The 72,089-nt window shown below is 44.7% G+C and overlaps 1 protein-coding gene across 1 annotated transcript; it reads left to right on the top strand.

The window, feature by feature from the left end:
* The first annotated feature begins 17,422 nt into the window (after nucleotides 1–17,422).
* On the top strand, nucleotides 17,423–53,327 carry LOC143929572 (vomeronasal type-2 receptor 26-like). The gene is made up of 6 exons (XM_077453451.1): nucleotides 17,423–17,475; nucleotides 24,256–24,417; nucleotides 32,614–32,831; nucleotides 39,613–39,779; nucleotides 52,078–52,201; nucleotides 52,407–53,327. The coding sequence occupies exons 1-6, from the start codon at nucleotides 17,423–17,425 to the stop codon at nucleotides 53,312–53,314; spliced, it is 1,632 nt and encodes a 543-aa protein (XP_077309577.1). The 3' UTR covers nucleotides 53,315–53,327.
* Nucleotides 53,328–72,089: the final 18,762 nt, after the last annotated feature.

Raw genomic sequence — 72,089 nt, 5'->3', positions numbered from 1 at the left:
GCGGTTTATGAGAACGAATGTGATTCGCACCGCACTGCAGTGCAAATCACATCCGATCTCTGTGCGATTCGAGTTCAGCCATTCGCCGCACCCGCCGCACCCGCCACACCCGCCGCACCCGCCGCAAATTCGCACGGGACCCTTTTTTTGGCCCGCAGCAGAATCGGATCGCATGGGTGTTCACACCATGCGATCCGAGTTTGCAGATCGCACTGCGATATGCGAACTGATCTGGGGGTGTCAGTAACATTTCACTGACACTCCCAGCAGTTCGCATAGGGCAGTGTGAACTGCCGCCGGGAGGCATGCGATGCGGGAACCCGCCGCGGATTCGCGGCGTTTCCGCATCGCTCCAGTGTGAACCCAGCCTAATAAGCGATCATTTTTCTGATCGCCGTATTAGTGTCACAGGTGACGCTAGTTAGGCAGGTAGGTATTTAGGTTCGCCGCAGCTTTTTATAGCGCTAGGGACCCCCATATACTACCGCATAAAGCCCCCTGATTGCCCCCTAGTTAACCCTTTCACCAGTGATCACCATATAACTGTTACAGGTGACGCTGGTTGGTTAGTTATTTTTTTATAGTTTCAGGGCACCCGCCATTTATTACCTAATAAAGGTTTAACCCCCTGATCACCCGGCAGGTGTCATTTGTGACTAATAACTGTTAGGGCAGTTAGGGTTAGCCCCCTTTAGTTCTAAGGTACCCCCCTAACCCCCCCAATAAAGGTTTAACCCCGTGATCACCCCCCGTCGCCAGTGTCACTAAGGCTGGGTTCACATTGCAGCGGTTTATGAGAACGGATGTGATTCGCACCGCACTGCAGTGCAAATCACATCCGATCTCTGTGCGATTCGAGTTCAGCTATACAGATAGTATGGCTGAATTCGTGTCGCACCCGCCGCACCCGCCGCAAACTCGCACGGGACCCTTTTTTTGGTCCGCAGCAGAATCGGATCGCATGGGTGTTCACACCATGCGATCCAAGTTTGCAGATCGCACTGCGATATGCGAACTGATCTGGGGGTGTCATTAACATTTCACTGACACTCCCAGCAGTTCGCATAGGGCAGTGTGAACTGCCGCCGGGAGGCATGCGATGCGGGAACGCGCCGCGCATTCGTGGCGTTCCCGCATCGCTCCAGTGTGAACCCAGCCTAATAAGCGATCGTTTTTCTGATCGCTGTATTAGTGTCACAGGTGACGCTAGTTAGGCAGGTAGGTATTTAGGTTCGCCGCAGCTTTTTATAGCGCCAGGGACCCCCATATACTACCGCATAAAGCCCCCTGATTGCCCCCTAGTTAACCCTTTCACCAGTGATCACCATATAACTGTTACAGGTGACGCTGGTTGGTTAGTTATTTTTTTATAGTTTCAGGGCACCCGCCATTTATTACCTAGTCTCACTAGTGTACCCCTAAATTTAGGGGTGTCTACTTTCTAAAATGGGGTCATTTGGGGGGGGGGGTTTGTGCCATCTTGGCATTTTATGGCCTTCAAAACTGTAACGCCCTTAGAAAGCCTGAAGGCGGTGCTTGGTTTTTGGGGCCCCGTACGCGGCTAGGCTCCCAAAAAGTCCCACATATGTGGTATCCCCGTACTCAGGAGAAGCAGCAGAATTTATTTTGGGGTGTCATTTCACATATGCCCATGGCATGCGTGAGCAATATATCATTTAGTGACAACTTTGTGAAAAAAAAAAAAAGTTTGTAATTTTCCCGCAACTTGTGGCAAAATATAAAATATTCCATGGACTCAACATGCCTCTCAGCAAATAGCTTGGGGTGTCTACTTTCTAAAATGGGGTCATTTGTGGGGGTTTTGTGCCATCTTGGCATTTTATGGCCTTCAAAACTGTAATAGGTAGTGAGAAGTGAACTCAAAAAATTACGCCCTTAGAAAGCCTGAAGGCGGTGCTTGGATTTCGGGGCCCCGTACGCGGCTAGGCTCCCAAAAAGTCCCACATATGTGGTATCCCCGTACTCAGGAGAAGCAGCAGAATTTATTTTGGGGTGTCATTTCACATATGCCCATGGCATGCATGAGCAATATATCATTTAGTGACAACTTTGTGAAAAAAAAAAAAAAAAAAAAAAGTTTGTAATTTTCCCGCAACTTGTGGCAAAATATAAAATATTCCATGGACTCAACATGCCTCTCAGCAAATAGCTTGGGGTGTCTACTTTCTAAAATGGGGTCATTTGTCGGGGTTTTGTGCCATCTTGGCATTTTATGGCCTTCAAAACTGTAATAGGTAGTGAGGCGTGAAATCAAAAATTTACGCCCTTAGAAAGCCTGAAGGCGGTGCTTGGTTTTCGGGGCCCTGTACGCGGCTAGGCTCCCAAAAAGTCCCACATATGTGGTATCCCCGTACTCAGGAGAAGCAGCAGAATTTATTTTGGGGTGTCATTTCACATACGCCCATAGCATGTGTGAGCAATATATCATTTAGTGACAACTTTGTGTAAAAAAAAAAAAAAATTTTTTTTTGTCATTATTCAATCGCTTGAGGCAAAAAAATAAAATATTCAATGGGCTCAACATGCCTCTTATCAATTTCCTTAGGGGGTCTACTTTCCAAAATGGGGTCATTTGGGGGGGTTTTGTACTGCCCTGTCATTTTAGCACCTCAAGAAATGAGATAGGCAGTCGTAAACTAAAAGCTGCGTAAATTCCAGAAAACGTACCTTAGTTTGTAGATGTGACAACTTTTGCGCAAACCAATAAATATACAATTATTGACTTTTTTTTTACCAAAGACATGTGGCTGAATACATTTTGGCCTAAATGTATGACTAAAATTGAGTTTATTGGATTTTTCTAATAACAAAAAGTAGAAAATATCATTTTTTTTCAAAATTTGCGGTCTTTTTACGTTTATATCGCAAAAAAAAAAAATCGCAGAGGCAATCAAATACCATCAAAAGAAAGCTCTATTTGTGGGAAGAAAAGGACGCAAATTTTGTTTGGGTACAACATTGCATGACCGCGCAATTACCAGTTAAAGCAGCGCAGTGCCAAAGTGTAAAAAGACCTCTGGTCATTTACCAGCAAAATGGTCCGGTCTGAAAGTGGTTAAAAAACTTTTATTTTAAGACATCACAAAATGTGGAATGTTATGCAAATGATACATCACTTTTTGATTTGGCAAAGTTGAAAAAAGTAATATAACATTTTAAATCCTACTTATAGTGTAAGAGAACATTATTCAAAAGTAAAAACAATCTAATATACAGTATGTCAACTAAATTTAAATACTTAATAAAGAATCCAATCATCAAGATATGCATGCTTCCAAATCATTAAAAAACACAAAAAAAAGAAACAAACACACAGCCATAAAACCAGACATTTGTACTGGTACCATAAAACCTAAAGTGTGAACTCCACACAGATATGAAAGACACACATGATTACATCTCTGTAATCAATAATACATCATTAAATGTATTTTCAATTGCTAGAAGTGTAAGTATCTGAATGTGATGTAGTTTTGACCTCTTTTGGTCCCCTGACTGCAAATGTCCAACCGGGAGAGGGGGAAGAAATACAAGTAGCCAATCGGTTTTACTGAATTATAATTTGAAAACCAGCTATTTAGGATGGGGTTAGGTCTTGGCCACTTTGCATCTGTGATTTATTAGTACCTTTTTCAATTCCTGATCAGTTTTACTGAATTATACGAAGCAAGCTGATAGAAGTGATATGTATGTACACAGCATTTGGCAGCAAGTCAGAGCACAATCCTCCTCACTCCTCTTTCCCTCTGTAAAGCTAAGCAATAGGTTTCAATTATAGGCGGAGTGTCTGAAGAGAGGCAATCCCATCCTTATAGCAGTCTAGGCGGGAAAGACTCTTATTCTATTACTATGCATGATAGCAGAGTTATTAAACAGAAAAATATTGATTATTAGGCCTTCATTCCCAATTACAAGATGGTCAGGAGGAGCCAAGGGCCCATGCTAAAGATGGCAGGGGTGTTGTTGGTTACCTGGTAAACATGTGGTGGCAATATATACAGGCATAGACATCCCATTTCCCCATAAGTAAGCCATGAAGGGTGTGGTGAAATGCACTGGGGGTGGAGCTACATGCTTTTTGCATGTTTGTTTTGTTGAGCCCAGCAATATATATATTGTAAGGTTTGCACATACTGTAAAACCTTGGTTTGAGAGTAACTTGGTTTGAGAGTGTTTTACAAGCTACATTTTTTAATACATTTTGACTTGATATACAAGTGATGACTTGATACACAAGTAGCGTCATGTCACAACTAAGAGAAGATAGGTGCCTCTAAGTGTAGCAATATGGTTACATTTAATGAAGGTACAACATTTAGCAACTCACATGGTTGATGATTAAAACAGGAACATCTAAGTGTCATGGTTATGCAATAGTTTGTCTGCTTACCTGTTCCCATGTGTTTATCTAGAGACCAGCCGACCCTCACCTGTCTGCTTTTGTAGTCCATCCTCTGGCTTAACTCCACCCTAGCTCCTATCAGGGAGCTCTATATTAACCTGTGCACTACAGGCCATCCCTGCTGATCAACCATTGTGTATTCATTGTGTGTTTGTCTTCCTGGTTCCTTCCTTGCCGTGTGCTCTTCGTTTGTCTCTGTTACCGACCTTGCGTGTTCTCAACGATTCCTGTCTGCTTGTGGCCCCAACCTTGGCTTTGTCCCTCACTTTCCCTATCCTCCTGTTGTCTACTGTGGGTGTGAGCTGGGGGACCCTGGGGATCGCGACCTGGAGCCAGTTGCAGCCAAGTCCATCCTCACCACTGGAGGCACTGGTGAATACCTGCTGGCTCTTAGGCCGCGTACACACGCGCGGACTGTTTGCCCAACCTTGTTCGTCAAACAGTTTCGGCAAACAGTCCGCTCAAAATTTGCATGAGCGGACTTGCCCACACACGAGCGGACTGTTTCAGCGAACTGTTTGCCAAACAGTTCGCTCAACTTTTGAAATGAACGGACTCGCCCACGTAAGGAGGAGGCAAATCCGCCCATTTCGAGCGCGTGTACAGGTAGGCGGGGCCCGCGAAGGAGACGTCGCGGGCTCCGCCGCCTGGAATGGGCTTAAAGGGGAACCCCAACGCCGAAAAAAATTGGCGTGGGGGTTCCCCCAAAGTCCACACCAGACCCTTGTCCGAGCACGCTACCCGGCCGGCCAGGAAAGGGGGGCGAGCGAGCGCGCCCCCCCTCCTGAGCCGTACCAGGCCGCGTGCCCTCAACATGAGGGGGTGCCTTGGGGAAGGGGGGGCGGCGCGGCCCCCCCACCCCAAAGCACCTTGTCCCCATGTTGATGAGGACAAGGGCCTCTTCCCGACAACCCTGGCCGTTGGTTGTCGGGGTCTGCGGGCGGGGGGCTTATCGGAATCCGGGAGCCCCCTTTAAGAAGGGGGCCCCCGGATACCGGCCCCCCACCCTATGTGAATGAGTATGGGGTACAATGTACCCCTACCCATTCACCTGTGAAATAAAGTACAAAAAAAAACACAACACAGGGGAAAAAATATTTTATTGCACAGCTCCGGGGGTCTTCCGTCTTCGGGGGTCTTCTCGCCGGACTCCTCCGCTATGTGTGTGTAGCTCTTTTACTAGCGGAGGAGTCCGGCTTTCTTCCTCCCCGCCGCCGGCCTCTTCTCCCGACTTCGGGGGTCTTGTCCCCCTCTTCGGTTCTTCTGCCGGGCCACCGCGCCTTCTTGTAGCTCTTTTACAGGCGGTGGCCCGGTCTTCTGTCGCCGCTGCCTTCCGTTCTTCTGTCGCCGCCTTCGGTTCTTCTGCCGGGCCACCGCGCCTTCTTGTAGCTCTTTTACAGGCGGTGGCCCGGTCTTCTGTCGCCGCTGTCGTCGCCGCCGCCGCCTTCCATTCTTGTTCTTCTTCTTGTTCTTCTGCTTCTTCTCCTGGAGATGTTGACTCGACGAGCTCTCCGGCCGGAATGCCAGAGCCGCGCTGTGCGGTCACTTATATAGTGACAATGGGGCGGTGTCACATGGTATATGTCACATGGGTTGGTCACATGGGTTGATGTCACATGGGGACTATGACATCGTAAGGGGGCGGGGTCACCATGTGACCAACCCATGTGACATATACCATGTGACACCGCCCCATTGTCACTATATAAGTGACCGCACAGCGCGGCTCTGGCATTCCGGCCGGAGAGCTCGTCGAGTCAACATCTCCAGGAGAAGAAGAAGAAGAACAAGAAGAAGAACAAGAACGGAAGGCGGCGGCGGCGGCGGCGACGACAGCGGCGACAGAAGACCGGGCCACCGCCTGTAAAAGAGCTACAAGAAGGCGCGGTGGCCCGGCAGAAGAACCGAAGGCGGCGACAGAAGAACGGAAGGCAGCGGCGACAGAAGACCGGGCCACCGCCTGTAAAAGAGCTACAAGAAGGCTCGGTGGCCCGGCAGAAGAACCGAAGAGGGGGACAAGACCCCCGAAGTCGGGAGAAGAGGCCGGCGGCGGGGAGGAAGAAAGCCGGACTCCTCCGCTAGTAAAAGAGCTACACACACATAGCGGAGGAGTCCGGCGAGAAGACCCCCGAAGACGGAAGACCCCCGGAGCTGTGCAATAAAATATTTTTTCCCCTGTGTTGTGTTTTTTTTTGTACTTTATTTCACAGGTGAATGGGTAGGGGTACATTGTACCCCATACTCATTCACATAGGGTGGGGGGCCGGTATCCGGGGGCCCCCTTCTTAAAGGGGGCTCCCGGATTCCGATAAGCCCCCCGCCCGCAGACCCCGATAACCAACGGCCAGGGTTGTCGGGAAGAGGCCCTTGTCCTCATCAACATGGGGACAAGGTGCTTTGGGGTGGGGGGGCCGCGCGGCCCCCCCTTCCCCAAGGCACCCCCCCATGTTGAGGGCACGCGGCCTGGTACGGCTCAGGAGGGGGGGCGCGCTCGCTCGCCCCCCTTTCCTGGTCGGCCGGGTAGCGTGCTCGGACAAGGGTCTGGTGTGGACTTTGGGGGAACCCCCACGCCGATTTTTTTCGGCGTTGGGGTTCCCCTTTAAGTCCATTCCAGGCGGCGGAGCCCGCGACGTCTCCTTCGCGGGCCCCCGCCTACCTGTACACGCGCTCGAAATGGGCGGACTTTCCAAGCGGGAACAGTCCGCTCATTTCGAAAGTACATCGGACAGGCCCACACACGGGCGGACTGTTCGCTCAAACACAGTTTCAGCGGACAGTTTTTCGGAATTTCCGAAAGACTGAAAGCCCACACACGAGCGGACTGTCCGCCCAAACACTGTTCAGCGGACAAGGTTGGGCGAACAGTCCGCCCGTGTGTACGCGGCCTTAGACTCCGCGCCCAAGGGAATCCTACGCTCTAACCCCAGTGGGATCTGACTCCCGTCCGCAGCAGTCAGCCGTAGGGTCCACAACCTTGCGGTGCACTCCTGATCTCTACGGTGTGCATCTGTCACCTCGCCTCATGGTGACCTGACACTAAGTATACACGCATCCGGGGTAAGGCATTCCACATAGACCATCCTCCTCACTACCATCGATTTTGTCTCTTCCACGCTGCGATCCATGAGCCGTTCAATCGCTCTACTGCGGGGTAGTCTTTCTGGTCACGATTGCAGACTCACAGCCGTGAGAGCTGGCAGTGAGAACGGTCTATGTGGACATCTTTCCCCCGGATGCCTGCATACTTAGATGTGCCTCTTTTAATCGTCGACCATTTGAGTTGCTAAATGTTGGACCTTCATTAAAAGAAACCATATTGCTACACTTAGGGGCACTTCTCTTCTCTTTTATACTCTACTGGATTTTGCTACTAATTCCCTTGTGGAGGCTTCCATTTGTGGATGGACATTTTATGGTTACACAACCTATCACCATGATTTAATCTTTTTATAGGGACTTTAAACTGAAGTTCATTATTTCTTATAGGGAAATTTGCTTTGATATACAAGCGCTTTGGATTGCAAGCATGTTTCTGGAACGAATTATGCTCGCAATCCAAGGTTTTTACCTGTAGTTACAATTTGAGATTGCGGCGGACATATGCGTTTACATTGTGAAAGAACTTTGACCCATGATGACACATCCATCATGGGGTACAGGACAGCCAATTGAGACATTTCAGCACATGGACAATTGGACATTCCCCCTACCTTATAAATAGACCTGATCTGGCGGCCATTTTACATTCTGTCTTTTGTCAGTGTAGGGAGAGATTGCTGTGTGGAGCAGTAATAGACTGTAATAACACAAATCACTAGCTATTAGGTGCACAAAAGTCCTTTTAAGGACTGGTATAGGTGTACAGTATATAGGGTTCTGGTGCACTGCTGCTGACTGCTGTGCTGCTGATTGCTGAGTGCACTGCTGACCAATTCTGCAGCTGTCTTTTATCAGTGTAGGGACTAAGGGACAATCTGCACATCACTAGCTACTAGGTCCACAAAGGTCCTTTTAAGGACTGGTATAGGTGTACAGTATATAGGGTTGTACATGTGTAAGAATATTATACTGCACTGCACTGCTGTACTGCTGACCGATTCTGCAGCTGACGTTTCTCACTGTAGGCAGGGACAGATTGGTTTTTGGAGCAGGGACAGTCTGCAATTCACTAGCTACTAGCGAGCTACTATTAGGTCCACAAAGGTCCTTTTAAGGACTGGTATAGGTGTACTATTTGGTGTGCAGTATATAGGGGGGTAATACGCGTATAAAATACTTGCACATATAGAAAGCATAGAATAGTGCATTTCCACTGTGCAGCATTGTGACTGATGAGTGGTTCTACAGCGATACTACAAAGAGTGAAAAACGCAATTTAAAAAAAAGTATTATAACTGGTGTGATAGACCAGTGGCCCCCAAAAATGACAGATTGAAGCAGAGTGTTATATACCTTCTTCCAGATACATACTGCACGTCTCTAGAGACTTTTTTGACAGGGCCATTTAAAAAATGACAGGCAGAGGAAGAGGCAGGCCCTTCCGCAGGGGTGGTAGGGGTAGGGCAGGAGCAACAGGCTTGAGCCAAATTGGCAAATTGCAGAAGGTGCGTGTGATTACGTCAAAGGACACACCAGACTTGGTTGAGTGGCTCACTCAGCCTTACTCTTCTGCACCCTCCTCATCCTCTCGATCTGCACCCTCTTCACTCTCTGCTGTGTGCACTCCCAAAGACACTACCACCAACACCACCACCATCATATACTTTCCGCTTGAGTCACTGGAATTATTTTCTGATCCATATCAAGACATTTCCAATGCCCAGCCATTATTGGCATTGGATCAGGAAGAGGAGGTAGCAACAACCGCCACTCAGCAGTCTGACGACAGTACCCAGATCAGCCCAAGGAGGAGGTTGGTCCCTAGTGTTGCTGCCTACTCAGAGATCTCTGATTATAGCGGTGGGGAAGGTGACGTTGATGATGACATGTGTAGTGATGCCACGTGGGTGCCCACAAGAGAGGAAGAGGAGGAGAGTTCAGAGGGAGATATGGACCAGCAGATAGGGAGGAGAAGCAGGAAGAACTTCGATTGCACAGGGGGGACAAAGCAGACTGCTAATGTATCAGGAGCGAGGCATCAACCATGTACAGTCACATCTGGCGCTCCCAGGATGTCAGCACATGGCTCCACAGTGTGGGCTTTTGTAAACGTGTCCACTGCTGACAATAGTGTTGCCATCTGCAATCTTTGCAGTCAACATATAAGTCGCGGTAAGCCCAACACTCACCTAGGAAAGACCACCTTAAGAAGGCACATGAGCTCCCATCACCAAGCCCAGTGGGAGCAACGGAACCCACAAAGCCACACTCTAGGCTCCCACCATCCAGCCTCATCTTCTACTTCTCCTTCTCCTCTCTCCTCACAATTGTCCTCCACTCCACCTTTCATCACACCATCCTCACGTTTTTCTGAAAAAAGGCAGGCTTCCGTGGGCAAAATGTTCGAGCGTAAAAAAATGATGATGCCGGATAATCCTCTTGCCCAATAGTTGACGGCTGGCTTGTCAGAACTGATAACCTGCCAACTACTGCCATATAAACTGGTGGACCCGGAGGCCTTTTGAAAATTTGTGGCCATGGGAACAACACAATGGAAGGTCCCAGGAAGGAAGTATTTCTCACAGAAGGGAATCCCAGAGCTATATAGCCATGTTCAGCGGCAAGTGAATGTATCTCTGGCACACAGTGTCGGTGCCAAGTTATATCTGACCACAGACACGTAGTCTAGCAAACACAGGCAGGGAAGTTATATAACTTTTACTGCCCACTGGGTGAATCTTCTGACGGCCGTCAAGCATGTAACCTGTGGCACCCGTGTAGATTTGCTTTTACCGCCATGGATTGCATGCAGGCCTGCCTCTTCTTCTCCTCCTCCTACTCCATCCTCCTCCCTCTCTTCCTCAGCTGACTCCTCCTTTTCCGTTCCGCTTGGCCATTTTCAGAAGATCTTACACGGCCATGGCTCGCCTTGCTGACATTCAGCGGCGACACAATCTGCCGGTCAGACATCTTATTTGCGATTGCCCGACGCGATGGAACTCAACCTTCTATATGCTTGATAGGCTGCTCCAGCATAAACGTGCAGTTAACGACTACCTGTACGAACTCTGCGGCAGAACAGGTTCTGGGAGCTTGTTTTTTTTTACCCGCGCCAGTGGCTGCTTATGCGCAATGCATGCAGACTTCTGCCGCCATTTGATGAGATCACCAAACTGGTCAGTCGCAGCCATGGCACCATCAGTGACATGGTACCTTATGCCTAGGTTATGGAGCATGCATTGTGTCCTGTCATTGATCAAGCCATGGAGGAGCAGGAGCAGGAAGATGAGGAAGTTGCAATGCTGGGTGAATTCCCGGGGGGCTACTCTTTCTGAGACAAGTCAACAACAGGAATCTGAAGAGGAGTCAGAGCAGGATGGTGCCAGGTCTTACTTTGAGAAATGTGGCATTCTGCTTTTGCGTGCGCTGGCAGAGGGGGAATTCCCACTCCCAGAGAAAGAGTTGCGGGTACCAATCCATCAGCGCCTGCAAGAAGAGGGTGGTTTGAAGATGTGTTGGTGAAGTGTCATATTAGGTCATTCTTTCAGGTCTCATCCGGATCCAGCATCAGGGAACGCCTAGACCGTCAGGTGTCCGACTCCATCAGGTTAACGGTCGATGTGGACGCTCTGAGGAGTGATGAACCCCTGGACTATTGGGTGGGCAGGCTTGACCTCTGGCCAGAGCTTGCCCAATTTGCAATGGAACTGTTGGCTTGCCCCTCATCCAGTGTCCTGTCCGAAAGGACGTTCCACGCAGCAGGGGGATCGTGACCGATAAGCGCACTCGCCTAGCTCACAACAGTGTTGACTAACTCAAATTTATAAAAACGAATGAGGCATGGATCTCAGAGGAATTCAACACATGTGACCAGTAGACCATGTATATGCATAACTCTATAAACTATTTATTTAATCGAGCACACTGACCTTTTTTCTACCTTTGGCTCTCTTCCTTGTACAAAAAAAGCACACCGTATTATATGCCCGTACCCTCCTGTTGGAAGAGGTTGAGCGGTGTCATATTTTTGGGTCCCGCAGCAAGTTGCTGGTTTCAGTGCTGCTGTCAGTGCTCTCTATCATGGTGCTGGTGTAGTCTCAGTGCTCTCTATCACGGTGCTGGTGTCAGTGCTCTCTATCACTGTGCTGGTGTGGTGTCAGTGCTCTCTATCTGGGTATTGGTGTCAGTTCTCTCTCTCTCTCTATCTGGGTGCTGGTGTCAGTGCTCTCTATCTTGGTGCTGGTGTCAGTGCTCTCTTTCTATCTTGGTGCTGGTGTGGGTTTCAGTGTTCTCTATCTCGGTGCTGGTGTGGTCTCAGTGCTCTCTATCAGGGTGCTGGTGTCAGTGCTCTCTATCACAGTGCTGGTGTCAGTGCTCTCTATCTCGGTGCTGGTGTGGTCCCAGTGCTCTCTATCTTGGTGCTGGTGTGGTCTCAGTGCTCTCTATCATGGTGCTGGTGTGGTGTCAGTGCTCTCTATCTCGGTGCTGGTGTCAGTGCTCTCTATCACGGTGCCGGTGTCAGTGCTCTCTCTCTATCTCAGTGCTGGTGCTGGTGTCAGTGATTTCTATCTCGGTGCTGTTGTCAGTGCTCTCTCTCTATCTTGGTGCTGGTGTCAGTGCTCTCTATCTCAGTGCTAGTGTCAGTGCTCTATATCACGGTGCTGGTGTCAGTGCACTCTATCACAGTGCTGATATCAGTGCTTTCTATCTCGGTGCTGGTGTCAGTGCTTTCTATCACAGTGCTGGTGTCAGTGCTCTCTATCACGGTGCTGGTGTCAGTGCTCTCTATCATGGTGCTGGTGTCAGTGCTATCACGGTGCTGGTTTGATGTCAGTGCTCTCTATCTTGGTGCTGGTGTCAGTGCTCTCTATCACGGTGCTGGTGTCAGTGCTCTCTATCAAGGTGATGGTGTCAGTGCTCTATATCTTGATGCTGGTATCAGTGCTCTCTATCTTGGTGCTGGTGTCAGTGCTGTCTATCATGGTGCTGGTGTCAGTGCTCTCTATCACGGTGCTGGTGTCAGTGCTCTCTATCTCGGTGCTGGTGTCAGTCCTCTCTATCACGGTGCTGGTGTCAGTGCACTCTATCATGGTGCTGGTGTCAGTGCTCTCTATCACGGTGCTTTTGAGAGTGCGCTCAATCACAGTGCTGTTGTCAGTGCTCTCTATCACTGTGTTGGTGTCAGTGCACTCTATCACAGTGCTGGTGTCAGTGCTCTATATCACGGTGCTGATGTCAGTGCTCTATAGCACAGTGATGGTGTCAATGCACTCTATCACGGTGCTGGTGTTAGTGCACTCTATCATGGTGCTGGTGTGGTGTCAGTGCTCTCTATCTTGGTGCTGGTGTCAGTGCTCTCTATCTCGGTGCTGGTGTCAGTGCTCTCCATGTCAGTGCTGGTGTCAGTGCTCTCTATCACGGTGCTTGGCGTCAGTGCTCTGTCTTTATCGTGGTGCTGGTTTCAGAGAGTGAGGGAGATAGCAGCGGAGAAGCCAATCAGCAGGCAGTGCTAGCACCATGGCTGAGGATCAGCACTGGACTGGCACCTCTGGACCACCGCAGTAGAGCCCTGCATAGGTGGGGATAAGGGCCAGTCAGAGGGAGGGGCTCAAGCACAGGTTGGCACACTGGGACACTGGCACGGGTCTGCGCTGCCCTGACTGTGGCACTGATCATTTCCTGCACCCCCTTCATAGCCTGCCCTGAACTTGCCTCTCCCCCATGGCCTTCATGTGCTCCTGTATTGTCAAAATTTCACAAATAAATAAAGAATGCTTGTCGTTGTCGATCCCAGATTCACTTAATACTTTTGTTATGTCAGTGTCCATGTTGTGGGACTATGTGTGCACAGCTAGTAGGTATTTTGTGGCTGAAAATATGACCTGTCGTTTTTTAAGGTTCGCCTGCCATTAAAGTCAATGGGTCTGCTGCGAACTTAGCGGTTCACAAACTTTTGGCCGCGTCAGCGGTTCGTGTTCGCGAAACGTCCCATCTGAAGTTTGTCTATCACTATGGATTACCTTGGTGACCTTAAAAGGCGCCAAAGGAAATTTTTGTTGAAACTTTTAGATTATGCCATGGGCCACAATTACTTTTGGTTTGAGGGCATTTATTATTTACAGAATAGGGGGGTGGCCATGGGGGCTTAGTTTGCTCCATCCATGGCAAATGTATTTATGGCCAAATAGGAGGCCAAATGGGAGGAGGCTGTCACCTATGCATCCCAGACCAGAGTTTGTTCTGTAGAGACACTATATAGACTACATTTGTGATGGCGACTTAGAGTCGCTTAATTCCTATGCGACTGAGCTCAATCTTAATGATAGAGGCATAATTTTGAAACACTAGTCTAGTAAATCTGAAATTCATTTTTTAGATCTGAATATTAAAATGATGGAGGGTAAAATTACTACATCTACTTTTTTAAAGAGACAGATCAAAATTCTTTCATTAGCATCAATAGATGTCACCACTCACCACTCAGTAAATTTTTGAGACTTAAAAGGAACTTTACTGACAGGAATGACTTTCTTCATGAGGCCTCAATGCTCAAGTTGAAATTCTTGGAGAAGGGTTGTCAGACATTGGAGTTGGAGGACGCTATAAGATCTGCAGATGAGAAATTCTGGGATTACCTTTTGGTGCCCAAGATAAAGGACCGTAACGATTCCTTTAGATTTTCCTTTTTAACCACCTATTCCAACCAACACTATTCAGTGAAACAAATTATGAAAAAATATTGGGATGTACTTCTTAACGATAGGGTTTTGGGTCCTCACCTACCAGAACAGCCGCAGGTGATCTTTAGAGGTGTTCCACCACTATGACTACAAATAGCTCCTAATGCTATTGAGCCCCTAAGAAACTATACTTTTTCCAGAATATGGGTGATTTTTTCCTTGCAGGAAGTGCCCTATATGTAAAATCAATGCTAACAAAAGCAGAACGACTGAGTTCTTTGAGTCTAGCTCCACTGGTGAGAAGTTTTCTATTAGGCCCTTTATCACATGCACTTCGAAGAATGTTGTTTATGTTGTTCATTGTCCATGTGGACTTCATTATATTGGCCACATGATTTGCATGCTCCACATTAGGCTTAGTTAACATGTGGCCAATATCAAAAAAGGCTTCCCGAAACATAGTTTGTTCAAACATTATGACTTATGCCACAATGGACCCTAAGGGCACTGTGTTCTTTGGGATCAATAAATTCAATAACAATCGGAGAGGCAGCAATATGATCAGAGAAATATTGTGCTTACAGATCAAGTGAAATTATCAGGTCAGGTGCTATTCCCCATATAGGATGAATATAGAGCGGGACGTCAATTATTTTATTAATAATAGTTGATTGGCATTATAAGTCAATAGATTCTAAGTTCAGTCTCCTCATATCTTTTTAATAAAGTTTTTTTATATATATTTTTTACATATATTTTAATAAAGATTTTCCTTTGATGCAATATGTTCACTTTCCTGTGATACTATTGTTATCAATGTATTTGGATGTATTAACCACAAGATGGCGCTGCCTCCTGGTGCTGTTCTTTTATTATTTATATACATCATGGATTTATGCTGCAGTACTTTGGACTAACATCTTTGGATTTGTTACCTGTTTGCAATGTCCTGTTCTGCGTTAATGCTCACCCTCTCCTGGAAATTTTGTCTGTACGCAGAGCACACAGCCAAATCTCCTGTTTCTAATAATAACATTTCCGTCTTAATGATATAATACTTTAGCTTACCTTCCAACCCACTCATCCAAGTATTCAGACATCACCCGCATTCCTACATCCTCATCTCAGCCTGGCTGCTCTTCAGCCAGGCCCCTCTGGTTCCCCATTAAAGAGACATCACCAGCATTCTTGCATTCTCCAATCGGTCAGCATGTGTGACCTCTCTGAACTGAACAAATCTTTTATTTACATTTCAACAGGAAGCCACTCCCTGGAGGGTTGGCCTCCGACAGCTAAACACCACCTACAAAGCTTGTGACCTCACAGCAGCAACACAGGATGTGAACGACCATATAAGGACAATACAATGCAATACAATACAGAAGAAAGTGGTGTATTCACAGACTGCCAATCAGACATTTGTTTTCCTTCAAAAGAACCAATCACAGCCATGTATATATTCAAATAGTCAGTGACGCAAACTGACTAAATGCTTTCAATGATGGGATCCATACAAAACCAATGAACGATGACTACAATTCCATTGATAGAAATCCTTAATATACATTGTTCCAGAGAACAATGTATACCTGGATTATTATACACTTCCGTGTGGATGGAAGGTTATCCACAGATGCACACTGCAATCTCCACATATGGTGATCAGACACAGCAGAGTCACTGAGCGCACATCCACCTACAACCAATCCTTGCAGTGCAAGCATATGCCCCCAGATGATCGTTTGTATAATGTACATGGGCCCTTTCGCTGGCGGACATACCCCCATTCCGCAAACACCTCTTTCCAATCCCAGGAAGTTATCCACTACCTAACAGATCTCTACCAGCTTCAGTCTGCTTCAGTCAGCTCTTTTAGAGTGGACTAGGGGAGAATGAACACAGGGGGACTCTTATGAAAATACATATTAAAATATATCCAATAAAATTTTCCACAACAACCCCCCTTTTTATGTATATTCTGTTTATCTAATTGTTTCTGTTACTCGGAACCTTTAGATCCTGTTTTGTTCCTTTAGGAACAGTTACGGTTTGCTCCTATGGCCACTTCCAGACATTGGAGAGCACGTAAACTTCCTGTTTCCTGTGTTTGGTCTATTGATCGATCTGCCCATCATTAAGCCATCCTCTTTATAAACTATAGCTCAACACATGTATGGCCACAACCCTGAAGACATCTACGATGACGAAACATGTTGGGAATGCCTTTTTTAAGGTGTGACACAATTGTATTGCTGGGACGTAGTGGCCATATTCTTGGTTTGAAATGCTGGACGTTTCTCCAATTCACATGCTTAATACCTGTCATTTAAATGTGAGTGTAATCTCCTTTTTAAACTTTGCAATAAATTGACTTACTCAGGATGTCTGTACTATGAAGTGTTCCTTTCTCTAATTTAAAAAAATTGTGTTGGTAAGTACCTGCCACTGAGAGGCATCCAGGCTTACTGACATTCAAGTGGAGGAGCTGTTGAGTTTATCCGCCTTACTGCCGAGGAGTGGTTGTTGGAAAGTTTACCTATGCCTGTGTTATCTACCTGCTGGTAAGAGGCAGTGTGTTTGGGTGTTGGTGGGGTTGTCCTCATAAACAGATTTATTTACTTCATCTTGCTGCTGTTAAATCAAAGTAATATGGACTTTCTTGATCAATGTTTATATTAAGTTTATCTAAGCATTCTATTGTCTTATTGTAGCGCTACACCATTCGCTATATCAAATAAGGTACTACTTGATCACATAGAGGGTGTGGAATGCCTAGGGAGGGAATATGGGGGGTGAAAGAGTTGGAGGTGTCCTGGATCCTAAGTTTTGTGAGGGTATTGGCAAGGTCTGCAAGCAGGTACCAGTCCGTATAGCGGAAGTTAGAAGAGATCTCTTCTGGAGAGAAAGAACGTTCCATGAAGTGATGCCACCCTGGCAATAAAGCATTTTAGTAATGTAGACTGTTGGGTGATAGTGTCCAATTTCTCAATGTGAAATAGGATTTGAAGTGCTTGTTTCACCGAACCAATTTGAGGTGCGGAAGGGTGAATCCAAGCTCGCATTAGGGCCCTGCGAGCTGTCAAAAGGCAGATATGGACCCATTGAGTGAGAGAGTCACAGGTAGACAGTGACGAGGAATCATATGAGGTGTGGCAGGGAAAGGCCTCTTTATGAGAACAAGATTGTTTGATAACAGTTGTGTTGCATTAAAGTTGTTAAAATGCTCCCTAAACAAGCTGAATGTTCTGTGTCTGTAATGTACGGGGGTGAAGAGTGAGTGAAATTGCTAATGGACTCTGTGAGGACGAGTAGTTGGCCTTTACAAGGGATGGCACTGTGATGGAGTAGTGCTCTTGGGTTTACCATTACTTGAAGCAGACTAGCTGCTTAGGGCTTCAGGATCCCATTGGCTTGGTGGAGTGTCGGCAGTGCCGGGAGCTACTGAGAATCAAAAGGCCTCTGGAGTCAAGAAGTTCCCTTTCTGATGTTGGACTAAGTGATACTACTAAGTTACCAAACCCCCCAAATCTGATTTTTTGGGACAGCTCTTCCAGGATTCTGAGGCTTAGATGATCCTGCTGGAAAGGTGGTTGCAATTTTGACATATCCCAGTCACTAGGGTGAGAGCCTGGTGTTAAAGGGGTTGTAAAGCTTTGTTTTTTATTTTCTACATAGGTTCCTCTAAGCTAGTGCACTAGCTTAAAAGAACCTATTTAGAAAATAAAAAATGAACCTTTACAACCCCTTTAACAATCTGCTTATACATTGGGCATAGTTGGCCTTAAGAATGACTTGACTGTAAACAGTTCCAAAAATATTGACATTTTTTATGTTATCACAATGTATGGAAGGTTTAAGAGCATCAAGTGGGCAAGAAAACAGAACAGACACGGAATCATGACAAGAAAGAGAGAAAAAATGGGATTTTTATATACAGCTTACCTGTAAAATCCTTTTCTTGAGAGTACATCACGGGACACAGGAGCTTCATTACATAGTGGGTTATATAGGCACCTCTGGTGATTGGACACTGGTTGACCCTAATTAAAGAGAATTCCTCCCCTATATAACCCCTCCCATTTGGGAGGCACCTCAGTTTTGTAGCAAAGCAATAAGAAACCACGTAAAACCCAAGAGGGGCGGAAGCCCTGTGTCCCGTGATGTACTCTCAAGAAAAGGATCTTACAGGTAAGCTGTATATAAAAATCCCATTTTCTTGATCATACATCACGGGACACAGGAGCTTCATTACATAGTGGGATGTCCCATAGCAATGCTCAGGTTGAGGGGAGGGAGACACAGATCATAAATATAGACCGCCAGGGACCTGAGGACCTAAACTGCAGCCTGCAGTACACTGCGCCCGAAGGCGATATCCTCTTGCCCTCTGACATCCACCTGATAGAATCTGGTGAATGTGTGGACTGATGACCAAGTCGCAGCCTTACAGATCTGAGCCAAGGAGGCCTGGTGATGCACTGCCCAAGAAGCACTGATAGCCCTAGTAGAGTGCGCTTTCACCTGAAAAGGAGGAATCTTCCCCTTTAAGTTATAGGCCTGAGAAATAACCTGTCTGATCCACCTTGAGAGAGTGGACTTTGACGCTGCCTGACCCCTTCTAGGGCCTTCTGGCAGAATAAATAAACAGTCAGTTTTCCTTATCTGAGCAGTTGCTTGAAGATAAAGACTGATTGCTCTAACCACATCTAAAGTGTGTAAGGACTCTTCCTCTATGGACTGAGGATTTGGAAAAAAGGATGGTAGGATTATATCCTGATTCAGATGGAAACCTGAAACCACCTTAGGTAGAAAGGACCCGTTGGGACGCATAACCACCCGGTCCTTATGAATAATTAAATAGGGCTCTTTACAGGAAAGAGCTGCCAATTCTGATAACCTTCTAGCCGTGGATATGGCTACTAGGAAGACCAGCTTCTTTGTCAAGAGAGCTAAAGAAGCCAAATGCAGAGGTTCAAATGGTTGGGCCTCTAAGGCCGAGAGAACCAAGTTCAGATCCCATGGGCATACCGGAGGTTTGACTGGCGGTTTTATCCGCATAGCCCCCTGGATAAAAGCCCGTACTAGGGAGTGTGATGCAAGAGGTCTTTGAAAAAAGACTGATAGGGCCGAAATCTGCACCTTGATGGTGCTTATGGCCAAATTCATTTCTAGGCCTGATTGGAGAAAGGCCAAGATTCTGCTAATGACATACCTTCTAGGATGCCATCTCCTGGGTTCACACCAGGAAACATATGTCCTCCAGATCTTGTAATAGATACGCCTGGAGGCCGGCTTTCTGGCATTGACCAGAGTGGAAAGGACTGGCCCCGAAAGACCACGGTCTCTCAAAATGTGGGTCTCAGCAGCCAGACCGTCAAATTCAGACTGCGTAAAGCAGGATGGTAAATTGGACCCTGTGAGAGCAGATCTGGCCGGAGAGGGAGGGTCCATGGCCTGCCCACTGCCAACTTCATGATTTCTGCAAACCATGGTCGCCTGGGCCAAGCCGAGGCCACTAAAAGGACCGACTTCGACTCCCTCTTGACCCTTCCCAGGAACCGCGATAGCAGCGGGCTCGGGGGGAAGGCATAGATCAGATTGTACTGATCCCAGGGAACCGTCAGAGCATCTGACCCCTGAGCAAGTGCATCTCTTGTCCTTGACACAAAGTTGTCCAGTTTCCTGTTGAATCTGGATGCAAACAGATCCACGTCTGGAGTGCCCCACTTGTTACATATGTCTCGAAACACATCGGGGTGCAGAGCCCATTCTCCTGGGCACAACTGCTGGCGGCTGAGAAAATCCGCCTGCCAATTCTCCACTCCTGGGATGAAGACTGCAGAGAGGCACGGAACATGCTCCTCTGCCCAGACAAGTATGCGATTCACCTCCTTTTGGGCCACCAGACTTCTGGTACCGCCCTGGTGATTGATATAAGCCACTGCGGTGGCATTGTCGAACTGAATCCGAACTGGGAAACCTCGCAGTCTGTGAGACCACTCTATGAGTGCCATGTAAATTGCCCGAATCTCCAAGATATTTATGGGCAGCAGACTTTCGGTCGCAGACCATTTTCCCTGCGAGCATGTTCCCTCCAATACGGCTCCCCAGCCTGTCAGGCTGGCATCCGTTGTGACAATCTTCCATGAGAGGGGAAGAAAAGTTTTGCCTTTCAGCAAATTTCTGGTTTGTAACCACCAGACAAGACTTTTGCGTGCCCGGGGGGATAAACGCATAGGAAGATCCAGGGATTGGGGCTTCCTGTTCCAAATCGCAAGGATGCATCTTTGCAGGGGCCTTGAGTGGAGCTGGGCGAATGGGACGGCCTCGAATGAGGCAACCATTTTTCCCAATAGTCTCATACATAAGCGGATGGAGGAAGATCTTCTGCCCAGAATCAGGCGCACCAGATCTCCAATGGCCAAGGCCTTTGGCCCTGGAAGGAACACCCTGCCCTGAGCGGTGTCGATAATCAGACCTAGGTAATCCAACCTGGTGGTCGGTTGCAAGGACGACTTTTCTAGGTTTATAATCCAACCTAGGCGCCCTAGATGTTCTAGCGTTCTGGTGACGCTGCGACTTAGGCACGTTGTAGTTCTCTCTACGAGAAGCAAGTCGTCTAGGTAAGCCATGACGGCTATGCCCTGAACTTTTAAGATTGCTAAGAGAGGGTCTAGAATCTTCGTGAAGACTCGGGGGGCCGTAGCTAGGCCGAACGGCAGGGCCACAAATTGAAAATGGCGCTGCTCTACCGCGAACCTTAGAAACTTCTGGTGTGCGGGAAATATTGGCACATGGAGACCACAGTGTGTATTGACTGCATCCGGAAGGTCTGGATGTGTAAAAACCGGTTTAAGTCTTTCAGATCCAAGATAGGTCTGACACTTCCGTTTGGTTTTGGAACGGTGAAGAGATTCGAATAGAAACCTGGACCTTGATCTTTCGGGCTCACTTCTACTATCACACCCTGGGATAGTAACTGATCTAAGGCCAGTAATAGCGGTTTCTGCTTTATCGGATCCTTGGGGATCCTTGACCTTAGAAAGCGAGAAGGTGGAATCTTCTGAAACTCTAGCCTGTAGCCCAGAGATACTGAAGAGATCACCCATTTGTCCTGAATCTCCTCCCGCCAGGCGCCTGCAAACTGCAGGAGCCTTCCCCCCACTCGGCCGAGCGGGGGTGCCCCTTCACAAGGAGGTCTTGGGGGTCTGCTTGGCAGGCTTTCGCCCCCAAGTCTTTTTCTGTCCCTGGGCTCGGCCCTGAGGCTTTCTAGCAGCTGAGGGCTGGGAAGGCCGTCGCCACTGTTTAGAGCTTGATGCTTCGGGAGAAAGAGTACGCCTGAATGAAGGACGTTTACTCTTTTTGACTGGAAGGAGTGTAGATTTACCTCCCGAAATATTTTGGACGAATTTATCTAATTATTCCCCAAACAAACGCTCCCCTTTAAACGGGAACCCAGCCAAATGCTTCTTGCATGACATCTCAGCAGCCCAATTCTTTAGCCATAGAGCCCTACGCATGTGTACCAACATGAGGGATAAACGTGATGCTTGTTGGAAAGAATCCAAAATTGCATCAATTATGAAACATAAGATGTGAGGCATCTCTGCATATTTCTCTACTTCCTCACTGGGGAGGAGTCCAAACATTTGTTTAACCTGTTCCTTAAGGAACTGACACAACCCCACGGCTGCGACTGTAGGTTGCACCACAGCGCCAGCCATGGAAAAGGAGGCTTTTAACAAGGTTTCCAGCCTTTTTTCAGCTGGATCCTTAAATACCTGCGCATTATCCAAAGGACAAGTTAGGTTTTTATTCACACAAGAGATAGCCGCATCGACAGATGGGGCCCCCCATTTCTTGGTAAAACTTTCCTCCATAGGATAATGCATAGAAAACCTCTTGGGAGGAGTAAACAGTTTATCAGGATGTCCCCAGTCCTCATACATCAAGTCACCCATTAAAGGATGAATTGGGAAGGAACAAGCAGTCTGTGGGGCTTTCCTGACTCCCAGGGAAGAGACAGAGGATGTAGCGACTTCAGCAGCCGGCATTCTGAACGTGGTACGCACCAATTCAGTATAATACTGCACCTGCTTTCTGAGTGCCTGGGAGGAGGGGACTAACTCCTCTTCCTCTGACTCATCCAACTGCTCATGATCCCTATCCAAAGATAGGGATCCCTCCTCATTTTCAGAACAACTGTCTGAGAGAGGGATTTCAGCAGAGGGAGGGGATCTACCCCTTTTCCTGCTATCTTTTAGGGAAGCAGAAATAAAATTCATGAACCTCCCTTCTAAACCCTCCAATGTAGCCCTAAGGGAGTCCTCAGTGACATAGACCGGGGCTGCGACATTAGGAGAGGCTGCAAAGCCTGAAAGGGGCACTGACTCGTCTTGAGATGCAGGCTCCAGTCTTGCAGAGGGGGATGGTAATTTGCATGCACTTTTGGAACCCCTGGACCTAGGCGGTGATTTGCCAGTGCTTTTATTACCTGCCCCTGAAACCCTCTTACGAGGAGACATAGTACTGAGCTACAAAGCAGAGGTAGTAGTACAAATGCAATCACTGTTGCGCTTAAAGTCTCACAATAAATCAATATATGCTTAACTGCACAACCTGATGCTGAGTAGGTGTCTTAAGGTTTGCCTGGATCCAATCCCCACGGATGCTTACAGCCCACAGCTCCTGTGTCTCCAGTTACAGTCCCCTGACGCTCTGGGCTTTTTAAAACTGCCGTTTGGTGCCTACATTACAGCGTTGAGCACACTAATCGTGCACAGCTGGCAACCACACCCCCCCTCCTCCATTAGGCCGGGAGCGCGCCCGCGGGGCGCGTGCACGCGCCCGCACGCGTGCACGAGGACCGTGGAATCCAGGGGGGATGGAGAACCTAAAGGGAGCAACGTGGGACCCCTGGACCTGCATGGGACCCCTTTTTACCTTAACTGTGGCAGGAACTGTAAGGGAGACGTGAGTAGCTGGAGAACCAGGCTTTTCACTGAGCGTTTTTGTATTGAAAGGCATGTAAGTATGAATCAGGCTGCTCTTACTCCCTCTAGTGGTGGAAACCAGGTAAGACATACAACTACTCACAATGAAGAAATCCATTCATATATTTAAAATATATAGGATGACTTCCCTTACCTGTTCCCCGCCGCAGGAATTGCTGATCTCAGACCAATTCCAGCCTTCACCCATCACGGCGGGTATTGTTAGCCAACCTTCAGGCGTATCTGGGGTTCTTACGAAAAGATCCTCCTACCTGGGCCATGTAAAAAGTTCTGCCAGAAACTTACGGGCGCCCTGAGTCAACAGTACCCCAAGTCTGGTTGTCCCAGAGCCCAGTCTTCCAATGGAGAGGACTTACAGGCAGAACCTCGTTTCTTCGGCAGACGAGGCCCGGGTACCATACCATCTTGGGAGTCAAATATCGGCCCGAGGTATGGATCCGGTTTGTTGTAGCCCTTCGGCCCTCGCCGGAACCCGCATAGAGCTAAGTTTTACGTGACCATCGACCAGACACTGGCGAAAAAACTGAGGTGCCTCCCAAATGGGAGGGGTTATATAGGGGAGGAATTCTCTTTAATTAGGGTCAACCAGTGTCCAATCACCAGAGGTGCCTATATAACCCACTATGTAATGAAGCTCCTGTGTCCCGTAATGTATGATCAAGAAATACTTTTTATCACATTACATATTTTATTAGAAATGCTTTATTTTCTATTTAACTATTGTTTTTAGAAAATCTTTTCATGTAAATTTTAAGCAGACCAAAGCTTTAACTAAAATACAAAGACCTATTTTCCTCTTTTCTACAACTAAATAAACTCGAGGATCTAAATCTCTGCACTTCACGTCTTTATAAACCGAGCACAGAGGGCTCCGACCTGCTGCACCGACAGACACGGCAGCTCACACCATGTAGTGTGGTGTACAGATTTTTTCCCTCTTTCCCTTTGTTCAGATTTCTGGAAACATTTCATTTTGTAAAACAATGTGGCCTGTTTTATTAATGTGTTTAACATTATGTCTGATCAATAATATCCACAGTCCATCACCAGCTTGTCACCTCCAGATTGAACCGGCGTACGAGGATTATGAATATGTTCAGGATGGAGACATCATCATCGGAGGAGTCTTCACCGTCAACTGTCTCATGGCCGGGTACAAGATCCCTGAGAAGCCGAATCTTACTAGAATGTTCTGTATAAAGTAAGTAACTTGAACAAAAAAATATTTTGACACTCATATCTGTAAGGTAATGAAATAATGATGAACTGAACAATTGCAACAATCACGTCTAACAAACACAATTTATGATGCCAGATTACTGGATGACGGCTTATGTATTGCTGCATTTTACATATCATTTGCTCCATTTATTCAAAATAAGTGACTGTGTTGTATTTACTGATGCAAGAAAATTCTCTCTAAGTTGGTAGAAAAGTCTTTACATTTGTCTATAAAAAAGTACTCTGCTGTAGAAGAAGAAATCTACTGATCTCTCTGAAGACTCATGTCTCCTACCTCTGCTCTGTTGCAGAAATTACATATATTCCCTCAATCAATTGCACTTCTATTGCAGGGACCGTTCACAGTCACTTTAAGCCCAAAAGAGTTTTCCAGTCTTTTGATTCACAAGTTTTCTACCATATAGACACTAAGGTGAATCTTTCAATAACTCAAATATCTCAGCAAACAAGCTAAGTTGGGTTACAACTCTTATCTAACCCGACCTGAAGGTCTTCCCTATTCTCAGGTTTACATTCATGATACAAAATTAAATCCATCACACACACCTCTGTGGGAAGCTTCTGATTCAAGCTGATTTTTTCTCACTTTTTGGCTCAGGCTAGTATTAGGGCAATTAGGCCGTGTATATTATTGCTATTATACTACAACAGAGTTCAACCCAATCAGACTTCACAGATCAATTTTACTAAGTTTATTGACTGGGGAGTAGGGATGGGCCACACACCCCCCTGTTCAGTTCACAGCAGTTCTCCCAAACAGAGGAAATTTTCTAACCTGAATGGCAAATCCCATTCAAGTCTATGGGAGCCAACCAGGATAATTCAAAAGTGCCCATTTTGAAGTTTATATGCAAGTAATTGGCCATGAAAGGGGTGGGGGGGGGGGGGGTGGGGGGTCTGGGTACTTACCATGTATCAATGTTGTTTATTTTTTTTAAAGCAATCATTTTTTCAGGAGCAGTGATTTTAATTATGCTTAAAGTGCAACAATTAAAATAAAAAAAAATCCTTTCAATATAGGAAAAAAACTGAGTCAAATCCCATTTAAAATGACTAATATACACTCTTTGCAATTTTTTTTATCAAATATATGTAGAAGAATACACATCATCCTAAACTGAGAAAGAAATTCGTTTTTTTATATTTTTTTGGAGGATATTTATTATAGCAAAAAGTTGTCAGTCTAATTTTTTTTTTTAATTGTCGCTTTATTATAGCGAAAAAAAACCAAAAACGCAGAAGGGATCACCAAAAGAAAGCTCTATTTGTGGGAAAAAAATGAAGTTTTGTTTGGGTACAGCGTCGCACAACTGCGCAATTGTCAGTTAAATCAACACAGTGTCATATCAGAAAAAATGCTCTGGTCATTAACCACTTCAGCCCCGGACCATTTTGCTGGTCAAAGACCAGACCGCTTTAACTGACAATTGCGTGGTCATGCGACATGGCTTTCAAACACAATTGGCGTCCTTTTTTTCCCGCAAATAGAGCTTTCTTTTGATGGTATTTGGTCACCTCTGCGGTTTTTATTTTTTGCGCTATAAACAAAAATAGAGCGACAATTTTGAAAAAAACGCATTATTTTTTACTTTTTGTTCGAATAAATATCCCCCAAAAATATATAAAAAAACTTTTTTTTCCCTCAGTTTAGGCCGATACGTATTCTTCTACAAGTTTTTGGTAAAAAAATTACAATAAGCGATTATTGATTGGTTTGCGCAAAAGTTATAGCGTTTACAATATAGGGGATAGTTTTATGGCATTTTTATTAATAATTTATTTTTTTACTAGTAATGGCAGCGATCAGCGATTTTTTATTGTGACTGCGACATTATGGCGGACACATCGGACATTTCTGACACATTTTTGGGACCACTGTCAGTTAATCAGCAATCACTGCTATATAAATGCAGTGATTCCTGTGTAAATGACACTGGCATTGAAGGGGTCAACCAGTGGGTGGCAGTGTAGGGGTTAAGTGTTCCTAGGGGTGTGTTACTAACTGTGGGGGGCTGGGCTTTCATTTAGTGAACACTGATCTCTGCTCCAATCACATGGAGCAGAGATCAGCGTCACTAGTTGCTAGGCAGAATGGGGAAATGCTGTTTACAACGGCATCTCTCCGTTCAGCCGCCCCGTGAGATGATCGCGGGTATACCCGCAGCGATCAAGTCCACGGGACCCGCGACCAGACTCACGGGGGTCCCGAACGTCACGTGAGCGAGATTGGACATACCTGTACGCCAATATGCCTGCCCGTGCCATTCTGCTGATGTACATCAGCGTGCGCCAGTCAGGAACCGGTTAAGGGGGTAAAATCTTCCGGGCTCAAGTGGTTAAAAAAAGAAAAAATGGCATGGGGTCCCCCCAGTTGACTGAGGGGGAATTGCCGGCACCCCCGGCTATTAAAATAAAAATAAAATGGTGTGGGGTCCCCCCAAAATCCATACCAGATCCTTATCTGACCATGCAGCCCGGCAGGTTAGGAAAGGGGATGGGATGAGAAAGTGTCCCTCCCCGAACCATACCAGGCCACATGTCCTCAACATTGATATGGGGACAAGGGTCTTTGGGGTGGGGGGGCAGAGCACGTATTGTTTGCTGCGTCCTTTTATTTGTTTTCTTTCCCTGCCGCCTTTTAAAAAAAAAAAACCTACAGGTCATATTTTCAGCCACAAAATACTTACTAGCTGTGCACACATAGTCCCACCACATGGCCACTGACAAAACAAATGTATGAAGTGAATCTGGGATCGACAATGACAAGCATTCTTATTTTATCTGTGAAATTTTGACAATTCAGGACTCAGGAGCGCATGAAGGCAATGGAGGAGAGGAAAGGTCAGGGTAGGCTATGAAGAGGGTGCAGGAGATGATCACCAGCACCGAGATAGAGAGCACTGACAACAGCACCATGATAGAGAGAGAGCACTGACACCAGCACCATGATAGAGAGCACTGACACCAGCACCGAGATAGAGAGCACTAACACCAGCACCTTGATATAGAGCACTGACACCAGCACCGTGATATAGAGCACTGACACCAGCACTGAGATAGAGAGCACTGACACCAACACCGTGATATAGAGCACTGACACCAGCACCGAGATAGAGAGCACTGACACCAGCACCGTGATAGAGTGCACTGACACCAGTACCATGATATAGAGCACTGGCACCAGCACAGAGATAGAGAGCACTGACACCAGCACCGTGATAGAGTGCACTGACACCAGCACCTTGATAGAGTGCACTGACACCAGCACCGTGATAGAGTGCACTGACACCAGCACCATGATATAGAGCACTAACACCAGCATCGAGATAAAGAGCACTGACTGTTGCTACCTTCTCTTCCTGATCCAATGCCAAGAGTGGCTGCGCATCAGAAATGTCTTGATATGGATCGGAAAATAATTCCTGTGACTCAAGCGGAAGGTATATGGTGGGGGTGGTGTTGGTGGTAGTGTCATTGGGGGTACACATAGCAGAGAGTGAAGAAGAGGGTGCAGATTGAGAGAGTAAGGCTGAGTAAGCCACTCAACCAAGTCTTGTGCATCCTTTGATGTAATCGCACACACCTTCTGCAATTTGCCACTTTGGCTCAAGCCTGTTGCTCCTGCCCTACCCCTGCCACCCCTGCGGAAGGGCCTGCCTCTTCCTCTGCCTGTCATTTTTTAAATGACCATGTGACAAAAGTCTCTAGAGAAGTGCAGTATGTATGTGAAAGAAGGTATATAACACCCCGCTTCAATCTGTCGTTTTTGGGGCCACTGGTCTATCACACCAGTTATAATACTTTTTTTATTGCGTTTCGTCACTCTTTGTAGTATCGCTGCAGAACCGGTCAGCAGTTACAATGCTGCACAGTGGAAATGCACTATACTATGCTTTCTATATGTGCAAGTATTTTATACGTGTATTACACCACTATATACTGCACACCAAATAGTACACCTATACCAGTCCTTAAAAGGACTATTGTGGACCTAGTAGCTAGTAATTTGCAAACTGTTCCTTCAGTCCCTACACTGATTAAAGACTGCTGCAGAAACGGGCAGCAGTCAGCAGCAGTGCACCAGCACCCTATATACTGTACACCTATACCAGTCCTTAAAAGGACCTTTTTGGACCTAGTAGTAATATCTAGCTAGTGATTGAACTGACTGTCCCTGCTCCACACAGTGTCCTGTCCCTACACCGACAAAAGACAGCTGCAATCACCAGCACAGCAGTGCACTGAACCCTATATACTGTACTACACCTATACCAGTCCTTAAAAGGACTTGTGTGGACCTACTAGCTAGTGATTTGTGTCACTACAGTCTCTCCCTGCTCCACACAGCGTCCTGTCCCTACACTGACATAAGACAGAATGTAAAATGGCCACCAGATCAGGTCTATTTATAAGGTAGGGGGGTATGTCCAATTGTCCATGTGCTGAAATGTCTCAATTGGCTGTCATGTACCCCATGATGGATGTTTCACCATGGGTCAAAGCTCTTTCACACTGTAAACACATATGTCCGCCGAGCGAGCAGTGGCAATAGTCCGCTGATTTGGCGAATCGCGAACACGCAAAATTCACCGCAAACCGACAGCCGTTCGTTCGTCCATGCCTACTCGACAGTTAGCAGGGGTACGGCTCTGGGTTAGGGAAAGATGAGCTAGACAAAGGGATTTTCTGGCCTGTTGGTATTTAAAATGAGATTATATTTTGAATTGGGAGGTATAGGAGATAATGCACTCTCTGAGAAAAACCTTGCCATTTTCCCAAAATATATAAAGGATAGTCAGATGGGCTCCATTGGTTACAGCAAATTCCACTCACACAGCCATCATGGTGTGATTGAAGTTGTCGTTATTTGCAAGGTAGGAGAGGATGTGCCATGTGCCCACGTGATGAGGAGATTTGAGCCTTGACAGCTGCAAGATGATAGAACTGTGGTCCGAGATGACCATGTCACCTATGTCAGAGGAGGTCACTAGAGGAAGAAGGGCAGAGGAACAGAAAAGGTATATTTAAAGTCAGTAGGATGAGAAGTGGACCATACATCTAAGAGATGGACTGTAGAGATCCAGTGGGCAAGAATAGTGGAGGCTGTGGTCTGAGGCGTCCGTCAATTGAGCCCCGGGTACAATCCTTGGTGGGGTGCATAACTGAATTAAAATCACAGCCAAGAATATTACAGAGGTATTAAAGGGTTGCCTGCTACCAGATGCGTCTCCTGAAGGAGAACAATATCTGTCCACAGATGTTTCAGGTGTCACAAAATTTGCATGCGTTTATTAGGGGAACGCAGCCATTAACACAAAATTATCTTAAGATGATCCTCAGCATCCAAAGGACCCATGGCTGTTACAATGGAGGGAAGTAAAGCAGCCCAAAAAAGAGCAATACTGCATCAAGCCCTGTTGAGTCCAGTGTCATTGTTGTACTAGTAGAATCTTATGAAAATAAAGAAAACAAGTAAATAACAAATTAGGCAAAACAGAAGCAACAAGGAGGATAGGCCTCCAACAGAACATCATGGACTTCACTTCTTTCCACAAGGAGCTAACTCCCAGAATGCTCCCGCAGTTTGTGCTTCCTCTAGGACAAAAGCATTGAACAGCTCTAAGGGGGGGAAGAGGGCATAGGGAAAAGATAGTCGGATGGAAGGATAGACGGAAGGGGAGAGGAGGAGGGAGGGGTAACCCAGTAATTTAAGGTGCCTGTGCGGCAGATGAAATGGCAATTGGTGAAGGCGATTATAAGGGAGCTTACACAAGAGAAATAAAATGGGCCAGATCCCCACTTCCCATAATGGGGAGAGCCCATACGTTCCAAGAAAGAAACCAATATGTAGTATCTAGCAGATAAAAAAACAAACTAAAATCCAACCAGAGGGCAATTAGAGTAACAATTAGAGTAACAATTAGAGTAAACCAAGTGTAAGGTTAGGTAGATCAGTTCAGCAGTTTACAGAGATTCCATCTGGAAGGCCAAAGTTAACACACTTGAGAGAAGGCTTCTGGGGGCTTTGTGGATTTCATGAGAATAAAGCAGATCTTCTAGGGAAGGAGGGTCCATGAGAGGGGGAATATTCTTCTTGATCCATAGCAGTGAACTGAGTAGTATTGAGGTAGTGCTCCACCTCCGAGTGAGATATGGAGGAGATGCAGTCTCCAGTGGAGGGTTAAATATGGAGAACAGCCAGGCATGCCAAAGCTTATCTGACATAGTTGTTGTAGAGGGAGGAGCAGATGGATGAGAAGGCTTTCTGTTGGAGCAGCACCTCAATGGAGTAGTCAGAAAAAAGTAGTAGCAGATGATCAGTGGAAATATTACATATCTACAGGAATTTTTGAAGAATGGCATGTTTGTTGGCATAATTGAGGTAGAGGACAATTAGCATCCAACCCTTGAAATGGGACTCTGAGGGTTGCCCAATTTAATGAGCACACTTCACCAGGCATTTTGAGCAGAGACCCAACTGACATGCAGGTAAGTTAATTGGCTTCTGTCCAAAATCGGCCCTAGTATATGAATGGGGACTCCCGATTGTGGTTTCCTTGAGGGTAGAGACTGCTCTGTGCAAAGTACAGGGATAGGGACAATTGTAGACACTCACTCAGGTTGAACTGGATGGACTGGTGTTTTTATTCAATCTTACTATGTAACTATGTAACTGCTCTGGGATAGTAGTGGAATGTGTAGGATTCTGGTAGCCCTATGATGTTCAAATTGTTGCATCTTGATCGATTTTCCAGGTTATTAACCTTATCTTGAAGCTCCCTTTGAATGTTAGAGAGTCTAGCCACCACTGCAGATACTTCTGCAGCTTCATCTTCAATAGGGGAGATCAGCTGCTTGGTCTGCGTTATTCGCAAATGCTTGGATTTGTAGATCCCGATGTTGTTGCTTTAGGCCTTTAAGAACCGATTGGTCCACAGCCTCAGTGATCATGGGGGTGAGGAGTGCTACCACTGCTTGGGCAATGCCAACTGTAGAAGCAGAATCCATGAGTGATGGCGATCCATGTGTCTGAGGCTGCTGACATGCCGCTGAGGCGCCAGAGTCAGTGTAAACAGTGGTAACCATATTGGGTACATTGGGAGCTGTGTCCCTTGTTGCTGTTTGGGAAGCCAGGACTGTGTGGAGGAACGATCACTCTGCAAAGCAATCCATGAGCTTCCCCTGGGCAGTGTTGTGGCAGCAGGGGGTATACCTTAGGCGGTGGTAGGCTTTGAAAAGCAGGTAAACGAGGAATGCAATGTGAGCCAATGCAATCTAGCTCCTCTCCATGCGGCGCCGGAACTGGAAGTCTCAGTTTTAGTTTAATGTTCAGAAATTCAGAACAGTTCAGTAATCCTCCTGCAGAACAAACTGAGATACATTTTACTCCCCACCAAGTTTACTTCCTGGTGTTGAAAGTGGAATGGTCTGTTATGGTTCAGGATGGTGGTCGCCTGTTAGCTGCCCCTTTCCCATTCCCATCCAGCCAGGCTGCACATAATGGTCTGGAGTTGATTCCAGGAGGACTGCATCCCATATTGTTTTTAAAACAAAAGGGGAAAAAGGGGCATAATACTGTTTTAACTTATTAGGGATGGAGACCTAGGTACGTTAGGTTCAAGGCCTTACACAAAGTCCCAACAATTCTTTTTCTTCCATATTGTTTTTAGTTTTTTGTGTGAAGCCCCCTTCAAAATCCATAAGGAAAGGATTAGGCTATGACAATATCTGATCAATGAAATCACCCAGGATAGCTGCTAGATTGGTCATAATTTAAAACAAAGATGGTGGGCAGCCGGAAACTGTCATCAGTTAGTGGCTGTACTGATACCACCATTAAATTACTTCTTTCTGCATTAGACAATGATTAAGGTGGTGGGTGAACTGACCAATACTAGCCATTTAGTTTCTCCATTCAGCAAACAGCTTGGGTTAAGGTTGAACTCATGACTGACTTGAACCTGAAGCTCATCCCCATTGGTAATCCAGTTCATGAGATATTAACTGAAACAATACTGATTTCTGTATCTGTCCAAGTTCAACTTTAATGGGTTAGTATAAGCTTTTTTTTTTATTTCCATTTTGGTATTAGACAAAAAGTGTTAGGAAACTGGTGACCTCTTGTACCCATATTAAGAATCCATTATATTTACAGACCTATGCAACATTACTACAAGAATATTCAAATGTTCCTTTTTGCCGTTGACCAAATTAATAAAAATCCAACAATCCTGCCTAATGTGACCCTAGGATATCATCTTTATGACTCGTGTTCTGATCCCAGAAAAGCCATAAAAAGTGTTTTACAGATTTTATCCGGACCGGGAGAGACTATCCCAAATTATTCCTGCCGAGACCACCAGAAATTAGCCGGTTTTATTGGAGACCAGAGTTTAACCACAACCTTGCCTATATATCAGCTGCTATTTGTATATAACTACATGCATGTGAGTATAATAACATGAATTATGTCTGAAGTCTGGGATATCGAGGCTGTTGTGTCAGTCTCATCTGTTATTTATTTTTGCATAAACATTTTCAGAAAACTTTTCAACATTACACAAGTACAGCATAGCTGTCATATGCATAAGCATACAGGTACAATTAAAAACATAAATATATATTTATGTGAGTACACCCCTAAGTGAAAATGTCCAAATAAGGCCCAACTAGCCAGTGACTCGTTAGTGTTACAAGGTTTCAGGTATGAATGGGGAGCAGGTGTGTTAAATTTGATGTTATCGCTCTCACTCTCCCATACTCGTCACTGGAAGTTCAACATGGCAGCTCATGGCAAATAACTCTTTGAGGACCTGAAAAAATAATTGTTGCTCTACATAAAGATGGCCTAGGCTATAAGAAGATTGATGCGTTTTGCACTACAAACAGTGCTTAATCATAGCTTATGATTAAGCACCGTTTGGAGTGCGAAACGCATCAGCTTTCTTTTTCTGCTGTGGCATGTACTTTTGGATTTTGTTTTTGGAATAAAAGGCATTTTTTTTGGAGTGCAACTGTCCAGAACTGCATTGCCAGCACCTGTGGCTTGCGATACTGGTGAAAAGGTTTACTATTGGTTGATCCTGCTGGAGCAGTGACACTCCGTTTCCCTAACCTGAAACTGAGCTGCAGCATGATGGTCAAGACCATACAGCAGTTTACCAGGACAGGTTCCACACAGGCCTTGCCATGGTCCACCAAAGAAGTTGAGTGCACGTGCTCAGCATCATATCTAGAGGTTGTTTTTGGGAAATAGACGTATGAGTGCTGCCAGTATTGCTGCAGGGGTTGAAGGGGTGGGGGGTCAGCCTGTCAGTGCGCAGACCATACGACGCACACTGCATCAAATTGGTCTGCATGGCTGTCGTCCCAGAAGGAAGCCTCTTCTAAAGATGTTGCACAAGAAAGCTGACTGGCATGTTCAAGGCTTTGGATATCTTTTTATATCCTTTTCTATCTTTGTAAAGTTTCATTACATTGTTACGCATGTCTTTTTTTTTTGACTGTTCTTTTCTACCTCCTCGTGGCTCAGTGTCTAGCCTGGTTAGTGCATCTATGTGAGAGCTAACAAACTCAATGGCTGTTTATACGCAGACACTAATTGTGATTTGAGAAGCTGTAAATGTGGGAAACCTTTACTTGCCCTTTTAACCTGTGTGTGCCACGTTCTGTGTCTGTACCAAGGCCAAACAATCCAGGGTATGTAAACTTTTTATCTGGGCCATTTGGGTGAGTTCTGTTATCATTATGATTTAAAACGGATCAAAAAAACAATGTGATAATAAATAGCTTCATGTGATTGTTATCCTTAACCACTTTCAGACCGGACCATTTTGCTGGTAAATGACCAGAGGTCTTTTTACACTTTGGCACTGCGCTGCTTTAACTGGTAATTGCGCGGTCATGCAATGTTGTACCCAAACAAAATTTGCGTCCTTTTCTTCCCACAAATAGAGCTTTCTTTTGATGGTATTTGATTGCCTCTGCGATTTTTATTTTTTGCGATATAAACGTAAAAAGACCGCAAATTTTGAAAAAAAATGATATTTTCTACTTTTTGTTATTAGAAAAATCCAATAAACTCAATTTTAGTCATACATTTAGGCCAAAATGTATTCAGCCACATGTCTTTGGTAAAAAAAAAGTCAATAATTGTATATTTATTGGTTTGCGCAAAAGTTGTCACATCTACAAACTAAGGTACGTTTTCTGGAATTTACGCAGCTTTTAGTTTACGACTGCCTATCTCATTTCTTGAGGTGCTAAAATGGCAGGGCAGTACAAAACCCCCCCAAATGACCCCATTTTGGAAAGTAGACCCCCTAAGGAAATTGATAAGAGGCATGTTGAGCCCATTGAATATTTTATTTTTTTGCCTCAAGCGATTGAATAATGACAAAAAAAAAATTTTTTTTTTTTTTTTACACAAAGTTGTCACTAAATGATATATTGCTCACACATGCTATGGGCGTATGTGAAATGACACCCCAAAATAAATTCTGCTGCTTCTCCTGAGTACGGGGATACCACATATGTGGGACTTTTTGGGAGCCTAGCCGCGTACGGGGCCCCGAAAACCAAGCACCGCCTTCAGGCTTTCTAAGGGCGTAAATTTTTGAGTTCACTTCTCACTACCTATTACAGTTTTGAAGGCCATAAAATGCCAAGATGGCACAAAACCCCCACAAATGACCCCATTTTAGAAAGTAGACACCCCAAGCTATTTGCTGAGAGGCATGTTGAGTTCATGGAATATTTTATATTTTGCCACAAGTTGCGGGAAAATTACAAACTTTTTTTTTTTTTTTTTTTTTTCACAAAGTTGTCACTAAATGATATATTGCTCACACATGCCATGGGCATATGTGAAATGACACCCCAAAATAAATTCTGCTGCTTCTCCTGAGTACGGGGATACCACATATGTGGGACTTTTTGGGAGCCTAGCCGCGTACGGGGCCCCGAAAACCAAGCACCGCCTTCAGGCTTTCTAAGGGCGTAAATATTTGACTTCACTCCTCACTACCTATTACAGTTTTGAAGGCCATAAAATGCCAAGATGGCACAAAACCCCCACAAATGACCCCATTTTAGAAAGTAGACACCCCAAGCTATTTGCTGAGAGGCATGTTGAGTCCATGGAATATTTTATATTTTGCCACAAGTTGCGGGAAAATTACAAACTTTTTTTTTTTTTTTTTTTTTTTTCACAAAGTTGTCACTAAATGATATATTGCTCACGCATGCCATGGGCATATGTGAAATGACACCCCAAAATAAATTCTGCTGCTTCTCCTGAGTACGGGGATACCACATATGTGGGACTTTTTGGGAGCCTAGCCGCGTACGGGGCCCCGAAAACCAAGCACCGCCTTCAGGCTTTCTAAGGGCGTTACAGTTTTGAAGGCCATAAAATGCCAAGATGGCACAAACCCCCCCCAAATGACCCCATTTTGGAAAGTAGACACCCCTAAATTTAGGGGTACACTAGTGAGACTAGGTAATAAATGGCGGGTGCCCTGAAACTATAAAAAAATAACTAACCAACCAGCGTCACCTGTAACAGTTATATGGTGATCACTGGTGAAAGGGTTAACTAGGGGGCAATCAGGGGGCTTTATGCGGTAGTATATGGGGGTCCCTGGCGCTATAAAAAGCTGCGGCGAACCTAAATACCTACTTGCCTAACTAGCGTCACCTGTGACACTAATACAGCGATCAGAAAAACGATCGCTTATTAGGCTGGGTTCACACTGGAGCGATGCGGGAACGCCACGAATGCGCGGCGGGTTCCCGCATCGCATGCCTCCCGGCGGCAGTTCACACTGCCCTATGCGAACTGCTGGGAGTGTCAGTGAAATGTTACTGACACCCCCAGATCAGTTCGCATATCGCAGTGCGATCTGCAAACTCGGATCGCATGGTGTGAACACCCATGCGATCCGATTCTGCTGCGGGCCAAAAAAAGGGTCCCGTGCGAATTTGCGGCGGGTGCGGCGGGTGTGGCGGGTGCGGCGAATGGCTGAACTCGAATCGCACAGAGATCGGATGTGATTTGCACTGCAGTGCGAATCACATCCGTTCTCAAACCGCTGCAATCTGAACCCAGCCTTAGTGACACTGGCGACGGGGGGTGATCACGGGGTTAAACCTTTATTGGGGGGGTTAGGGGGGTACCTTAGAACTAAAGGGGGCTAACCCTAACTGCCCTAACAGTTATTAGTCACAAATGACACCCGCCGGGTGATCAGGGGGTTAAACCTTTATTAGGTAATAAATGGCGGGTGCCCTGAAACTATAAAAAAATAACTAACCAACCAGCGTCACCTGTAACAGTTATATGGTGATCACTGGTGAAAGGGTTAACTAGGGGGCAATCAGGGGGCTTTATGCGGTAGTATATGGGGGTCCCTGGCGCTATAAAAAGCTGCGGCGAACCTAAATACCTACCTGCCTAACTAGCGTCACCTGGGACACTAATACGGCGATCAGAAAAATGATCGCTTATTAGGCTGGGTTCACACTGGAGCGATGCGGAAACGCCGCGAATCCGCGGCGGGTTCCCGCATCGCATGCCTCCCGGCGGCAGTTCACACTGCCCTATGCGAACTGCTGGGAGTGTCAGTGAAATGTTACTGACACCCCCAGATCAGTTCGCATATCGCAGTGCGATCTGCAAACTCGGATCGCATGGTGTGAACACCCATGCGATCCGATTCTGCTGCGGGCCAAAAAAAGGGTCCCGTGCGAATTTGCGGCGGGTGCGGCGGGTGTGGCGGGTGCGGCGGGTGCGGCGAATGGCTGAACTCGAATCGCACAGAGATCGGATGTGATTTGCACTGCAGTGCGGTGCGAATCACATTCGTTCTCATAAACCGCTGCAATGTGAACCCAGCCTTAGTGACACTGGCGACGGGGGGTGATCACGGGGTTAAACCTTTATTGGGGGGGTTAGGGGGGTACATTAGAACTAAAGGGGGCTAACTCTAACTGCCCTAACAGTTATTACAGTCACAAATGACACCAATGCAAAAAAAAAAAAAAAAAAAAAAAAAAATGACATTGGTGTCACTGTGACTGGGGGGCAGGGGTAATTGGGGGGGTGATCGGGGGGTAAAGGGGGGGTGTGAGTGTGCCTGGCATGTTCTACTGTGTGTGGGATGTGTTGGTGCAACTCACTGATCCGCTCTCCTCCGTGTCGGAACGAAAAATACCGACACGGAGGAGAGAATACATCACTTCCTCTCCTGTGTTTACATTACAGGAGAGGAAGTGATGTCACCGGGGATTTCTATTCGTCGGGAGCGATCGCGAGGGGGTGGCCATGAATGAATGGCCGTCCCCTCGTCCGGGATCGCTCCCGAACGAAAACCGACCGCCGCAGGCACCGGGCGGGGGCCCGATCGGGCCCCCGACCCGCGGGAGGCAAATCACGTACATGTACGTGCTTATGCCTGCCCGTGCCATTCTGCCGACGTACATCGGCGTTAGGCGGTCGGCAAGTGGTTAATTAAAAGACAGTTGTTTGGCATGATCAGTCATATTTTCAATATTAATGTTAAAATTTCTCAATTTCTGAGTATGCAAACTGTTGAGCACAACTGTAGATATATATATATATATATATATATATATATATATATATATATATATATATATATATATATATATATATATATATATACCTGTACTCTCCACTACATCCATTGCTCCATCAGAGAGCACAGACACATAAGCAGTGACTAGTAATCAGTAATCATGAATAGTAAACATCATTTAGATCTTTTCATTTTGATCCCAGCAGAGGATCTGGCATTGGTAAAGATAACTTAAAAAACCTAAAAGGCTCCTAACGAGTCCTTGTGTTTTTCTATGGTGTTCCACACTGTGTATTGCCATATCCCTCAACTGTTGGCTCTCACATAATGTTGGACCATAGCTAAAAACACTTCCTACAGGTAAAGTAACCTTTACCCTAAAAAAAGAAAACCAAATAAAAAACAGTTAGTGTAAAAGTGACAATGGTTAGCTGTGGGCTGAAAGCTTTTTTTGTCAATGAGGACCATAACCTGCATGTGATCACTATGTCATATTTGGATACTGATCATTAGTTGTATTCCATCTGTCAGTGACAGAAGGGATTGAGAGGCAGTAGTCATGCAAAGTTTCCACTAGTGTCCCTCAAAGGGAGGCGATCTTTATGACTTTATGGATCTGCAAGAAAAAAAAGTTTTTAGGTGGCTATTAAGTGAATGTCACTTTTCCGGGTGAAGTGCAGATTTTGGTGAATGAGGGTATATGTTGCTTGGCCCACTGAATGTGCAGGTTATTCTTTATGTGGATGTATTTCATGGATGCAACTAAGGATTTGTATGTAAATGTTTAGAGAATGTTTAGCAAATCTCATTTTAGAAAAAGTGCTTCTTCCTAAATCCTTTGAAGCTTAGCTATTTCTTGAAAGTTTATAGCCAAATTGTTGAAACACATCGTCCTGTATTTTAGATCAGTTATGGGGCAGTGGATCATACTTTGACCAACAGAGCTAGTGTTCCCTCTTTTTACCATGCAGTCCAAGATGACTTTATGGTTTATCATTATATAACAGAATTACTGAGACATTTTGGATGGACTTGGGTTGGAATAATATCATCTGCAGATGAAAGTGGAGAAAGGGAATCATTTTGGTTAATAAATATTTTATTGAATCATAGGTATTGTGTGGCCTTTAAAATAGCAACTGGTATCAATGTATTAATGCCTGAAAGTCGTAGTTTGGAAAACGCATATAGCACCATTAAGAGATCATCTGTAAAAGTGATCATACTCTGTGGAACATATCATGATACCATGTTTCATTCCTCGCTGAGAAGATTATACAGGGATGTAACATTCATCCTCCCTCCTAATTGGGCCACAAATATTCCTCTTATAGAAAAGTATCCGGAGATTTTGAATTGTAGTTTATCCTTGAACTTTTGGTCTGAAGCTGATAAGAATTTTAAGAATTTTGTTGATGGTTTCCATCCAATGATCCGCCCAAAAGACAAGTTACTTGAAAATCTGTGGATGACAACACTTTTCTGCTTGTCAGGGAACAAAAAAAAAGATACTTTGTATGAAAAATTGTATTGTATTTCTCTTCACAATTGTACAGGTCAGGAACATTTACCGGACTCCGCAGATTATTCTTCTAACATTACTACAGATCCCGTGTATCGTGCGGTGGAACTCGTGGGTAATGCTCTACAAGTTCTGTACTCATCTCAGAATTATTCTTGTCTTAAAGGTCAGGCAGATGATGAAGGAAATTATAGACACAAGGTGAGCAGAAATGTGGCCAAAAATATATTAGACTTTAATACTTCGGTGGAGATGTGTCACCGAGTCGTGATTTGTGACAGGTGACCAACTTGCAGCTTACTGTTTGTAATATTAGCTAAAGCAGATAGCCATCCCAATGGTCAACTAAAGAAGTAAGTATAGCAGTTTAGAGAGGGGGGTTTTGGCGAGAAAGTTTAATGGGTGGGGCACCTTATCCCTAGTTACAAATAGAGAGTGTGGATATAGGGAGACTGGGATTATTGCGGTGCCAATTTAAACATAAAATTATGTCATGAGGTTACCAATATCTCAAAGGGCTAAATATTATGCATAGAGATTTTTTGAAATACAACAAAGCTTTATTGAAAAAACACATTTTTTAGAATAAAATATTCTATGTAATACCAGACGTTTTTACAAAAGATACCACAATACACAGATAAAAATTCAATCCACTCAGTTTAGATTGCTGGTCAAGAGAATCCCGACATGTTTCGCCATAACCATGGCTTCTTCAGGGGAGTTAATTCTTTGACCCGAGGGGGAATAAATAGCAGCTAAGGATAGCAATAAACAATATATAATTATTTACATAAGATTACAAAATAGCACACCGCCCCCTCTGTGGATCGTCTACTGGAAAGCTCTTCATGTTTATTTACACCCCTGAATATTCTTCCACCATATTATGCAGATGCTAACTATGGAATATGGAAGCTGACAGTAAGCTACCAGAGTCTGGAAAGGCATTACATAAACTCGTCTTTAAGGTTTCCTCAAGAGATTTCATCTTTTGCTCCCTCTGTGAGGCAGAATGAGTTCCGAGACTTTCCCCTTGTAACGGTGGTCAATCAATAATGGTCCTTCTCCTTGATGCCACAAATTCTCAGGTTTTTTTTCAGGTCCTTTTGCAGGGAGCCCATACACTTCAAGTTTGTGGCGGCATGAGAAGCAGAGTTCTTGGGGTCACCAAGGTTAACAGTATCTGGAACTAACTCCTTCCAGCCATGTACTTCTCTCTAGGATTCTGGGGATGGAAAACCTTCCTTTAAGGTTTGACATATGTCTGTCTCTCCTTATATGCCTCCAAAACTGCCAGAATCCGCCTCCACTTCCCTCTTGTTTGTTTTTTGGCATCACAAGAATAGTGCTCCTTTTCCTCCCGCTGCTCTGCCTTGAGCGCCCTCTCCATAATGCCACACTGAGCCTGCTCCAGCAGGAACACAACAGAGTTTGTGTTACTGATGCATGCATTGTCATGGCTCACAATCCTTGTGGCCTCCTCAAATGGTGACAGTACAGTGCATGTATACTTTATCAGCAGCCATTAGCGTGGGGAAAAGGTCTCCTGAGCCTGTCCTTGTGCCATACTAATACACAGGTACTCACTGATGGCCCTCTGCTACATGTGCAGCAACTGCAGCATTCCCAAAGTTGAGTTCCACTTAGCGGGCATGTCACAAATTAGGCGGTTTACAGGCAGGTGGAATTGTTGCTGAATTTCAGCCAACCGAACACTGGCCTAGCTTTATATGACTGCCTAAAATAGCTGCAAACTCTTCTGGCCTGCCTTATGCCGCGTACACATGATCAAACAAGCGGGTGGAAAAGTCCGGCAAACTCAAGTCCACCAAACAATCCCCCCGTGTGTAGCCTCCGGCATACTTTTTTGACCCGAAAGTACGGCCGACTTAGAATGCCGTGTTACACTCCAATCTTCCCACCGGACTCGCATTTCGGTGGACAATCCGGCCGTGTGTATGCCAGTCCGCCGTACTTTTGAAATGAACGCACTTTTCCCGCCCGGAGAAAAGTCCGCTCATTTCGAGCGGGTCTCCAGGTAGGCGGGGCCCACGAAGGAGACGTCGCTGGCCCCGCCGCCTGGGATGGACTTAAAGGGGAACCCCAACGCCGAAAAAAATCGGCGTGGGGGTCCCCCCCAAGTCCACAACAGACCCTTGTCCGAGCACACTACCCGGCCGGCCAGGAAAGGAGGGGCGAGCGAGCGCCCCCCTCCTGAGCCGTACCAGGCCGCGTGCCCTCAACATGGGGGGTGCCTTGGGGAAGGGGGGGCGCGGCCCCCCCACCCCAAAGCACCTTGTCCCCATGTTGATGAGGACAAGGGCCTCTTCCCGACAACCCTGACCGTTGGTTGTCGGGGTCTGCGGGCGGGGGCTTATCAGAATCCGGGAGCCCCCTTTAATAAGGGGGCCCCGGATACCGGCCCCCACCCTATGTGAATGAGTATGGGGTACAATGTACCCCTACCCATTCACCTGTAAAATAAAGTAAAAAACACAACACACAAGATAAAATAATTTATTGCACAGCTCCGGGGGTCTTCCGTCTTCGGGGGTCTTCTTGCCGGACTCCTCCGCTATCTTCTTGTAGCTCTTTTACTAGCGGAGGAGCCCGGCATTCTTCTTCATCGCCACGGCCTCTTCTCCCGACTTCGGGGGTCTTGTCCCCCTTTTCGGTTCTTCTGCCGGGCCACCGCGCCTTCTTATAGCTCTTTTACAGGCGGTGGCCCGATCTTCTGTCGCCGCCGCCGTCTTCCGTTCTTCTTCTTCTTCTTCTTCTTCTCCAGGAGATGTTGACTCGACGATCTCTCCGGCCACAATGCCAGGGACGCGTTGCGCTGCCACTTATATAGGGACAAGGGGCTGTGTCACATGAGTTTATGTGACATGGGTTGGTGTCACATGGTGACCCCGCCCCCTTACGATGTCACAGTCTCGAAGGATGCTGGGCCTGTCGCCATGTGACATCAACCCATGTGACCAATCCATGTGACATAAACCCATGTGACACCGCCCCTTGTCCCTATGTAAGTGGCAGCGCAGCGCCTCCCTGGCATTGCGGCCGGAGAGATCGTCGAGTCAACATCTCCTGGAGAAGAAGAAGAAGAAGAGGAAGAACAGAAGGCGGCGGCGACAGAAGACCGGGCCACCGCCTGTAAAAGAGCTATAAGAAGGCGCGGTGGCCCGGCAGAAGAACCGAAGAGGGGGACAAGACCCCCGAAGTCGGAAGAAGAGGCCGCGGCGACGAAGAAGAATGCCGGGCTCCTCCGCTAGTAAAAGAGCTACAAGAAGATAGCGGAGGAGTCCGGCAAGAAGACCCCTGAAGACGGAAGACCCCTGGAGCTGTGCAATAAATTATTTTATCTTGTGTGTTGTGTTTTTTTTGTACTTTATTTTATAGGTGAATGGGTAGGGGTACATTGTACCCCATACTCATTCACATAGGGTGGGGGGCCGGTATCCGGGGCTCCCTTATTAAAGGGGGCTCCCGGATTCCGATAAGCCCCCTGCCAGCAGACCCCGACAACCAACGGCCAGGGTTGTCGGGAAGAGGCCCTTGTCCTCATCAACATGGGGACAAGGTGCTTTGGGGTGGGGGGGCCGTGCGGCCCCTCTTCCCCAAGGCACCCCCCATGTTGAGGGCATGCGGCCTGGTACGGCTCAGGAGGGGGGAGGCGCTCGCTCGCCCCCCCTTTCCTGGCTGGCCGGGTAGCGTGCTCGGACAAGGGTCTGTTGTGGACTTGGGGGGACCCCCACGCCGATTTTTTTCGGCGTTGGGGTTCCCCTTTAAGTCCATACCAGGCGGCAGGGCCAGCGACGTCTCCTTCGCGGGCCACGCCTACCTGGAGACGCGCTCAAAACTAGCGGACTTTCCTCCACGTGTGTGGGTGAGTCCGTTCATTTCAAAAGTAGGGCGGATAGTACGGCGGACTTAGTACGCCATATTAGTCAGCTGAAAAAATGCCATGTGTGGGCAAGTAGCGCGTTCGGAAAGTCCGACGGACAGTCTGGCGGGAAGTCCGCCAGACTAAGTACGTCGGACAGACGGATACGTGTGTACGTGGCTTTAGAAGATATTGCAAACCTGGGTACCTGTTTAAGAAATGCTACACCACAAAATTGAGGATTTGTGCAAGGCATAGGCATGGATGAGGCATGGGTACAGATGAGGCATGTATGAGCACTGATGAGCACTGATTAGCACTGATGGGCACGGATAAGGCATGGATGAGTATGGATGAGGCGCGGATGAGCACTGTGGGCACCCCAATCCAGCCCATTCAGGCTGCTGCAGTCTCCCTCCCCTCATCACATGCTGTATCAATCGGTCTGAGGAGAGCACAGAGATGAACTGGACATGTTTGTTGACAAAGCAATTGCTCCATCATTGAAAGGAGCGATCACGTAGTAAAGGGCCTGTCATTGGACCTTTTCAATAATACTTGATGTGCTGGGTCCCGAGGACACAGCCATCATGGACACTCCCGGCTGTGAGCCCCAGGGGCTGTGTGAGAAGCACAAGTATGGGAGGAAGTCAATAGATGCCTTCCCAGAACTACCCGGCTGTGCCATCATTCAGCTATAGCATGGTCCGCAAATGGATAACAACCAATTAGTCACCAGCTGTCAATGGGCTTCCCCACTGACAGCTGAATAAAGAGAAACATTGCCAGCAATACAAAAGTATAAAAAAAAATGGCATGGGATCCCTCCCCGATCCATACTTGGCCCTTTGGGTCTTGTATGGAGTTTTAGGGGAATACCACACCAAAATGTAAAAAAAAAAAAAAAAAAAAACTGTGTGGTCCGCCCTTATAACCCTTATTCACGCATGCAGCCTGGCAGGCCAGGAAAGGGAGGGCAACGAGTGAGTGTCCCCCCTCCTGAATAAAACCAGGCCAAATGCCTGGGGGGTGCTTTGGGGCGTGAGGGGGACTCTGTCCCTCCAACCCAAAGCACCATGTCCCCGTGTTGATGGGGTCAAGGGTCTCATCCCCACAACCCTGGGGTGGGGTTGTGTGGGTCTGTGGGAAGGGAGTGTATCGAAAGTTGGAAGCAAGAGGGTCCCCAGATCCTGTCCCCCATGGGAATGAGTATGGAGTGCATTGAGCTACATTTTACCCCTACCCATTCACAAAAAAGTGTCAACAATAAATAATAACACAGAGACAGTTTTTGTCAATTTCTTTATTAAAAAATAAAAAAACAGTGTGCCCCGATATAAATTCATCATCGATCACCACACTCGCCACACCACTGGACCCTAAAAAAATGCTCTGCACTTGTTGATGGCTGACCACTGAATTCCTCCTCCACCTTTTGACATGCTGGATTGGTGACAGTACAAGGATTGAAAGGGTTCTTAAGAAAAGGCTGTATGTAGCAGCAGTCACAATAAGTGGACACACTAACTCACTAGTAGCAAACTGAGCCCTGCTCTATCTATTTCCACTTGACTATGGGAAGTAACCTTTTACAGTCTGGGGTGGGACTATGAGCATTGAGCCGTGATTGGAGAAAGTCATGATCACTTTCTCCAATCATGGTTCTGACAGTGCTCTGTGCCCTAATTGCCAAAGTCATGCAATTGACCAGTGGTCAGGTACAAGGCTTCATCCAATTAGGGCCCTGGAATGTACTGTGATGCGTTCAGTGCATTGTGGCGCACTCAGTGGGTGATTATCCTGCCGAGCAACCGCAAAATTGGGTGTTCGCCGAATGCATGAACATGCGATGTTCGGCCCGAACTTTTGCTCAGCCCGAACCATTTGACCCAACACTGGTGATAGGTAGTCAGAAAATGAGATACAAAAATGTTATTGTTTATTACTTCACCTCACACCTCGCTCCCTAACCTTTGTCACCTTTTAGATAAATTTGCTTCGATTACGGGGTTAGAGGTAAATCAGTCTAAATCACGGGCCCTCAACGTGTCTCTGCCACTGGAAATCTTCCAAAACTTAAAAGATAATTATCCCTTCCAATGGTCGTCATCTTCTATTCCATACCTGGGTGTTAAATTAACCAGTGACCCAACCCAATTATATCAGACCAATTATCTTCCCGCACTACGTAATCTTTCATCCCTTATGGCCTCATGGCAACCACTCTGTGTTTCGTGGATGGGGAGGATCGCGGCCGTGAAAATGACGCTGTTGCCTAAACTACTGTATCTTTTTAGGGTACTCCCGGTCGCGGTCCCCCCGTATTTCCATTGCGTTATGCAGAGTCGTATCTTCAAATATATCTGGGGTTCCACAAGACCCAGAGTCTCTAGACAGACTCTGTTTCGCCATAAAACGCAGGGAGGGTTGGGAGTACCCAATCTTCGGTTTTATTTTTATGCAGCACAATTGGCCCAAATGGCCCTTTATCATGCGACAGTTGAGTCACCCTTGTGGGTCAGTCTTGAAGCTGTTGATGTTCATCCCCTACTCATATCCAACCTGCTTTGGTTACCTCCCCAGGCTAGGAAGTCGATTGGTAATCCTGTCACCCGTTTCTCCCTGGGGTTGTGGGATAGGCTGAAGTCTGCCTATAAATTACAATCATCTCATTCTCCCTTACTCTCCTTTCTCGGCCATCCACAGTTTATGCCCGCTTATTCGGATCCTGCCTTGTTCGATGCCTGGTCCCAAAGGGGCTTAACTAGAATATGTGACCTGGTATCGAATAACGCAATCATAAAGTTTCCGGTTCTTCAAGCCAAAACAAAACTCCCCCATAAGGAGTGTTTCCGATACCTCCAAATAATTCATTTTGTCCAAATGCACACGAAGTCATGCGCAGATTTAGGCCGCCTGTCCCCCTTTGAGTCAATTTGTAAAGCGGATCCGCACTCTCCAGGAATCATATCATGCCTCTACTCTTACCTTTCCTCTAGTCTGAGCTCCCCCCTACTGTATGCTAATGCCTGGTCCCATGATCTTTCTCTTAATATCGATCCTGAGGAATGGGGCAGAGTCTGGCATAATACTAAAATCGCTACCCAGAACATAGTTGCGGCTGAGGCCAATTATAAAGTTTTAATGCGCTGGTACTTGGTGCCAGCTAGGATTTCTAAATTTGTGCCAGGCTACTCCCCAAATTGTTTCTGGGGGTGTGATGCGGTTGGCACACATCTCCATATTTGGTGGGCTTGTCCAGTAGTGGCAGAATTTTGGAAATATATTTTTAACATCTTATCCAGACTCTTCCAATGTTCTCTATCGCCAGATCCAGCGATTGCCCTTTTGAATCTCATACCTAGCAGGTTTACCCGACATCGGGCGCGGCTCTTTTTGCAGATTGTCACGGCTGCCAAACAGACCATTGCAAAAGCATGGAAATCCACAACCCTTAGCATCACTGAAGTTAAAAACCGGGTTACCCAGGCCATGATTCATAGTAAAATTGAAGCAATTATTTTAGATAGACTCCCGCACCATTGTAAGATCTGGCAACCATGGGTAGACCACTTTTTACCCCCAAATTTTGACCCCCAGCTTTTAGTACTGTAACCCGTATAGTAATCTCTGATCCCTTACCGTGACCCGTGGGGGCCTCGGGCTGTCCGCCGCTCTTTGTCTGTCCTTTTCTGTCCTGTTTCTCCCCTGTGCTCTCTTGAATTTTTTCTATATCTCTCCTGTACTTACCCCTGTTCTCTTTTCTGTTCTTCTCTTTTTCTATGGCTGGTTGACCTTACCAGTCTTTTTGTGTTTTCTTTTATGATTACACTGTGGTAGGGTATTTCTATATGGTAAGATTCCTGCTCCCCAGTTTTGGGGGTGATTAACCCTACTTGGGGACCTCCTGCTAGTGGGATCCCCATTAAGGTTTACCCTGGATCCAATGTGACTATTTCTAGCCAAAACGTTCGGATGGGGTTCTAATGGATCCTAGGTGTTTATATTCGGTGATTATGACTCAATTGTTAACCTTGTACTGTAAGTGTTGCCTGCATCTTGATGTTATAGTACCTCTTTACTATGCGACCTTCTGTACTTGTGTACTGTTATCCTCCCTTTTTTTTTTATGTTAATAAAATATTTGAAAAGAGATACAAAAATGTGGCAAAAAATTACATTTTCAAAAGACTCATTATTCCTCTTAAAATACCTTTGTGTTTGATTTCCAAAATTGGGTCATTTCCACTGTCCTGGTGCTCCAGATCCTCCAAAAATGTGATAGGTAGTCAGAAAATTAGATGCATAATTTACTTATAATTTATGGTTCTTGAAAGCCTAATGGAGCTCCTTGGATTTTGGTCCCTTGATATGGCTAGACTGTGAAAAATGATCCCCATACTCAAGAGGAATAGCAGAATGTGTTTTGGAGTGTAAGTTTAAGTATATCTTTGCAGCTATAACAGCTTTGACTCTTCTGGGAAGTCTGTCCACCTGGACTAGGAGTGTGTCTATGGGAATATTTGACCATACTTCCAGAAGCGCAGGCACTGATGTTGAAGGAGAAGGTCTGGCTTGCAGTCTCCACTCAAATTCACCCAAAAGTTGTTCTATCAGGTGGAGGTCAGGACTTTGTGCAAGCCAGTCAAGTTCCTCTACCCCAAACTCACTCATCCATGTCTTTATGGACCTTGCTTTGTACACTGGTGCGCAGTCATGTTAGAACAGGAAGGGGCCATCCCCTAACTTTTCTCACAAATTGGGAGCATGAAATTGTCCAAAATGTCTTGGTATGCTGATACCTTAAGAGTTCCCTTCACTGTAATTAAGGGGCCAAGCTCAACCCCTGAAAAGTGACCCTGCACCATAATCCTCCCTCCACCAATTGATTTGAACCAGCGCACAAACCAAGGTCCATAAAGATATGGATGAGCGAGTTTAGGGTGAAGAAACTTGACTGGCCTGCAGAGTCCTGACCTCAACCTCACTCTAGTTGTGTGAAGAATATGATAAACATTTCACATGGTTACAGTGTAGCATGACCGCTCAATTGTCATTCAAAGTGTGACAACGCTAAGAGCTGAAAATTGGCCTGGGCAGGAAGAGGGTGAAAGTGCCCAGTAGGCAAGGGGTTAAGTGGCATCATAAGAAAACTCTGTCTTAAAACAGAAGGATGTGAACAGTGTCTGGTACTGTGTCTACCTGACTTGTGGGGGTCCTTAATAGCTTCTAGAGGGCATGACAATATTTCACTTGTTTTCAACTTCTATTATCTTCGTTTACATCTGAGTGTTGCAATCTGCTGCACTCTATTTGCAACCACTTCTTGTCTGCATTCACTCCATGAGGATGTATGGCATTTTCTAGAGTGGGTTTCCTGATGGTGACAACAATGGACCATGCTTGCTTATAATGTATTGAATTGGTCACTTGTAGTCAATGGTGGAATCTCATGTGACAAGGCGGCAATGTAGCAGCACAACTGAATTATTTACATGGAAGCTACACATCAAAAATATATATATGTATTTCAAAATTAAATGAACAGTAAATGTATTTTAGTAATTGGGTTTACAGCTTACCACTCGCTTACCGGCACTTAAACCCCCCTCCTGCCCAGACCAATTTTCAGCTTTCAGCGCTGATGCATTTTGAATGAAAATTGAGCGGTCATACAATGCTCTACCCAAATAAAAATGTTATAATTTTTTTTCACACAAATAGAAATTTCTTTTGGTGGTATTTAATCACAGCTGGTGTTTTTATTTCTTGCTAAACAAACAAAAGATGGGTGGCACTGATGGGCACTGATAGGTGTTACTGATAGTGGGTGCTGGTAGGTGATACTGATTGGCACTGGTAGGTGACACTGATGGGCAGCACTGTGGATGAGGCACTGATTGGTGACACTGATAGGTGGCACTGTGGGCACTTGCAAGTGGCACAGTTGTGCACTGGTAGGTGGCACAGCTGGGCACAGATGAGCTGGCGGCAGCTCTCTTTGATCAGGAGCGATGTCTCTCTGATAGCCGACGGTGATCGGCTTTTTTGTTTTGTCCTCATGCTATTAGCGTGAGGAGAAAAAATAGCTGATTACCCACTCTGTTTACATCACATGATCAGCTGTCATTGGCTGACAGCTGATCACCTGGTAAGGGGTCGGGATCACCCTCTTACTCTGATCTGTGATCAGCCGAGTCTCATAGACTCGCTGATCACAGAGCTCACCGCAGGGGGTGTGCAGGCCGGTCGAGCATGGGAGGATGTCTATTGACGCCCTCCCGGCAAAGTAGGTCCACGCTGTAGCAGTCATTCAGCTATATCGCGGATCTGAATAAGTTAAATGTAGTAATTCAGTAACCGTGATATATAATATATTATGGAATGTTTTTACTCTGCAGTTGAACTTGTGCTTAAAAATGATATCAAATAAAAATGTCGGTACAAAGAAAGGAAATGAAGATCTTTCTATACAGTTCATCGTTCAAAACCATGTTTTTGTTAATGGGAGTTTGTTTACAAGATCTGTCGGGAATATCCTTAGTGATGGGATTGATTATTGGAAACTTGCAATTAATTCTACTTTAATTAAATGGAAAAATAAGAAAAATCTGGTAAAGCTATATGAGATTCTTTAAGGTTTTACAGAAAAAAAGTCTTAAAAATGTGTGTCATTCATATCATAACTATCAACTATCATAACTATTACCTCCCAGCAAGGACTCTTCTTTTCCCAAGCTATAGCAAGAATTATGTAAGAGTCTTTTCTCCAGCGTTTCTCTCTAAGGCCCCATACACACTATTCGATTTTCTGTAAAATTTTGTCAGATTTACCAAAATCATTTACTATGAAACCAAACCTTAATGCCACGTACACACGATTGGATTTTCCGCCAGCAAAAGTCCGATGTGAGCTTTTAGTCAGAAATTTAGACCGTGTGTATGCTCCATCAGACTTTTGTTGGTGGAATTCCCGCCGGCAAAAGATTGAGAGCAAGTTCTCAATTTTTCGGTCTGGAAAAGTTCCGATCATCTGTACCAATTCCGATGCGCAAGATTCCCACGCATGCTCGGAAAAAATTTGACGCATGCTCTGAAGGATTGAACTTCATTTTCTCAGCTCATCATAGTGTTGTACATCACCGTGTTCTTGGCGGTCGAAAGTTCAGAGGACTTTTGTGTTACGGTGTGTATGCAAGCCAAGCTTGAGTGGAATTCCATCTGAAAAACTAGCAATCAGTCACTCAACTATTAAGATTTTTAGTGTATTTAGTTGGGTTTACAGAAGTGGAAGTCATTTTTCTTAAGTAATAGTGTACCAATGCTCCATCTTGAACCCCTCCCCCTATTACATCTGTATGAAGTATTTGTGGATCTAAAAAAAATCATTAGAAATCTTACTGTGAAAATGTATTATGCCATGATGGGTGCAAATAACTCTAGGGAAGCAAAAACACTGGCAGGAAGTGAAATAGGCTATAATGAGATGTTGGCTTTGGATATTTTGAGCATGCGTTAAAAATGTTTACGAGCATGCATTGGAATTTTGCACGTCAGAATTTGTACAGACGATAGGAATTTCGATCCAAACTTTTTCCGACCAAAAAATAGAGAACCTGCTCTCAATCGTTTGCTGGTGGGAATTCGGCCAGCAAAAGTCCGATGGAGCATACACGTGGTCGCATTTTACAACCATGAGCTCTCTTAGGACTTTTGCTGGCCGAATTTCCGATCGTGTGTACGGGGCATAACAGATGACGGCCATTTCTAAAGCCTCCTTCCATCCCCACTGATTGAAAGGCAATTTCATTCTCACTTTCTAGAGAGCCGTTTACTCTGAGATCATCCAGGTTTGTAAGGAAGCCAGAAATGATTTTAGATCTAATTTGTCATGTAAGGAGAGGTAAGTTATTTGGGGTCTGATTTATAATGCCAATGTGTAGTTGTTTATGGTGCACAAAGCTATGCCAGGAGAGATATGTGGTGGCAATAAGTACATCTGCACTGCACCTTGCCATAGCTTGTGTTTGGGTTCCAATAATAACATCACAGGTACTTTCTGATGGGCGTCCAGAAGTTCTGTCTTAAGAAATAAAACGTAAAGACAGTCTCACCTTATAAAAACACAAATAATATTATGTTGTCATCTCCTTACTGAACAAATAATTTCATGAATCAAGTTCATTCAGGCATGAAATATGTAACATTTTGAAAAATGATTAGCTGAAGTCAAGTATGTAAGACAAAAAGTTGGCTTTTAAAATCTAGTTACTGATGTAAGCATAACTTGATGTTCAAAAAAAAAAAAAAATCATACACATTCATTTGGTCATTTACTAATCAGAAAAAAAAAAGGTTTTAGAATTTGTGTTAATAAGATTAAAATAAAAATAAAAAGCGTTGTTGAAGTACACAGTCAACAGATGGTTTCCAAGTTGAAGAATCTCAGCACAATAATTGCTCTCCATAGGAGAAGAGATTTCATCTGATAACGTAGGATAGAGATGAGATTACATCTCTTGTAAAGTGTCAATTATACATTTGAAAACTTGTTTTTCTAAAACCAATATAAAATATATACTGTATAACATACAACATGTTGCTTTCTGTTAGGTTCCAAAATCTCAGTGCTCAATAAGTTGTCTCCCAGGATACCGGAAAGTTCCCGGCTTCGCTGTGTCTCCGTGTTGTCATAGCTGTGTCCTGTGTTCATATGGAGAAATATCAAATATTACAGGTAATGGCCATGAAATATTACTGTGGGTATGCTCTTATTGTATGTATTGTCTCTAAAGAACGCTAAAAAGGTAACCTACAAATAAACAACTTAGCTGATTTGATATGTTGACACACATTAATATTTGATTATATTAATATATATAAACCAAACAAGATATCCTGTAAGTGATCACAGTGTTCATTGATTTTATTTCATTTTCCAGATAGTGGAAACTGCATGAAATGCCCCGACCATGAATGGCCAAATGAGAACAAAACTCGCTGTAATCCCAAGGAAGTAGAATTTCTTTCCTTCACTGATGACACGCTCTCACTAGTATTTATAGTCTTCTCACTGTTGTGTTTTGGGAAGACTCTTCTAGTACTCGTCATTTTTATTTTCCACCAGGACACACCAGTTGTGAAAGCCAATAACAAGAGCCTCAGCTTTGTCCTCCTGGTCTCCATCATGTTGGGTTTCCTCTGTGTGTTCCTCTTCCTGGGTCGTCCTGTGGATGTAACCTGCTTGTTACGCCAAATTTCTTTTGGAATTCTCTTTACAATAGCCGTATCTTCTGTATTGGCCAAGACTATTAAGGTTTGCATTGCCTTCAAAGCCACCAAACCCAACAGCATGTGGAGGAAATGGATTGGAGTAAAACTGCCCACCTGTATAGTCTTAGCTTGTTCTTCTGTTCAGGTTATAATCTGTGTTAGTTGGTTGTCCATCTCTCCTCCCTTCCCGGAATTGGGCACACACTCCTACCAGGAGAAGATCATCATTCAGTGTAATGAAGGGTCAGTTATCGGGTTCTACTCTGTCCTGGGTTATATGGGGATCCTGGCTGCTGTCAGTTTTATTATAGCTTTTTTTGCCAGGACATTACCGGACAGTTTTAATGAAGCCAAATACATCACCTTCAGCATGCTGGTGTTCTGCAGTGTCTGGATTGCCATGATCCCGGCCTATCTGAGCACCAAAGGGAAATACACGGTGGCTGTGGAGATATTCGCCATACTGATTTCCAATAATGGTCTCTTATACTGTATATTTCTTACAAAATGCTTTATAATTCTCTGTAGGCCGGAACTGAATACAAAAGGCTATCTGCACAGTAAAGGAAATATATAAAAAACTCTTTTATTTTAAGGCATGACAAAATGTGGAAAGTTATGCAAATGATACATCAGTTTTTGATTTGGCAAAATTGAAAAAAGTAATATAACATTTTAAATCCTACTTATAGTGTAAGAGAACATTATTCAAAAGCAAAAAAAAAATCAAATATACAGCATGTCAACTAAATTTAAATACTTAATAAAGAATCCAATCATCCAGATATGCATGCTTCCAAATCATTAAAAACCACAAAAACAAAGAAACAAACACACAGCCATAAAACCAGACATTTGTACTGGTACCATAAAACCTAAAGTGTGAACTCCACACAGATATGAAAGACACAAATTATTGCATCTCTGTAATCAATAATACATCATTAAATGTATTTTTTCAAATGCTAGAAGTGTAAGTATCCGAATGTGATGTCGTTTTGACCTCTTTTGGTCCCCTGACTGCAGATGTCCGACTGGGAGAGGGGGAAGAAATACAAGTAGCCAATCGGTTTTACTGAATTATACGAAGCAAGCAAGTCAGAGTACAATCCTCCTCACTCCTCTTTCCCTCTGTAAAGCTAAGCCCTAAGTTTCAATTATAGGCGGAGTGTCTGAAGAGAGGCAATCCCATCCTTATAGCAGCCTAGGTGGGAGAGACTCTTATTCTATTACTATGCATGATAGCAGAGTTATTCAACAGAAAAGTAGTGATTATTAGGCCTTCATTCCCAATGACAATATATACAGGCATAGACATCCCATTTCCCCGTGAGTAAGTCATGATGGGTGTGGTGAAATACACTGGGGGTGGAGCTACATGCTTTTTGCATGTTTGTTTTGTTGAGACCAGCAATATATATATTGTAAGGTTTGCACATACCAGTAAGACCTTGGTTTGAGAGTAACTTGGTTTGAGAGCGTTTTACAAGACAAGCTAAATTTTTAAATACATTTCGACTTGTTATACAAGTGATGACTTGATATACAAGTAGTGTCATGTCACAACTAAGAGATGATAGGCGCTTCTAAGTGAAGCAATATGGTTACATTTAATGAAGGTACAACATGATAGTGTCAGGGGTATCTAGTGCTACTGCTCCTCATTTCAGCATCCTGGGTTTTGTCTGTGGCCCTCTCCTTGTCCGTTTGTCCACCTGCAAGGAGGTGATTAATGTGATCAGTCTCTGGGCGCAAACTAGTCTTGTTATAAGCCATCCAAACCCTCACTTGCATGCTTGTCATAGAGAGTGATATTTGTTCTTCCACATTTTCTCTCACACTGGTAACCCAATAAAGTAATTCATTACATATTGCGAAGTGTGGCCACTGCTCATCAGTGCCCGTCAGTGAAGGAGAAAACAAAATTTTATAACCGAAACAAAGAAAAAATGTTTTCTTCTCAAAAATGTAATTGTTTTTAGTTTGTTTAGCAAAAAATAAAAACCCCAGTAGTGATTAAATACCACCAAAAGAAAGCTCTATTTGTGGGAAGAAAATTATAAAAATTTAGTTTGGGTACAGTGTTGCATGACGGCGCAATTGTCATTCAAATTGTGACAGCGCTGAAAGCTGAAAATTGTCATGGGAAGCAAGGGGCGAAAGTGCCTGGTATTGTGGTTAAAAGAATTTTCAATTGTTATTGTTTCACTTTAAGCATCATTAAAATCACTGCTCCTTTAAAAACAATCTTTAAAAATAAAAATGTTTGCATTGATACATGTCACTCGTGGCCTTTTCTATGGCCAAAAACTTGCATATAAGCCTTAAGAATGGGGACATTTGATTTTTTCAGGTTCGCAACCCATAGACGTTACTAGAGTTTGTGGCTCGGGTCTGAACTTTTTCTCCATTTGGGATTTCTGGTGCAAACCAAACTGGATGGTGTTCAGCCCATCACTATTTGGCTTTGACTGTCCAAAATCGCATATTTAATTTGTAATGAAACATGCATGACAGGATGAATAATGCTGGACAAGACTGTGCAAGGTACACAGAGTAACAGAGGAGTCGCATGACTGTATTAGTGCTCTGAGTACTAAAGGGAACTCTACAGAATACTGACCCTTGCATGGAGTACGCATGATGGGAAGGGCCTTTCATTTAGTGATGGAGAGTTTTTTTGGGGACAGACAGGACAGAGATTACAAAGGTTACCTTTCAGAACTTTGCTAGAGCCCTATGAGCAACTAAAGCCACCATGTTGGAAAGGCATCTTTTTTTACGTATATATATATATATTTATTACATTTTCACACAAAAGCATACAATTTTTGAATCAGGAATAGTATGCCAGCAAGGGCAAAAAAGTAAAAGACATAGTATGACATAGTAAGCAAAATAAAACTGCGTGGCTTGGAGCCTACAAATATTCATATGATAACTAGTAACATAGTAACTAACCAATAATTCTATCCTTAGGTGACCTAAGGAGTGGAAACAAGGTGAACATTTCGACCAGAAACGGTTAGAAAGATTAATATAGTTATGAAGAAATAAAGAACATTTCATATCAAATAAGGTATAGAAAAATACACTTTTTGCGCTGGGATCTTAAGGGTTAAAATCATCAAAAGTTTATTAATCATTAAAAAAAATAGCTCCTAACACAATATGCAGGGTTTGCAAAATAATAGATATAGTGAATGGTGCAGCTCTACAATCAGACAATAGAATGCTTAGATAATCTTAATATAAACATTGACGTATCTTCCCTATATACCATCATCTCACATCAACAAGACCGAGAGGCAGTGGATTATTATCTACGCTTGGGTGACCTTAAAAGGCGCCAATGGAAATTCCTGTTGAAACTTTTAGATTACACAATGGGCCATAATTACTTTTGGTTTGAGGGCATTTATTATTTGCAGAATAGGGGGGTGGCCATGGGGGCTAAACTTGCTCCATCCATGGCAAATTTCTTTATGGCCAAATGGCAGGAGGATGTCATCTATAAGAATCCCAGAGCAGAGTTGGTTCTGTGGAGACACTATATAGACAACGTCCTCTTCCTTTGGGGTGGCGACTTAGAGTTGCTTAATTCCTATTTGACTGAGCTCAATCTTAATGATAGAGGCATAATTCTGAAATACAAGTTTAGTAAATTCAAAAATTCATTTTTTAGATCTGAATATTAAAATTTCTTTTTTTAAAGAGACAGATCATAATTCTCATTATTACCAATAGTTGTCACCACTCAGCCTGCTTAAAATTGGTTCTCAAAAGTCAATTTTTGAGAATAAAAAGGAACTGTACTGACAGGCATGACTTTCTTCATGAGACCTCAATGCTCAAGTTGAAATTCTTGGAGAAGGGCAATGGGCCACAATTACTTTTCTAGTGGAAAAAGGAAACACTGCGCTACTATGATAAAATCAGCAGCTAACACTCAAACAAAGTTGAAATAAATGTGAAACAAAAAATTTAGTGCTAAAGTGAAAAACACAATGACGTGTAAAAAGTGAATAGAAACAAATAATCCATGTTAAAGAAGAGGTCTAACTCTTATTGTGAGAAAAACTGCAAAAAGTAATAAATATGCAAAGCTCTGTACAATATACACACAGCTATATGTCAGAAAAAATAGAGCTGTATGGTACAAATACTGAAAAAATGGGCAAAAATCAGTTTATCAGATTATGAAAGAAGTCCTCTTATCATATAAGACAGAAGGGATCAATCTTCCCATCTAAATCATAGGTCAAGATGGGGAGGGAAGAAAAAATGTGTGTCACAGAATAAAAAATGCATAAGAAAATATAATAGAAGAGGAAAATGGAAAGATGAATAGGAGTTCCGCTGGGTGCCTGGACAAACATCAGATAACAACTGGTTAAAGCGGATGTCCACCCTAAAATGGACCTTCCGCTCATCGGATTCCTCCCCCCCCTCCGGCGCCACAATTGGCACCTTTCAGGGGGGAGGGGGGTGCAGTTACCTGGATAATCCAGGTAACTGCACCCACTTCCAGGCTAGCTCTCTGCGGAAAGGGGCGTACATTACGCCCCTTTCCGCAAGTGCCCGCCCCCTTCCGCAAGTGCCCCGCTGCCTGCTGGGAAACACACAGATCCCAGAGGCAGCGGGGACCGTCCTCATTGCGCAGTAGGGAACCGGGAAATGAAGCCGAAAGGCTCCATTTCCTGATTCCCATACCCAAGATGGCGCTTTAATATCCAATAAGAATAAAGAGATTGTTTTATAGGTGAATCCCAACCTGAGGGGGGATAATTACACCTATATAACATTAGTAGAAATATCTAGATATCCCATATACCTAGCTGCGGGTTGTATTGGCTACATAACGAATGGAGTCATCATGTACAATCTATTGAGTGTTTAGTATAAATTAAAATATACTTAAAAATTCAACAATCCTTGTAGTTTACAGTTTAAAAATGAAAAAGTTGTGCGACCTAGAGAATAGCACATTTTTTTTTATTATGCATACTACACCATTAGTGAGAGTTATCCCTTATGGCTTATAAACCAACCTCACGATGTTGGATGTATTACCACTATTGACTTATAATAGCCAGCTCAACATCTATCAACCCCCCTTTTTTTGACATTACCCTATATATTAGGTCAAAGGGAGGGTAAAGCTTATCAACCTTATTCAATAGATAAACCCATAAGTATAAAAATAAAATATAAGATATAAAAATATCTGTAAAAAAAAAGAAAAATCATTCAAATATTCTACAGTTTATCTCCATTAGGATCTGTTAATGAAAGAATTGATATCCCATTTGGTATTAATACCTTGTGTGTGATGAGTTTGCAATTTGTAGATCCAGAAAGTTTCCAGCCTAGACACACCTCTAATAGAGGCTCCTCCCCTCCATGGTGCAATATACTTATCTATGATAAGAAACTGAGTCCCAGTTGGGTCACGATCGTGACACTGTTGGTAATGTCGTGGGGCCATATGTTTGGTGCTACCTTGTTTTATTAAGTTAATGTGTTTGGAAACCTTCGTGGTAAAAGATCTTATAGTGCAGCCCACATACTGCTTGTCACAAGGGCAGCTCAGCATGTACACCACATTCATTTTGGCGCAAGTACAAAATTGTTTGATACTATAAGTGTGGCCTGTGATGGTCGATTTAAATTCTTTTGTGATTTTGCGCCCATGTGTATTCCAGTAATTCCAAAGTACCGGCCCATAGGAGGAGGACGTTGTCTATATACCTAATCCACAGCTTCAACTGAGGGCAGTCTAAAGCATAGATGACGTCCTCCTTCCACTTGGCCATAAACAAGTTGGCCAGGCTGGGGGAAAATTTTGCCCCCATCGCCACTCCTTTCACTTGTAAGTAGAAGCGGCCATCGAACCAGAAATAATTTAGTTGCATAGCAAACTCCAATAACTCCAGAATATAATTTATTTGGGTTGGAATTAAAGTTAAAGGTTCCCTCCTCAAAAAATATTCCACAGCTTCCATCCCTCTGGAATGAGGGATGCAGGTATACAAGAAGGTGACATCCGCTGTAACAAGAAAGAGATCATCTTCTATCTTGAACTTGGACAGCCGATTAATCATGTCCTTAGTATCTTTTATAAATGATGGAGTTTTTTTTACAAGTGGTTCGTGGAAAAAATCGATATATTTCTGGAGGTTATGGAGTCGATGCCACTTATAATAGAGTGTCCAGGGGTATGTGAAGTGCTTTTGTGAATTTTGGGAAAATAATATATGATTGGGATCCGGGGAGCTACAAGGACTAAGAATGATTTTTCTTTGTAATTTAAAATCAACAAATCAAAACCTTTGCAGATTAAATTGATTAATTCCCTCTTGTATTTTTTTGTTGGGTCATTGGGTAATTCTAAATAGGTAGTACGATCGCTCAGAATGTTATTCAGCTCTCCTATATAGTCAGCTTTGTCTAATAAGACAATTCAACCACCCTTATCAGCCGGTCGTATGACCAAGTTCCTGTTATCACACAGGGACTTCAGGCCATCCGCCGGCAGAGAACTACAGATCCGTCTAGTCGGTAACTGGGCGAGATCTTTCAAAACTAGGTCTCTGAACATACTGAGAGACGGGGCAAGTGTAGTGGGAGGATTGAAAAGCGAGGGATTAGATAACTCGGAATGTACAATTCCCGACATAGTAGCAATGTTTCTAGTGGGATTAGAAATTATGTATCTTTGTATGTCCACCTTTCTAATGTATTTATGCACATCCATGAAGGTATCGAATTTACTCAGCCCCCATAGAGGTGCAAACTTTAAACCCTTGTTTAAAACAACCTTTTCGTTTTGAGTCAAGTTCACCTTCTCTTTTCACTTCTGGAACCTCCTCCTTCCTCTGGATCCTCTTTTTGTACAGGGCCTCTTTTTTGGCCCTGTGGGTCCTCGTGAAAACCCTGATTGGGCTGTGGGTTGGAGTATGATTGTTGATAATCATAAGGAGGCTGGTTATAATCAACCTTGGGGTATGGGTAGACGTTTGGATTAACTGGATCGGAAAGGGGAGAGTATTGATTAAAGGTTGAAATCTGAGGATGATTATTTTGAGAGGACCGGCTATTTTGTTGATCGTAATGTCTAGCCGGAGACTCCCTATATTGTGGTGTATTTCTCTCATATTGGTAATAGTTGTCCCGATAGGGACTACTATATTTTCTCACTCCTCTCCCTCTTTTATTGTTACCTCTAACTCTTTGGGTGTTCCTAGGAGTATGGATATTATATGACCATCCTCCTTGGGATTGAGAAGCCGTACTCGTGGAATGATTTTTGTTTATTATTGGTTTAGGTAGGGATGGTGGTTCGCCTGTAGTTCCATTGCTGGTACAGGGTGCATTGGCCTCCATGGCTGGCGTATCACCAGACTGCGTAGCTGTCATGCCCGCCATGGAGTATTCCCACCTAAACACTTTACCCACCCTGTAATCTCCTACATCTCTTGTATATTTTTTATGTTTTTTCACTTTTTTTGGTCCTTGTCCTTCTTAATCAGATGAGCCTGAAGATTGGAGGACAGGGAATTATATTCCACTGAGTTTTTGAATTTCAATAAACCATCCTTAAGCTCCTTGATTTCCCAGTCTAGGACATTAAGACGATCTTGTTTCCTAGATATCAGGAAATTTAGGAGCTTAACACCAGCTTCATTGAAATGGTTGTACCATGATTCAAGAGTTATTGGAGTTCGCTACACAGCGAAATTATTTCTGGTTTGATGGCCTCTTCTACTTACAAGTAAAAGGAGTGGCGATGGTGGCAAAATTTTCCCCCAGCCTGGCCAACTTGTTAATGGCCAATTGGGAGGAGGACATTGTCTATGCTTTAGACTGCCCTCAGTTGAAGCTGTGGATTAGGTATATAGACATCGTCCTCCTCCTATGGGCCGGTACTTTGGAATTACTGGAAAAAAAAATTTCAACCCTTAACATAAATGATCGGGGAATCTCGTTATCATTTTAATCCAGCCCACTCAGAATTAATTTTCTGGATCTAGAGGTAGAAAAGGCTGGACAGGTGTTTAAATTTAGTACTTATTTAAAACCTACGGACAGAAACGGCTTCATACCTGTCGATAGTTGCCATCACAAGGTATGGCTGAACTCTATCCCAAAAAGCCAATTCTTGCAGCTTTGCTGTAATTATACAGAGGTATAGACTTTTAGAGCACAGACTGATGTCGTCAGATCGAGATTTCTAGAAAAAGGGTATAATCAGGGTGATGTAGACAGGGTTCTAGCGGAAGTTACAAATATTGGCCACTACCAATAGTTAGTTGAAAGGCCTCGGAATGAGGAACAAAGAGTTTTAAATGGTCTTTTCTCACAAAATTTTCAACACAACACAAACAAATAAATGATATTTTTGTGAAACATTGGAATATTTTAAGAAATTATAGGATTCTGGGTTCTATTATTCCAGAAAGACCTAAGGTTGTTTATAGAGGTCTACCTGCGCTTAAAAGCAAAATAGCACCCTCTATTATAAACCCCCCCATTAGGCCGTCCTTTTTTCATAACTCGACAGGTTACTTTCCATGTAAAAGGTGCCTCGTGTGTCACTACAATACATGTGGGCACAAAATCACAAAAGAATTTAAATCGACTAACACAGGCCGCACTTATAGTACCAAACAATTTTGTACTTGCGCCAAAACGAATGTGGTGTACATGCTGATCTGCCCTTGTGTCAAGCAGTATGTTGGCCACACTATAAGATCTTTTACCACAAGGGTTTCTGAACACATTAACTTGATAAAACAAGGTAGCACCAAACATACGGCCCCACGACATTACCGACAGTGTCACAATCGTGACCCAACTGGGACTCAGTTTCTTATCATAGATAAGCATATTGCACCATGGAGGGGAGGAGCTTCTATTAGAGGTGTGTCTAGGCTGGAAACTTTCTGGATGTACTTATTTAAAACTCATCACCCACAAGGTATTAATAGATTAAAAGGGGGGTTGATAGATGTTGAGCTGGCTATTATAAGTCAATAGTGGTATTACATCCAACATTGTGAGGTTGATTTATAAGCCATAAGGGAGAACTCTCACGAATGGTGTAGTAGGCATAATTAAACTAGATGCACTATTCTCTAGGTCGCACAACATTTTTGTTTTTAAACTGTAAACTACAAGGTTTGTTGAATTTTTAAGTATATTTTAATTTATACTAAATACTCAATAGATTGTACATGATGACCCCATCCATTATGTAGCCAATACAACCTGCAGCTAGGTATATGGGATATCTAGATATTTCTACTAATGTTATATAGGTGTAATTATCCCCCCCTCAGGTTGGGATTCACTTATAAAACAATCTCTTTATTCTTATTGGATATTAACCAGCTGTTATCTGATGTGTGTCCAGGCACCCAGCGGAACTCCTATTCATTTTTCCTTCTATTATTATTTTCTTATGCATCTTTTATTTTGTGACACACATTTTTTCTTCTATTTTCATTTTTTCCTTATTGTAGTTGTATTTCAGACACTTTTTCATTTTTATTTCTTTTTATAATTTAAAAAAAAAAAATATATATATATATATATATATATATATATATATATATATATATATATATATATATATATTTTTTTTTTTTTTTTTTATATATTTTTTTACATTTTTTTTTTATTCTTTCATTTTTATTTTTTTACTATTGTTAATTTACTATTTTTATTTTGGTTATTGTTATTTTTATTGTACCGCTATTTTCAGATTTATTTATACATTTATTATTATTTTTATTTTTTATTCTTTCATTTTTATTTTTTTTACTATTGTTAATTTACTATTTTTATTTTGGTTATTTTTATTTGTATTGTACTTCTATTTTCATATTTATTTTTATTTGTACATTTATTATTATTTTTACTTTATTCTATTTTATTTTTAATTTCATTTCACTCTTTAATTATCCTTTATCGTACCAAATTTTTATTTTCTATTTATATATTTTTTTCTATTTATAGTCTTTCTCTTTAGTATTATTTTCTTTTCAATCTTTAATTTATTTTGTTTAATAGAATTTTTTGTCTATTGGAGTGACGGCTGGGTTGTTTTTGGCATTACATTCAGTTTACTGGTATGTTTGGGCAATAGATCCATGTTATGGGTGTACTAGTGATAAGTTACACTGAATGACATTGAAGCCATGCCTCACTTTCATGATTGGCCACCAACGTTCTAGATGTGAACAGTGTTGGCGCTGGATGTTTATCAGCCGAGCCTCTTTTTCAGATTGAGGCTTGAAACACAGACGCAAACTGGAAGTTAGTACAGCCAAGCCTCGTTTTCATTGTGAGGCTTGACTGACGACAGCTTACTGGCCGTCAGCGCCTGGGAAGTGAGGCTTGGTTAACCCAAACATAGGGGGATTGCAGTGGGAGTATACTTACATCCAGAAAGCCTTAATTAGATATATTCCTTAGACCAACACACCCGAATATATAAAATTTACTTAGAGGCAGGTACCGAAAAGGAATTTTTGACTTTTTAAAAAATGGCTCATAAGAGTTATGTACTTCCTGTTTACAACCGGAAGTGACATTAGGCGGAAGCATCTTGGCGCCCTGAACGATTTTGTGGGTCACCATTCATTTATAAGCGATGCTGGGAGGGGGGTCCACACCCCAGATGATGACTCCTTAGTCGAAATGTGCTGGGTGGACTCCTTTGCAGACATCACTTGCATACACCTTTATATATGCTGTTTTGATACCCTCAAACTGTGAGTGTTTTTTTATTCGCCTTTTATATTAAAGCAATTTTTCATGACAATATTACGCTATGTTGGATTCCTATTTTTATGGTTCTATATATGATATCACCACGTCATCCTTTATTGGAGAACTACATACCTTTGCCAAATTGATGTTACGGTGTGAGCTGAGTCGGTGGACTACCTACATTCATTGGGTCAAATTCCATCCATAAGCATACATGACTTGGGGGGCATATGTCTAGCTAAGTCCAAGCCTTCTGGTAAGCCTCCTCCAATTCCACAGTGGTGGTGGTGTTGCATGTATGAAGAGTACATCTTGGAAGTCTTTACCTAATTTGGCACTGAATTTCATCTTTTGCGACTTTAATAGCACTTGCACTTTTTTTACTTTCAAATTTTTTTTATTACAAATTAACAATAGTACATTCGTATGAGAAAAAAACAGTATCTCAGTTGACAGTACAGACACTGGATATGAAGGTGAAAAAGACAAAAGAAAACAGTAATCGGCCTTCTGATATAATGATCACTTTTTAGCCATACAATTAATCGCCCAATTTCTCAACTATTTGCAATAGGCGAGGCCAATAGGAGGCCAAGCAGGGGGGGACGGTCCGGCCAGATCGACCCTCGCTCCCCTCAACACCCCCATGGGGATCACACTGTGTTGAGGAGGGTCGGCCCCAAACCCCAACAAAACTGGGCTAACCTTTCCTGGTAAAAAAAAACAATCTTTTCTGATTGATAGGCCGACAAAAACACACCTTCTAATCCGCGGCGTGGGGAGAAACTCCCAGATTCTATTCAGAACAATAGAACCTTTGTCTCTCAGGTAATTATGAGACACTCTAACTTGAACTGAGTCCCTAGAGGACTAAAATGTTTACAAAGAAGAGAAAGGAGAGGAGGGAAGTCAAAGGTAAAGAGAGAGGGAAAGAGAGGAGGTATAGGGGAGGGAGCACCACTCACCGTACAACCGCTAATACTTGTGTATTACATGTAGGGGAAATTAGAAATTCCCAAGAGTCTAGCCCACGGTTCCCAAGTGGCTACAAATTTGTGAGAAGTGTCTTGAACCAAGCTGGCCAGCCCCTCCTGAGACATGACCCATGAGATTTTTCTCTTGACCATTGCGAGAGAGACACCTGTTTTTTTCCAGGTCCTAGCTATAGTGAGCTTGGCACCTAGTAGCACAAACTGAGTGAGTCTACTGGAGGGCTTAGATATATGAGGGATTGGATCATTTAGAAGTGCTACTAAGGGAGATCTAGGAATGTGAGACTCGCCGAGTTTGTCGATAAGGTTGAAGATTTTTTTCCAAAAGGAACAAATCTTTGGGCATTCCCACCATATGTGTGGCATGGAGCCAATGAGGTTGCAGCCCCGGTAGCATAGGGGGCTGGCGTCCGGGAACATGTAGACTATTCTGGAGAGTGTGTAGTACCATCTGGTCAGGGCTTTTAGCCCTGCTTCCATTAGGGTGGTATTTAGAAGACCCTTAAATAACTTAGCGCAAGCCAAGTGCCATTTTTCTTTGGTCCATATGAAGTTGAAGTCCGTCTCCCAGGCGACCATAAAGGACACCTTGGAGACAGGAGTAATCAGTGACTTATAGATGTTGGAGATCCCCTCCTGGGGTCCATGGCTTGACAGCACCATAGTTCATATTCTGTAAAGGCCAGGGGATCTTGGTCCCCCTCACATAAGGATTGCAGGAAATGGTTTATCTGATGGAACCAGAATAGTTCAGTGTTGGGGAGGTCTAACGTCTTGATGCAGTGTTTAAGGGTAATCGGCCCTGTGGCTGTAAAAAAGTGCCCAATCCTATAGAGGCCCTTATCACTCCACCATTTAAAAGCTAAGACATTATTACCCGGGTTGTTAAACAAGTGGGTCAAGGGTTTGTATGTGGAGACTAGGGATGTTGAAGAGCGAAGAGAGTCCCATAAGGTGAAGGAGTGGGATAGGGTCGGGGAGAGAATCAGGGGTCTTCTCTTCTGAGGGGTCCACAGTAAATAGTCCAGGGTGAAGTAGGGGGCTGCCTGTTTTTCTATCTGGATCCAATCAGTTTTTTTGTGTTTGAAGTAGACTGCCGACATCTGGGCTAACCTGGCCGCTTGAAAATACTTATATAAGTGGGGAAGTGCCAGGCCCCCATTTTTCCTATGCACGTAAAGGGTGCCCTGAGCTAGCCTGCTTTTCCCCATATGAATTTCAAGATTTTGCTCTGGAAGGCTTTTAAATGGTCTTTCCGAATGGGGATGGGTAGAGACTGAAAAAGATACAGTAATCTGGGGAGAAGGGTCATCTTGACAGCGTTTACCCTTCCTAGTCAAGAAACGGTATGTTGTGCTCAGTTTCAGAGGTCAGATTCTAATTTTCGAAATATGGGAGGATAGTTGTGGGTGTATAAGCTTTTTATCTTAGCCGTGAGGTTGATACCTAAATATCTGATGGAGGAGTCACTCCATTGGAACTGGAATGACTGTTTTAATAAGTCTACTGTGGGGGTATCCAGGGAAACATTGAGGGCCTGCGATTGGGAGTAATTAACATGAAGTCCTGACATCTTAGAAAAAGTGCTTAAGAGAGAACATAGATTGGGTAGGGAGGTGACGGCGGAGGTGATGAAGAGCATAATGTTGTCCGCGAACAGACCGCATTTTTGACTGTACGGGCTGCAAGAAACACCCTTGATGTCCGGATTTTGTCGAATGGCTATGGCGAGTGTCTCTATTGCTATTGCAAAAATTAATGGTGAGAGTGGGCACCCTTGTCTGGTCCCTTGTCTTATCTCTATGGATTTTGAGTAAAAGCCTTGGATCCGGACCCTTGTGGTGGGAGTGGAAGTAAAGTGCTTGGATTAAGCCCACAAAGCAATGACCAAATCCCCATTTTTTAAGCATGGTGAGAATGTAGGGCCATGAGACTGAATCGAAGACTTTTTGTAGGTCTAGAGAGAGCAACATGCCCGATTGTTTAGGACTAGGGATGAGCCGAACACCCCCCGGTTCGGTTCGCACCAGAACTTGCGAACGACCCCCGCGTTCGGCACGAACGTTAGAACCCCATTGAAGTCTGAACGTTCGAATTGGAAAGTGCTCATTTTAACGGCTAATATGCAAGATAGTGTGCTAAAAAGGGTTTGGCGATCTGCCTCCTGCCTCAGGGGACATGGGTCACTGCAAAAAAAAGTTTTAAAAACTACCGTTTTGGCGGGAGCACTGATTTTAATGACGATTAAAGTGAAAAAAAAAAAGTGAAATATTCCTTTAAATATGGTGCCTGGGGGGTGTCTATAGTATGCCTGTGAAGTGCCACGTGTTTCCCGTGTTTAGAACAGTCCCTGCACAAAATGACATTAAACGGAAATAACACCATTTAAAACTGCTTGCGGTTTTAATGTTATATCTGGTTCCTGTAATATGGTTGAAAATCATTGAGAAAAATGGCATGGGTAGCCCTCCCTGCCCATTACCAGCCTATTTGGGTCTTGTACGCATATTAAGGGGAACCCCGTACCCATATTAAAAAAAGGAAATGCGTGTGGCCCCCAGGCCCTATATACTCAGAACAGCAGTATACAGGCGGTGCAAACAAGACAGGGACTGTGTAGGTTTGTTGTGTTAAGTTGAATCTGTTTGTCATTTTCAAGCGGTACATTTTTAAAGTGTAGCTCCAGTCAAAAAAAATATCTTTAAGCTTTTTGGAAAACATAGGGAAGGGTTATCACCCCTGTATAATTTGTTTTGTCGTCCATCTTTTTTCATCTCACTTGCTGTTGTCTCCTTCCGTTTGCAAGTAGGAGATGTTTGTAAATTGGATGTTTGAAAGTAGGGGCCTGCCCTATATGCTCTGCAGAAATGGCGGAACAAGGTGTTGGTTTTGCAACAACATTGTAAGCCCTCAAAGTGACTCTTGGTGGCCGCTGGAGCGCCCTGCTGTGAACGATTATATCAAGAATTGTAATTACATGCCATTGTTGAACAGTGGTAGAAAAATTGACCTTTGGTGGTTGTGGTGCTGGTGCCACAACACTATAAGTCCTCACAGTTACTCTGGGTGGGCACAGGAAGGGGCCCTCCTGTGAAATATTATATCAAGAATTGTAAATACATGTCCCTGTTAAACAGGGGCAGAAAAATTGGGCCTTAGGCACTGGTGCCATCACACTGCAACCTCTGCCATACACTCTAGTTTTTTTGCAGGAATTAGCCCTGCTGCAAAGCATTGCATCAAAAATTGTACTTAAACACCCCTGTTAAACAGGGGCAGAAAAATTGGGCTGCTGGCATCACCCAGAACCAAAAATGTTCTTCCAACATATCAGCGGAGGAGGAAGAGGATAGACAATCAACATAACAGGACAGTCACTCAGCATCAGCATAGGCAGTCTTGAAGGGATGTGGTATTTCAAAAAAAATTATTCGGTTACATCAGCTTCAGGTGCTTGGTAGCTGTGGGTGATCCAAGACTGATTCATCTTGATGAAGGTCAGTCGATCAACTGATTCGGTGGACAGGCGCACCCTGTGATCGGTAACGAAGCCACCAGCAGCACTGAAGGTGCGTTCCAAAAGAACGCTGGATGCAGGACAGGCCAGGAGCTCAATTGCATACTGTGCAAGCTCTGGCCAGTGATCCATCCTCAAGACCCAGTAAGCCAGAGGATTTTCAGTGGGAAAGGTGTCCAAGTCTGACCTTGCCCCTAGGTATTCCTGCACCATGTAAATTAGACGCTGGCGATGGGTGCTGGAACCAATCATACCTTGGGGCTGCGGACTAAAAAATTGTCTGAACGCATCAGTCAGACGGCCACCTTCTCCACCGCTCCTTCTGACTGATGCCTCAGCAACACGTTGTCCAGGACCAGGAGTTTGTGACCTCCCAGTCTCTGGGAACGCGTTGCACAGAGCTTTCTGCAAGGCCTCCCGGAGATGTCTCATCCTCTGCTCCCTCTGCGATGGCAAGATAAGGTCGGCAACCTTACCCTTGTACCGTGGATCAAGGAGAGTGGCCAGCCAGTAATGGTCCCTCTCCTTGATCCGAAGAATACGAGGATCCTTCCGCAGGCTTTGCAGGCTTTGCAGGATCAGGGAGGCCATGCAGCGTAGGTTAGCTGAGGCATTCGGTCCGGAGTCCTCTGGGTCACTAAGGACAACATGATCCGCAGCTACCTCCTCCCAGCCACGTACAAGTCCACGTGTTTCTTGGGACTGTAAATCATCCCTATAAGACTGCTGCTGCTGATGCCGAGTGCCAGCCTCCACCTCCATGCTGACACAATCATCCTCCTCCTCCTCTTCCTCCTCCTCACCCTCTTCCTGTGTGATGGGTGGCACAGCAGGAACACTGTCTGGATAAAGGGGGCCTTGAGAGGCAAGGAAGTCCTCCTCTTCCTGCCTCTGTTCTGCCTCAAGTGCCCTGTCCATTATTCCACGCAGCGTATGCTCCAAGAGGTGGACAAGAGGTATAGTGTCACTGATGCATGCACTGTCACTGCTCACCATCCTTGTGGCCTCCTCAAACGGTGACAGGACAGTGCATGCATCCCTGATCATGCCCCACTGGCGTGGTGAGAAAAAACCAAGCTCTCCTGACCCTGTCCTGGTGCCGTAGTCGCACAGGTACTCATTGATGGCCCTCTGCTGCGTGTGCAGCCGCTGCAGCATGGCCAATGTTGAGTTCCATCTGGTGGGCATGTCACATATAAGGCGGTTCTTGGGCAGGTTCAACTCCTTTTGGAGCTCAGCCAGCCGAGCACAGGCATTAAATGATCGGCGGAAATGCACACAGACTCTCCTGGCCTGTTTCAGGACATCCTGTAAGCCGGGGTACCTGCCCAAGAACCGCTGCACCACCAGGTTAAGGACGTGAGCTACACAGGGCACATGGGTCAGTTGTCCCTGTCGGAGGGCGGAGAGGAGGTTGGTGCCATTGTCGCAAACCACCATTCCTGGCTTAAGCTGGCGTGGCGTCAACCACCTCTCGGCCTGCCCCTGCAGAGCTGACAAAACATCCGCCCCAGTGTGGCTCCTGTCCCCCAAACAAACCAGCGCAAGCACGGCATGGCATCGTTTTGCCTGCGTACTTGCGTAGCCCCTGCAACGCCTACGGAGCACCGCTGGTTCTGAGGACAGAGCACTGGAAGAGGCCGTGGAGGAAGAAGAAGAGGAGGGGGTGGAGGAGAGAGGTGTGTCACAACCAATAGTAGCATTTTTTAGGCGTGGTGGCGGAACAACCTCCAATACTACTGCACCTTGTCCTGCATCCTTCCCAGCAGCCAGAAGAGTGACCCAATGGGCCGTGAAAGACAGGTAACGTCCCTGTCCATGCCTGCTGGACCATGAGTCAGCGGTAATATGCACCTTACCGCTGACCGCCCTGTCCAGCGAGGCAAGGACATTGCCTTCCACATGCCGGTAGAGAGCCGGAATTGCCTTCCGTGAGAAAAAGTGGCGTTTGGGGACCTGCCACTGAGGAACCGCACATTGTACAAACTCACGGAAGGGGGCCGAATCTACCAACTGAAAAGGCAGCAGTTGAAGTGCTAGCAATTTAGCCAAGCTAGCATTCAACCGCTGGGCATGTGGATGGCTGGGAGTAAATTTCTTCCGCCGGTCCAGCAGCTGGGGCAGGGACATTTGTCTGCTATAATCGGACGTGGATGTACCACTAGCAGAGTTCCCGGAAGCACTTGGCTGTGACACACCTAATTCTACACCTTCATTCCTCTCAGAGCAGGTTTCAGAGAGGACTGAAGGTCTAGTGGGGTTGGAGATGCCAGCTGATGAGGAGCAAGGAGAGGTCCGCTTTGTTCTTTGGTGTGGGTCTTTGAGGTATGCTTGCCAACGAGCTGCATGGCAGGTCAACATATGTCTGGTCAAGCATGTGGTGCCCAAGCGGCTGATGTTTTGGCCACGTGAGATACGCTTGAGACATATGTTGCAAATAGCAGCGGTGCGATCTGATGCACTCGTCTCAAAAAAGGCCCACACCAAAGAACTTTTAGAATAACGCGCAGAGGAAGCGCTCTGCGCAGAGGAAGCGCTCTGCGCAGGCGGAGCTCTGCGGTGTGATTCAGTCGGTGTGCTGCCCCTAAGCTGGCCCCCGGAGGGCATCCTGCCTCGTTGGACATGTGCCTCCTCCTCCTCCTCCTCCTCCTCCTCCTCCTCCCTCCTTCCAGGCACCCACGTGGAGTCAGTGCCCTCATCATCCCCTCCCTCTTCATCGCTGTAGCAAACCTGGCAGTATGCTGCAGCTTGTGGAACATTACTGCCAGATTGCTGTCCTTCTTGAGCATCCCCTCTCTCTGTGCTCACGCTACTGCCTTCCTCTAGCTGAGTGTCATCATCAGAGCCCACCAAACACTGGGCATCCTCCTGGAGCATGTACCCAACACTGTGCTCAAAGAGTTCAGGAGACTCCTCAGGAGGACGTGGTGGGTCTAGGGAAGGAGTCACTGATGATGACATTGAGAGGAGGGACGACGATGTGTTGGCAGCTGCTTTTCTACTACCTTGAGACTGGGTGAGAGAGGATGAGGAGGATGAAGAGGGCTTGGTCATCCACTCTACCAAGTCGTTGCCATGTTGCGGTTCAACATGTCCAGCTGCAGAAAAGAAGGACAAGCATGTCCCATGGCCACGTGCTGATGACAATGCACCACGTCCCCGACCAGCACTGTTGTCTCTAGACACAGAGCCTGCTTGCCCTCTTTTATCGGCTCGCGCCTGTCTGCCTCTCCTTGCTGGCCTTCCAGACATGGTAATGGCCTGAAGGGAGTTGGGTAAAACAGTAGTTGGGTAGTTTATATTGTGCTGGAGGCACACAACACCCACTAACTCCTGCAGATGCCTTTTTTATAGAACAGCAGAGTTAAAGGGGTATATACAGATGTATACTGTGCTGTGCTGGAAGCACACACAACTTCCAATAACTCCAGCAGATGCCAATCGGGCCCAAATACAGAACAGCTATGTACAGTGGTGTGAAAAAGTGTTTGCCCCCTTCCTCATTTCCTGTTCCTTTGCATGTTTGTCACACTTAAGTGTTTCGGAACATCAAACCAATTTAAACAATAGTCAAGGACAACACAAGTAAACACAAAATGCAATTTGTAAATGAAGGTGTTTATTATTAAAGGTGAAAAAAAATCCAAACCATCATGGCCCTGTGTGAAAAAGTGATTGCCTCCCTTGTTAAAACATACTATAACTGTGGTTGTCCACACCTGAGTTCAATTTCTCTAGCCACACCCATGCCTGATTATTGCCACACCTGTTCACAATCTAAGCATCACTTAAATAGGAGCTGCTTGACACAGTAAGGTCCACCAGAAGATCCTTAAAAGCTACACATCAGGCCGAGACCCAAAGAAATTCAGGAACAATTGAGAAAGAAAGTAATTGAGATCTATCAGTCTGGAAAGGGTTATAAAGCCATTTCCAAAGCTTTGGGAATCCAGCGAACCACAGTGAGAGCCATTATCCACAAATGGCGAAGACATGGAACAGTGGTGAACCTTCCCAGGAGTGGCCGGCCGCCCAAAATTACCCCAAGAGCGCAGCGACGACTCATC

Source organism: Lithobates pipiens, unplaced genomic scaffold (assembly GCF_037356315.1).
Source record: "Lithobates pipiens isolate NorthernLeopardFrog02 unplaced genomic scaffold, aLitPip1_a1.2 Scaffold_24, whole genome shotgun sequence".
In the NCBI taxonomy this organism is placed as follows: domain Eukaryota; kingdom Metazoa; phylum Chordata; class Amphibia; order Anura; family Ranidae; genus Lithobates; species Lithobates pipiens.
This window is presented reverse-complemented; position numbering and strand designations above follow the sequence as displayed.

Excerpts from the sequence above, each read along its gene's own strand:
- LOC143929572 (XM_077453451.1), top strand. The coding sequence starts at position 17,423 with ATGCTCCCTAAACAAGCTGAATGTTCTGTGTCTGTAATGTACGGGGGT. Across the intron at positions 17,476-24,255 it reads GTAATGTACGGGGGTGAAGA|TCCATCACCAGCTTGTCACC; the intron begins GTGAGTGAAATT and ends TAATATCCACAG. Across the intron at positions 24,418-32,613 it reads ACTAGAATGTTCTGTATAAA|ACCTATGCAACATTACTACA; the intron begins GTAAGTAACTTG and ends TTATATTTACAG.